Source organism: Cervus elaphus, chromosome 14 (assembly GCF_910594005.1).
Source record: "Cervus elaphus chromosome 14, mCerEla1.1, whole genome shotgun sequence".
Taxonomy (NCBI): domain Eukaryota; kingdom Metazoa; phylum Chordata; class Mammalia; order Artiodactyla; family Cervidae; genus Cervus; species Cervus elaphus.
The window spans coordinates 71,178,000-71,250,088 of NC_057828.1; the positions used below are offsets into that span (position 1 = coordinate 71,178,000).

The following is a 72,089-nucleotide window of genomic DNA, read 5'->3' on the forward strand; positions in this document are numbered from 1 at the left end:
TTGGAGAGAGTTAAGTGGAATGAGTTTATGCCAAATCCAAAATAGCACCTCCTTGAATTTCTAAATGCACTTAGGGGTAACCCCACTCCCCAGTACCCTGCACAGCATCATGACTTGCTAAAAGGGGAAAGGGGGGAAATATTACTATTCACAATTAGCAATCAACCAAATGTTGGTAAACATTAAAAACAAGTAGCAATCATGAAATAATCAAGCAATCCCAGATTTTGACCGAGTCCTGAAGTGTATACCTGGGATGGATGGTGATGGTTCCCAATAGATGGACATACTGAGTAACATTTCCTAAGAGCTGGACCACCGGGTGCTCTTGTCAGCACTGCCCAGTGCAAGGGCGGTGCTGCCGGGGAGAAGGACGGGCATGAGTGCAATGTGCCCCTGGTCTGTTCTGACTCGTCAGTGGCACTTTCAAATTGCGACCTTTTCCATTTTTTTCTTTATGGCAGCCCTTCAGAGGACTTTATGGGTAGACTGTCCCTAAAACAAGTTATAGACCTGCTTTTAGGATGAGATTTCTTCTATGCGCAGATGTGTGTGTGAGGGACTACCAGGGATAACATACCACTTCCTCTCTCTGAAGCTGGATGTGCAGTGCAGCTGGTTATTTCTACACTGTTTTAAAACCCTGTCCCCATATCCCACTTGGGAAGATTATCCTACAAAAGTGAGTGAGGGGATATTTTAAAGTCAGGACTAGAAATTCTAAAAGAGAAAAAATAACTTATGTTTGAATGAAATGCCTCACGGATTATTTGGGTATGAAAAGACAGACTTTAAAGTATGTTCTAGAAGAAAATACAAAACAAAAAAAGACTGAATAAATATCTCTGTGTCAGGAAATAAGAGGAAATAAATTTGTACCTACAATCAGAAACTGGAGAAGATAAGAGGTTCAGAGCCTGGAGAAGATGCAGGGGATATAAATAAGAAGTCAAGAGGAGAGATCTTAGAAGTGGTGGGAAAAAAATGCAACATGCAGGGCAAAGAAAGGGTGGCCACTGAAATATTCCAGATGCTGGGTATGGCTGAGAAACTTTGAAGAATGGCTATAACCAATATCACACTTTAAACTGTTACACAGACCCATGCTCTAACTTCCCTCCTCTTCCCCAAAACTTCAGTATCTCTGTGGTGCTGGGAAGTAGGATGGAGGGAGGGGCAATGAAGATGAAAGGAATTATAAGAAAACAGAGGCCACATCTCATGTTCATATCTACTCAAGACTAGGGGTCAAAAATTCTCTGGCTACAGGAATCATAGCTAGAAGTGACTACAAAAAATATAAGTCCCTCTACTTTCAAGAATCTTCAAAGGCATTGCTGGGAATTTTGGGTTTCATATGGCAATTGAGACTTTGTTTAAAAAATAAAATAAGTCACAGATTAGGAGAAAATATATGCAAAAGACATTCTGCTAAAGAACTGCTATAAAGAATACACAAAGAACTTTTAAAATTCAAAAATAAGAAAAAAACTTGGCTAAAAACTGAATGAGCAAGAGACTAAACAGACACCTCACCAAAGAAGATATATAGGTGGCAAGTAAACAGAAGAGAATCTATACAACATTATGTATCATTAGGGAATTTCAAATTAAAACAACAGAGAAATCAGAACAGCCACAATCTAAAACACCGAGAAGACCAAATGCAATAGGAATGCTCAGTCATTGCTAACGGGAATGCAAATGGTACAGACACTTTAGAAGACAGTTTGTAGTTTCTTACAAAATTAGACATACTCTTACCATATGATCCCACAGTCATCCTTCTTGGTATTTACCCGAAGTAGCTGAAAGTTTAGGTCCACACAAAAACCTACACAGATGTTTATTACAACTTTATTCATAATTGCAAAACTTGGAAGCAACCAAAATGTGCTTCAGTAGGTGAGTGGATAAATAGCTGTGGTACCTTTAGACAATGGAATATTATTCAGCACTAAAAAGAAATAAGCTTATCAAGCCCTCAAAGACATGAAGGAAACTTAAATATTACTAAATGAATGAAGCCAATCTGAAAAGGCTACATACTATATGATTCCAACTAGATGATGTTCTGAAAAAGGTAAAACTATAGAGACAGTAAAAATATCAGCGGTTGCCAAGGGTAAGGGGGAAGGAGTGAATAGGCAGAACACAGAGGATTTTCAAGGCAGTGAGACTGTTCTGGATGATACCATAATGATGGATACACATCATTACGCATTTGTCAAATCCCACAGGATGTACAGCACAAAGAGTGAACCCTAACTACAGACTTTGGGTGACAGTGATGAGTCCCCAGAGCCTCATCAGTTATAACCAGTGTTCCACCCTGGTGGGAGATGCTTACATAGAGGAGGCTGTGGAGAGGCAGGGTGTATAAGGGAAATCTCTGTGCTTTCTGCTAAACTTTGCTGTGAACCTAAAAGTGCTCTTAAAAAAAATAAAGCCTATTTAAAATTATATATGTATATATATAATATACATAGTTTTTATATATATATATATATATTTTATTTTTTATTTTTATTTTTTTTTTTTAATGGGTGACTTCAAAAGTCTGTTGGAACTCCCAGACCGCTGACACCTGGGTTAAGCAAGCAACACTTGGGGCAAGTATAGAAACAACTGTCAATGGTCCAAAAGGTTTCACTCACGTGCAGCAGAGCGAATGGCTCATTTACTTCCGGGTGCACTTCCTGCCCTCTTACGGTTGGGCTGACCGCGGACCAGTTCTGACCAGTGAAATGTGACCGGAAACGGCCTGCGTCACTTCCTTCCCAAAGTCCGAACGGTCAGTGTCCGGCTCTCCAGGCTGCCCGTACCCTGCCGCGGCCAAGGTGGAAGTGCACAGCGGATGTTGGAGCTGAGAGGGCCAAGCAGCCTGCAAAGCCAGGCTGGAGCTCTGGAGGGCAGCTGTTGTGGAAAATCAGTAGTATCTACAGGAGACTTTGCACGAAGAAGGACTAAAAGCTTCTGCTGTGTTAAGTTCCTGAGTTTGAGTTTGCTCCCAGGGCCCAAACTGGTCCATCCTGGCTGCTCCGCCAACTTACAGTTTCCAGGTCAAGTTCAGTGAGGTCTGACTCCTGCAGGTATGCAGAGCAAGAAAATCAGGAAAGAGGGAAGGTTACAACTTGGGTGGGGAAAACCGCAACCATTTTAGGTGAATTCAGTTTTGAGGGTTTTGCCCGATCTGAGTGATGCTTAGGTCAGGGCTACAGTGCCCATATTTTGCCTCTCCCAGTTTCCTGGAGAATGTATTTTTAGGGGAGAACAGAGAGGGCTGCCATCCATCATTTTGGAAAGTCATGAGATTTACAGAGATAGATGCCTAAACAAAGGACAAGCGCATTAACAAATCTCGCTGTCCAAAAGTCAGGGCTAATGTTAACCAAGATGAGCATTACTGCGATTCCATCAAGATGTCCTGTTATTTATTTAACTTTTCCATTTTCATTTTTTATTTGGGTAAGATAATTGCTTGTGATAAGCCTCGGGTGTGGAGGTCTGGTGCATACAAAGTGGCAAGGCGAGCTTCAGTTTGTCTTCTCAGGAGGCACTGGGGAAAGGAAACAATGAATTAACATATTGAAATGATCTCAAATCCTGTCCTTTAGAGTTTTCTTCCAAGAAGAGGGGCTCTCCAAAGTGAACAGACTACTCCCAACAAGAAAAAAAGAGTCTGTCGGGAGGATAATGTGATTACCTGCTTAAGGAAATAACATCTCTTATGAGTAGATTTCCTGAGAAACAAGATATAAATATATATAGCATTTCTTTCCCTGGGTCTGACAACACCATGTTACTCATTCATTTACCTCATAGTGTCTACATCAGTGCCTCCCACTGCTTTCTGACTAAGACCCTAAGCTGGACAATACTAGGCATCATAAGTCCTATAATGGAATTTCAATAATACATGGTTATATACAGATGATGACTTAACACTCATAAATCTTTCAGTTGAAAAAAAAAAAAAAACAAGATCTCAGGCTCGCGTGCCACTGTACTCTCCTCGCCCCTCGATAACCTCTCTGTTCTGGCCTGAACGCACCAGAAACTTACTTAGAAGCAAACCTGGGTGTGGTCCCTGGTTCTGAGATGCGGGTAATGGTTGAAGGCATATGCAAGTGCTGTTGGATAAGAATGAAGATAGCCACTGATGGGACTTCCCTGCTGGTCCAGTGGCTAACAATCCACCTCCCAATGCAGGGGACATGGGTTTGACCCCTGGTTGGGGAACTAAGATCCCACATGCCAAGGGACACCTAAGCCCATGCACCATAACTAGAGGAAGCTCGGGCCTCAACAAACACCTAGTGCAGTCAAAAAAAAAAAAAAAGCCACTGGTGTACACAAGCCCCAGAAGTGGTCTGGCTAAACATTTTTTTCAGATGAGAAAACTGAGGTTTGGAGAGTAAGTGACTGGCCCATGAAGCTTGATCCCCAGAACTCAAGATTGAAAGGTTGTTGCTGAACGATAAAACGCCGGGATTCTTGGCCTCCGGAGGAAACGAATTCAATCCGGGGCCAGAGACGAGGCTGGATCGCTCAGAGCTTTTGTGTAATAAAGTTTTATTAAAGTATAAAGGAGATAGAGAAAGCTTCTGACATAGGCATCAGCAGGGGGCAAAAGAGTACCCCCCTCCTAGTCTTTAGCTGTATGTTATATAGTCACTCACAGTCTGTTAATGAAAAGAAAGGAGTGTCATAAAATTTAGAATGGCACCAGATAATTCATCCCTGGCCATAAAACAATTGACTTGAATCTTGTAGAAGGGCAGAATACCAGCAAATAGTTTCGTTTACTTAGATTAGGGGAACAATACCTGAGTAAGTAAGTTAGGCCTTTTGGCAGAACCAACTTGAAGATAGAGTCTAGGGTACATTAACATAGCTTAAGACAACATTTCCATAAGAAAAAGAAATGTATTGGTTAACTCAAGGTTTGAGAGTAGTTAGCTTCAGGTGAAACCAGGTGTCATGGCAACACAACATTTTAAGAGAAACCTCCTTTTAAATTTGTATAGAGAAGAAAAAACATCGCTGTTTTTTTTTTCCTCCTGCCGCTGAAGAGAGATAAAAATGTCTGGCACTTGCAGCCTCTTTCCTCCGATTGGAGACCCCTGGCCTTCCTGCCTGTTACCCTCTCAAGATCCCTTGCTCTACACGGTAAACTTCCGCTCAGCCTTCGGGACACGTTTAAGCGTAAACTTTCGGTGAAGTCTTCACCAGGTCTTCCCGTTCATGCCGTCTGTCTGCAGAGCACTGGCCTACATCATGACCATCATCCCAACCTGTACAGGGTCACATACCAGTCTTCATTTCTACGCAGCTGAGTCTCCCAAGGGACACAGCACTCTTTGAACAAGAGCCCTGAGTCCCCTTATAACTCTGGATTCTCAATACTTGGCCCAGGGCTTTGAATGGATTTTGTGTTGTATTAGTCACTCAGTAGTGCCGATACTTTGTGATTCCCATGGACCATAGCCCGCCAGGCTCCTCTGTCCATGGAATTCTTCAGGCAAGAATCCTGGAGTGGGTTGCCATTCCCTTCTCCAGGTGATCTTCTTGATCCAGGGATCGAACCTGGGTCTCCAACATTGCAGGCAGATTCTTTACCATCTGAGCCACCAGGGAAGCCCTGAATGGATTTTGGTTGTTATTAAACTGTAAGCTTCCTCAGAAGACAGTGTTGAGGCATGATGGATTAAAAAAAAAAAAAAACTCAATTAGCATTGTGCACATTTTCTTACTGGTAAACTGAGATTCAGATCTCTTCATCATGTTCCTGCAGTCACGAGTCCAATGAGGCTTACGGATCCAATGGACCGGTCCAGTGGCTCCAGTGCCTTATGGTGGTAGCATGGCTCTCTCTCCTGCTGTCTTCACTGGAGGTGGCTGGGATGCTCGAGAGGAGCAATACTCAATCCACGCTTCACCACGTCTGCTGCTTCTTGCTCCAAACAGCACAACTGCAGCCCATCCCAGTTTTCACCTGCTTCTCACCTCATGCTGTGGGGAAACCACAGGCAGAACTGACAGCCCAATCTGGAGCAGAGCCCCACAGAAAGGCAACCCCCAAAACCTCTGTTTACTCTCCAACTGGAATGGCTTGTGAAAAAGAAACTGCTGTGCTTTGGGTCAGGCAAATGAGCTGCGGCAACAGCACCAACCACGGAGATGTAAGGTAATTCCTCTTACTGACGGGAGCTTCTGTCATTTCAGAATATGCTTATTTTTCTGCAAGGAAACCAGGCCAATTTACTCAACCGCTTACAATGTCATCATGCATTTGTGAAATGGAAGCTTTCTCTGGGCTCAGTGTGACAAAATGCTGATGGCTGACTTTCGGTGGCCGCGTCACCAGGAAACTGAATGGATGCCAGGGCGAAGGAGAGGGCTCCAGGGCCAACAAAGCAAATAGGCCTGCCCTCTGGCAGATTACATGCTGGAAGAGGAGGCTTGTTGGGTAGTCTGCCTTCCCTGAGCATCTTCAATTACCCAAGACTGCAGCAGGGAGAACACGCTGGAGGGGAAAGAGCCGAGGGCTTGCGTCCTTTGGTGTGTCGCCTCGAATTTCAGAGTCCCTGATCTATACGACGCGGACGATCATCATCTCCCCTGCCTGCATCAGAGTTGTGCTATGGATGAAACAGTGGATAAGAGAACTCTGTGCAAACACTGTGTTCACAGCATCCCATTTATTGCCTTCATGGCATTCATCATATTCTGTACCTTGTTCCTGCCTTATTTAATCCTCCTCCAGTAGAAAACACTCTCTGTAGACAGGAATCTAGAACGGTTGGGGATGCACAGCATAAACTCATACTTAGGAGTTATGCTCACCCTCCCGCCACAGCGCGTTAAGACATTCTCCTCACTGCTGCAACTCTGCTCCAGTTGTTGCTCAGCTGCTTCACTCTGGAAACACCTTCCCCTCATCTTTCTAGCAACCTACACCCCATTCTTCCTTAAAGGGCCACTTCAAGTCCCAATGAAACAGGAGGAAAATGAGTAGACATAACCTTTAAAAGAATGACCTAGCCCCTGGGCACGACGTAAACTGATTCTAATCAAACAGGCCAAGATAAGTGGAGGAGTAGACTTCCACTAGACCTTGAGCCTCAGTGCACACTCATTGTAACCAACAGCAAGCCAAATGACAGAAACACAGGCACCGTGACAGTTCCAAGGCCGACCATAAAGGTCAACAAGCGGGCAATGACCCAATTCCAGAAAATCCCCGCCTCTTCCCCCAAATAGCGGGAATACTCCTCCCACTCATTAACCTGGGAAATTACCCACCGCTATAAAAACTGAAAAGCCCCATACCCTGGTGCTGCTCTCACCTTTAGAGATGGTCTACACTCTGTCTGTGGAGTGTGTTTCTCTCTAAGTAAACCCACTTCTTACCTGTCACTTTGTCTCTCACTGAATTCTTTCTGTGATGAGACATCAAGAAACTGAGCTTCATTAAGTCCTGAGACTAGATGTGCAGGCGTGTGTGAATGTGTGTGTGCATGTGTATGTGTGTGTGCTAAGTCGCTTCAGTCGTGTCTGACTCTTTGTGACCCTGTGGACTGTAGCCCACCAGGCTCCTCTGTCCATGGGGTTTTCCAGGCAAGGATACCAGAGAGGGTTGCCATTCCTTCTCCAGGGGATCTTCCTGACCTAGGCATTGAACCAGGTCTCTTATGTCTCCTACATTGGCAGACAGACTCTACCACCAGTGCCACTGTGGGTTCAAGTCCCAGTCTGAGTTACATGTTTTCATTGCTGCTTCTATGCAATTACCTCATCGCTTCTTAAAAATCTTCCTTTGCCAGGCAGTTCTTGACTATGAAGCACACTGTCCACAGCCCATGGTCACACACTCATTCACACGGTCACTTGGCATGGGTGGGGTCATATGAAATGTGTTTTCTGTCCTCCTAAACCCAGTGTCATGCTCACACCAGCTCAGAGTCTGCATGTATTCCCTAAGAAGGGACATACTTCTCACACAAAGAATAGGAGCGTATGCCCTCGCCTAGGAACTAGTCTCCCTGATGTGGCCATCCTCCCTGTCTCCTTGGATTCCCTGGACCCAGGTGGATCTGCCCCAAATTCAGGGACTCAGCCACCTCAAAGCCTATCCCTGGCAGACACTAAGTATCCTATAACCCAAGTCAATTCTGACACTAACTACCTGAAGTGAGCCACAGGACCACAGATGAAGAGCTGTTCTACAGAACTGCCCCCCACTTTAGACACACATCACAAGTAGTGGGTCCCCACATTACCCACACTTTTATCCAACTTGGCTACAAAGGAGGATTTCCCACCTCCCTTCTCCAGGTTTGTACCATTTGCTAGAACAGCTCACAGAAGTCAGGAAGGCTCTTTGCTAATGTTTCCCAGTTCATTATGAAGGATATGACTCAGGAACAGCCAAATAAAATAGTTGCTGAGAGCGCAGTATGATGGAGGGTAGAAAATGAAGCTCCCATGGCTCTTTCCAGGAGCATCACCTCCCAACACCTCAATGTGTTCACCAACCCAGAAGCTTATCACATTTCCTTATTCAAGAGTTTTTACAGAGTTTAATCTCCAGTCCCACTCCACCCCAGTTTCGTGGAGGTAAATGGGTGGGGATGAAACTTCCAACCCTCTAATCACTTAGTCATCCCAGTGACTAGCATTATTAGCATAAATTCAGATCTGATCAAAAGAAGCTCAATACAAATAACAAAAAGCACCTCTCCTCCTATCCCTTAGGAAATTTCAAGGGTTTTAAAGCTCAATACCAGAAGCCGGAAATAAAGACCAAATATACTTAACAAAATGCCTTCCAAGTCCATCCGTGTTGCTGCAAATGGCAAAATTTCATTCTTTTTTACAGCTGAGTAGTATTCCAGTGTGTGTGTGTGTGTGTGTGTGTGTGTATCCTTTATCCATTCATCTGCTGATGGACACTTAGGTTGTTTTCATGTCTTGGTAATTGCAAATTACCAAATAATGCTGCCATGGACACTGGGGTGCACATATCTTTTCAAATTAGTGCTTTTGTTTTCTTCAGATACATACCCAGGAGTGGAATCACTGGGTACACCTGTAACTTAACTGCTGTATAATTAACTGCTACTATATTTCAATTAAAAAATAAAACACCAAAGTTATCTTTTATTATACCATAACGGCCAAGTGTAATAAAGGCATCTTGACTCAGATGAACTAGGGACCCTCTGAGAATTTACTATGCTGCCTCCTTTCCAATAAAGACAGCTGTATTATTCTGCTTTTCATTTTGCACTGGGTGTTAGCAAATCTGTAACCCTGTTGCTTCATCACAACAGCTGTATTAACCTATATTAATTGGCGATAATTGTTCCCTTTTCTCTGTCTCAATCAAGATTGTTTATTTTTATTCTATTCTGTTCTATTCTTGTTGTTGTTGCTCAGTTGTGTCCAACTCTTTTTGACCCCATGAACTACAGCACACCAGGCTTTCCTGCCCTTCACTATCTCCCAGAGTTTGCTCCAACTCATGCCCATTGAGTTGGAGATGCCATCCAACGATCTCATCCTCTGTCATCCACTCCTCCTCCTGCCCTCAATCCTTTCCCGAATCAGGGTCTTTTCCAATGAGTCAGATGGTAGCCAAAGTATTGGAGCTTCACCTTTAGCATCAGTCCTTCCAGTGAATATTAAAGGTTGATTTCCTTTAGGATTGGCTGGTTTGATCTCCTTGCTGTCCATGGGACTCTCAAGAGTCTTCTCCAGCACCACAATTTGAAAGCATCAACTCTTCAGTGCTCAGCCTTCTTTATGGTCTAAGTCTGACATCCATACATGACTACTGGAAAAATCATAGTTTTTAACTATATGGACCTTTGTTAGCAAAGTGATGTCTCTGCTTTTTAATATACTGTCTATATGTACATAGATTCTTTCTGAAAAGATATGGAGTATAAATAAATTAACTGATAACCTAGCCATAGGACCAATGTCTAAAGAAGAATTAATAAAATGAACCTCCAGATGGAGCCTGCTGACCTAAGCTGATTGGCTTTCTCAAAGCCAAGTGCACAAATCCCCATGAAGTCAAGCTTTCAGGGTGAGTAGGGTACCACTTAGAACTCTACTCATTGTCAACATGGAATGTCCTCAGTGTGAACTTAATCACAGGATTAACTATGCCAGGGGGTGGCAGTAAGGCTGAGAATGCAGAGGAGGAGACCATCAGCAGCAGGCCCAGGAATGCAGACCGGGCTGAAATCACAGTCAGCGTCACAGATGAAGACTTCATGAATGGATCAGGACTTTAGACAAGTGTTCTGCGGTGTGAGCTTCTTAAAGACAGCAACTGGGCAGGACTTAGAAATTTATGACTCCTCAACTTCCAGCACAGTGCCTGACACACCCTAAATACTCAATAAAATGTTGTTTCTCTCTTGCTGTGCTGTACTAAGCCACTTCAGTCATGTCCGAACCCATGGACCATATAGCCCGCCAGGCTCCTCTAGTCCATGGGATTCTCTGGGCAGGAATATTGGAGTGGGTTGCCGTGCCCTCCTCTAGGAGATCTTCCTGACCCAGGGACTGAACCTGCATCTCTTATGTCTCCTGCATTGGCAGGCAGGTTCTTTACCACTGAGCCAACTGAAGGCAAGAAGAAAAGGGCGCGGCGGAAGATTAGATGGTTAGATAGCATCACTGAATAAACATGAATCTGAGCAAACTCCAAGAGATGGTGGAGGACAGAGGAGCCTGGCAGGCTACAGTCCATGGGGTCGCAAAGAGTTAGACATGACTAAAGTGACTGAACAATAACAATCTAAATTAACAATCTTAATGAGATCTAAATAACTTGCTGCAGCTTCAGCATCAGCACTTGCTTCACCTTGCACTTTGGATGGAGGCAGCTTCTTTCCTGAAACCTCATGAGCCCACCAAGCTTCAAACTTTCTTTCCACAGCTCCCCCACCTCTCTTAGTCTTCACAGAATTGAAGAGAGTTAGGGCCTTGCTCTGGACTAGGTTTTGGCTGAAGGGAACATTGTAGTTGGTATGATCTTCTATCCAGACCACTAAAGCTTTCTTCATATCAGCTATCAGGCTGTTTTCCTTTCTTATCACTCTTCTGTTCACTGAAGTTTCACTGTTAGTCTCCTTTAAGAAGTTTTCCTCCGTATTTACAACTCAGCTATCTGTTTGGCACAAGAGGCTTAGCTTTCAGCCAGTCTTGGCTTTCAAAATGCCTTCCTCCTCAAGCTTAATCTTATTTCTAGATTTTGATTTGAAGTAAGAGACATTTCACTTGAACTCTTAGAAGCCATTGTGGGTTATTAATTGACCTAATTTCAATATTATTTTGTCTCAGGGAAAAGGGAAGCCTGAGAAGAGGAACAGAGATGCGGGATCAGCCAGCCAGTGGAGCAATCAGAACACAGCATTGATGGGTGAAGTCCCTACCTTATATGGGCATGGCTCATGGCACCCCATAACAAGTACAATAGTAACATCAAAGATTACTGATCACAGATCACCATCATAAATACAATAATGAAAAAGACTGAACCACTGCAAGAATTACCAAAACGTGACACAGTGACACAAAGTGAGCAAATGCTTGTGGAAAAATGGTACCAACAGACTTTCTGGATACAACACTGCCACAAATCTTTGTTTCATAAAAACAAACAAACAAACAAACACAGCTATCTTCAAAGGGCAATAAACTGATGCACAATAAAATGAGGTCTGCCTATGTAGTTACGTGTGTGCTAAATTGCTTCAGTCGTGTGTGACTCTTTGTGACTCCATGGACTGCAGCCCGCCAAGTTCTTCTGTCCAGGGAATTCTCCAGGCAAGAAAACTGGAGTGGGTTGCCATGCCCTCCTCCAGGGGATCTTCCCAACCCAGGAATCAAATCCACATCTATTATGCCCATTACAGACATTACTAATGTATTACAACACTCTCCCCTATTGGGTCCAGTTACAGCCCCCCAAATTTTTACCACGGTAATACTTTAGGCAACCACTGCCAGTCTTTCAGAGTTAGCACAAGGAATGAAACCAATTTCTTATCGTGGAAAGAGATTGCCTCACAGATCCTGTGATTTTGTGATTCTTTTTTTTTTTTTTTCCCCCTTTTCTAAAGGATATTTGCTTTAAAGGATAATTGCTTTACGGAATTTTGTTGTTTTCTGTCAAACCTCAACATGAATCAGCCATAGGCATACATATATCCCCTCCCTTTTGAACCTCCCTCCCATCTCCCTCCCCATCCCACCCCTCTAGGTTGATACAGAGCCCCTGTTTGAGTTTCCTGAGCCACACAGCAAATCCCCGTTGGCTATCTACCTTACATATGGTAATGTAAGTTTCCATGGTACTCTCTCCATACGTCTCACCCTCTCCCCCTCTCCCCACGTCCATAAGTCTATTCTCTGTGTCTGCTTCTCCATTGCTGCCCTGTAAATAAGTTCTTCAGTACCATTTTTCTAGATTCCAAATAAATGCGTTAGAATATGATAGTTATCTTTCTCTTTCTGACTTACTTCATTCTGTGTAATAGGCTCTAGGTTCATCCACCTCATTAGAACGTACTCAAATGCATTCCTTTATATGGCTGAGTAATATTCCATTGTGTATGTGTACCACAACTTCTTTATCCAGTCATCTGTCAATGAACATCTAGGTTGCCTCCATGTTCCAGCTATTGTAAACAGTGCTCCAGTGAACAATGGGATACATGTGTCTTTTTCAACTTTGGTTTCCTCAGGGTATATGCCTAGAAGTGGGATTGCTGGGTCATATGGTAGTTTTATTCCTAGTTTTTTGAGGAATCTCCATACTGTCTTCCATAGTGGCTGTATCAATTTACATTCCCACCAACATGCAACAGCATTCCCTTTTCTCCACACCCTCTCCAGAATTTATTGTTTGTAGACTTTTTTTTTTTTTTCACTGTTCACAACGTTTTACTCTGCAGGCAGTGCTTCGCCATTGGTCAGCTTTACCAGCCGAAGTCCAGCAGGCAAGTGCGTGGTGCACCGGATTCACCAGCTCTTAAGTCGCTACTGTTTTCTCTTCTTTACTGAAAGGTTGTACTGAGCCAGGCTTTACCCATGACAGGCCAGCGACATGAACACTTCTACTGTGCTGTTCTTCAGGCTTCTTTTTCTGAGTCAGCATTTTCTCTCTGGCTTCATCATGGACAGAAGGATTCCACGGAGAAAAGCTAATTGCATAGGGGTCTTCTATTTTAGGTTGGTCAAACAAGCGAGCAGTGCACACCTTAACGCTGTCAACCACTTTATTTTTAAAAAGCTAAATATCTTTCTCGTACAGTACTGCAGCCTCTGGGTTTAGGGGGCTTGCTGTATCAATCTTGTAGAAGACTCTCCTTGCGTACATCAGTACTTGCCAAATGTGATTATGGTTCCGCCTCCATTTTGCAAATACTCTCTTCACATCCAGTTCACCCAAGGTGGGATCTACTAGCGGGTGAAAGACGGGAATATCAAACACCAAACGTGGACAGTCACCATCCGGGTAGTTATCAGGGATGTAAACTGTAAACTTAAATACGCCATCTTGATGAAGTCCATGCCGTATGAATATTACTCCGAACCACATTAATGCAGATCGATAAGACGGCTGCACGTAGACACCTGGTAACTTCTGCTTCACAACCAAGGTAAATTCTGCAAGAAGGGAGTATTCCAGGTAGAAAGGTCTGTAGGAAGCATGCGTGTCATTTGTTGACTGTGTTGCTGGGGCAGGAGATGTAGGATAAGTTATGGGCAAAGCATTTTTGGGAATAGAAGGCAGCTGTTTCTTTGGAGCGGTGCGTGGAGGACTGGTTTTCACATCCCCTGTTAATGTCTTCTCTTCACCATCAGACCGTTTGCGTACAGAGCTTGTAGACATGCTCCAGAAAGGGTTCATAACGTGTGCTCCCAACAAAGAAGTTCAGTGGTCTGTGTCATCAAATTCTTCTGTCCTCAGAATTCACTTTACCTCGGTGTTTTCAATGCAGTGCTCCCAGCAGCCGAGCGCTGTCGCAGTCCCACAGCATCTCTGGCCTCAGCACCAGCCCAGCCCCGCCCCTGCCTACTCTCCGCCCCACCCGGCCCTGTTCTCCGTTTGTAGACTTTTTGATGATGGCCATTCTGACTGTGTGAGGTGATTTCTCATTGTAGTTTCGATTTGCATTTCTCTAATAATGAGTGATGTTGAACATCTTTTCATGTGTTTGTTAGCCATCTGTATGTCTTCTTTGGAGAAATGTCCATTTAGGTCTTTTTCCCACTTTTGGATTGGGTTGTTTGTTTTCCTGGTATTAAGTTATATGAGCTGCTTGTATATTTTGGAAATTAATCCTTTGTCCGTTGTTTCATTTGCTAGTATTCTCTCCCATTCTGAGGACTGTCTTTTCACCTTGCTTATAGTTTCGTTTGCTGTGCAAAAGCTTTTAAGTTTAATCAGGTCCCACTTGTTCACTTTTATTTTTATTTCTGTTACTCTAGGAGGTGGGTCATAGAGGATCTTGCTTTGATTTATATCATCGAGTGTTCTACCTATGTTTTCCTCTAAGAGTTTTACAGTTTCTGATCTTACATTTAGGTCTTTAATCCATTTTGAGTTTATCTTTGTATATGGTGTTAGGAAGTGTTCTAATTTCATTCTTTTGCATGTAGCTGTCCAGTTTTCCTAGAACCATTCATTGAAGAGGCTGTCTTTGCCACATTGTATATTCTTGCCTCCTTTGTCAAAAATAAGGTACCCACAGGTTCATGGGTTTATTTCTGGGCTTTCTATCTTGTTCCATTGGTCTGTATTTCTGTTTTTGTGCCAGCAGCACACTATCTTGATGACTGTAGCTTTGTAGTATAATCTGAAGTCAGGAAGGTTGATTCCTCCAGCTCCATTCTTCTTTCTCAAGACTGCTTTGGATACTTGGGGTCTTTTGTGTTTCCATATGAATTGTGAAGTTTTTTGTTCTAGTTCTGTGAAAAATGCCATTGGTAATTTGATAGGGATCTCATTGAATCTGTAGATTGCATTTGGTAGTATAGTCATGTTCACAATATTGATTCTTCCTACCCAGGAACATGGGATATCTCCCCATCTGTTTATGTCATCTTTAATTTCTTTCATTAGTGTCTTATAATTTTCTGTGTACAGTTCTTTTGTCTCTGTAGGTAGGTTTACTCCTAGATATTTAATTCTTTTTTTGCAATGGTGAATGGGATTGAGTCCTTAATTTCTCTTTCTGGTTTTCCACTGTCAGCATATAGAAATGCTAGTGATTTCTGTGTATTGATTTTGTATCCTGCAACTTCGCTAAATTCACTGATTAGCTCTAGAAATTTTCTGATACTATCTTTAGGGTTTTCTATGTACAGTATCATGTCATCTGCAAACAGTGAGAGCTTCACTTCTTTTTCAATCTGGATTCCTTTAATTTCTTTTTCTTCTCTGATTGCTGTAGCTAGGACTTTCAGAACTATGTTGAATTAACAGTGGCAAAAGAGGACACCCTTCTCTTGTTCCTGATCTTAGGGGGAGTGCTTTCAGTTTTTCACCATTGAGAATAATGTCTGCTGTCGGCTTATCATATATGGACTTTAATATGTTGAGGTAGGTTCCTTCTATGGCCACTTTTTGAAGAGTTTTAATCATAAAAGGGTGCTGAATTTTGTCAAAGCTTTTTCTACATCTATTGAGATTATCATATGGTTTTTATCTTTCAATTTGTTAATATGGTGTATCACATTGATTGATTTGTATATATTGAAGAACCCTTGTATCCCTGGAATAAACCCAGCTTGATCATGGTGTATGAGCTTTTTGATGTGTTGCTGAATTCTATTTGCTAAAATTTTGTTGAGGATTCCTGCATCTATGTTCATCAGTGATACTGGTCTGCAGTTTTCTTTTTTTCTGTTGTCTTTGTCTGGTTTTGGTATCAGGGTGATGGTTGCCTCGTAGAATGAGTACGGAAGTGTTTCTTCCTCTACCATTTTTTGAAAGAATTTTAGACGGATAGGCATTAGCTCTTCTCTAAATGTTTGATAGAATTCTCCTGTGAAACCATGTGGTCCTGGGCTTTTGTTTTTTGGGAGATTTTTTATCACGGCTTCAATTTCAGTGCTTGTAACTGAGTTGTTCATAATTTCTATTTCTTCCTGGTTCAGCCTTGGAAGACTGAACTTTTCTAAGAATCTGTCCATTTCTTCCAGGTTAACTATTTTATTGCCATATAGTTGTTCATAATAGTCTCTTATAATCCTTTGTATTCCTGCATTGTCTGTTGTAACCTCTCCATTTTCATTTCTAATTTTGTTGATTTGATTCTTCTCTTTTTTTCTTGATGAGTCTGGCTAAAGGTTTGTCAATTTTGTTTATCTTCTCAAAGAACCAGCTTTTAGTTTTATTAATTCTTCCTATTGTTTCTTTCATTTCTTTTTCATTTATTTCTGCTCGGATCTTTATGATTTATTTCCTTCTACTAATTTTGGGGCTTTTGTTTGTTTGTTTGTTCTTCTTTTTCCCATTGTTTTAGGTATAAGGTTAGGTTTCTATTTGATGTTTTTCTTGTTTCTTGAGGTAGGACTGTATTGCTATAAACTTCCCTCTTAGAACTGCTTTTGCTGCATACCATAGGTTTTGAGTTGTCATGTTTTCATTGTCATTTGTTTCTATAAATTTTTTTATTTCCCTTTTGATTTCTTCAGTAATCTGTTGGTTATTTAGAAACATGTTGTTTAATCTGCATGTTTGTGTTTCTTACAATTCTTTTCTTGTAACTGATATCCAGTCTCATAGCATTGTGGTCAGAGAAGATGCTTGATATGATTTCAATTTTCTCAAATTTACTGAGGTTTGATTTATGACCCAAGATGTGGTCTATCCTGGAGAATGTTCCATGGGCACTTGAGAAGGTGTGTTCTTATGCATTTGGATGGAATGTCCTGAAGATATCAAAGAGATCCATCTCATCTAATGTATCATTTAAGATTTGTGTTTCCTTATTAATTTTCTGTTTTGATGATCTGTCCACTGGTGTGAGTGGGGTGTTAAAGTCTCCTATTATTATCATGTTACTGTCAATTTCTCCTTTTATGTCTGTTAGTTTTTGTCTTATGTACTGAGGTGCTCCTATGTTGGGTGCACAGATACTTACAATTGTTATGTCTTCCTCTTGGATTGACCCCTTGATCATTATGTAGTGTCCTTCCTTATCTCTTGTAACCTTTTTTATTTTAAGGTCTATTTTGTCTGATATGGGGATTGCTACTCCAGCTTTCTTTTGCTTCCCATTCTCATGGAATATATTTTTCCATCCTCTCATTTTCAGTTTATACATGTCTTTAGGTCTGAAGTGGGTTTCTTGTGGACAGCATATATATGGGTCTTGTTGTTGTATTCATTCAGCCAGTCTGTGTCTTTTGGTTGTAGCATTTAATCCATTTACATTTAAAGTAATTATTGATACATCTATTCCTATTGCCAATTTCTTAACTGTTTGGGGTTGATTTTGTAGATCTTTTTTCTTCTCTTGTATTTCTTGACTATATAAGTCCCTTCAACATTTATTGTAAAGCTGGTTTGGTTGTACTGAATTCTCTGAACTTTTGCTTGCCTGAAAAGCTTTTTATTTCTTTGTCAATTTTGAATGAGATCCTTGCTGGATACAATAATCTTGGTTGTAGAGTTTTCTCTTTCAGTACTTTAAATATATCCTGCCATTCCCTTCTTGCCTGCAGAGTTTCTGCTGAAAGATTAGCTGTTAAGTTATGGGGTTTCCCTTGTATGTTACTTGTTGCTTCTCCCTTGCTGCTTTTAATATTCTTTATTTGTGTTTAGCCTTTGTTAGTTTGATTAGTATGCATCTTGGCATGTTTCTCTTTTGGTTTATCCTGTATGGGACTCTTTGTGCCTCTTGGACTTGACCGACTATTTCCTTTTCCATGTTGGGGAAATTTTCAACTATAATCTCTTCAAAAATTTTCTCATACCCTTTCTTTTTCTCTTCTTCTTCTTCTGGGACCCCAATAATTCAAATGTTGGTGTGTTTGATATTGTCCCAGAGGTCTCTGAGACTATCCTCAGTTCTTTTCACTCTTTTTACTTTATTCTGCTCTTCAGAAGTTATTTCTACCATTTTATCTTTCAGCTCTTTGATTCATTCTTCTTCAGATATTCTGCTACTGATTCCTTCTAGAGTATTTTTAATTTCAGTAATTGTGTTGTTTGTCTCTGTATGTTTATTCTTTCGTTCTTCTAGGTCTTTGTTAATTGATTCTTGCATTTTCTCCATTTTGTTTTCAAGGTTTTGATCATCTTTACTATCATTATTCTGAATTCTTTTTCAGGTAGTTTGCATAGTTCCTCTTCATTTATCTGTACTTCTGTGTTTCTAGTTTGTTCCTTCATTTGTGTTGTATTTCTCTGCCTTTTCATTATTTTTTTTTTAAACTTACTGTGTTTGAGGTCTGCAAAAAGGAGACCTCTCCTTTTTGCAGACTTCAAAGAAAGTTGAATTCTTTCCTTGAAGAAGGTTGAATTCTTTCTTCCTTTTGGTTTCTGCCCTCCTGAGGTTGGTCCAGTGGTTTGTGTAAGCTTCATATAGGGTGACATTTGTGCTGAGTTTTCGTTTGTTTGTTTGTTTGCTTGTTTTTCCTCTGGTGGGCAAGGCTGAGTGAGGTGGTAATTCTGTCTGCTGATGATTGGGTTTGTATTTTTGTTTTGTTTGTTGTTTAGATGAGGCATCCTGCACAGCGTGCTACTGGTGGTTGGGTGATGCTGGGTCTTGTATTCAAGTGGCCTCCTTTGTGTGAGTTCTCACTATTTGATACTCCCTAGGGTTAGTTCTCTGGTAGCCTAAGGTCTTGGAGTCAGTGCTCCCACTCCAAAGGCCCAGGGCTTGATCTCTGTTCAGGAATAAAGATTCCGCAGGTGGTTTGTTATGGCATTAAGTGAAATATCCAAAAATGAGAAACCAAAGATGAACCCCAGACAAATGGCAGTAACAAAATCAGGCAAATAATAAATTAAAATAATGGAATATATACATATACACTCGAGCAAAGTCAAAACAGTTCAAAAAAAATAAAGTACAGTAGATTGACCTGGTGAACAAAAGAAATCAAAAATTATATTTACCAGTTAAGAACAAAACTAACTAAAGCACAAACTGGAAAACAAAACTAAAGCAAGGTGCCAAGTGGGGAATAAAGCAATGAAAACAAAACTAACAAACATGCTGAGAGGAAAGAAAAGAAAGAAAAAATGGATATGCAAAATTAAATAGAGGTAGATCAAGAAGATTTATATACGTTAAAGATTAATTGCAAGGGGAAAAGAACAGTAGGAAAAGCAAACAAAGGAATAAATGTAGAACAAATAATAATAGGTTTAAAAAATTAAAATTAAAAAGATAAAAAGAAAAGGGAAAACTCCATAGACCTGCAAAAGCCCAACATAGAGGCAGAGGTTTATAACAACAATAAAAAATGTGACTGAGAAAAAAAAAAAAAGGCTCAAAAGCTTAATTGGATTTCACAGTGCCAATAGAACTGGGGGGGGGGGGGGGGGGGGAGGGGAACAAAAAGAAAAAAATCCGAAAGATTCTACAGAACAAGTCAAAAAAGAAGAATAATAAATGTCTTTCTTGAGTCACTGCTATCAGAGTCCTTTCCCTCGATGGAAGTCACAGTCAACCTTACCTCCCTAGGATGCCCTCCAACACTGCTGATCTCTGGACCTGCTGTGGGGGCAGCTCAGATTCTAATCTGGTCCTACTCCCGTGTGTTCTTGCCTCCAATGTCCACAGCCATCAGAACTAGTGTGGTTTCTTTGTGGGCACTCTCAATGACCTTTTATATATTCCATAGACACAGAGTCTGCCTAGTTGATCATGTGGATTTAATCTGCAGCTTGTACAGTTGGTGGGAAAGCTTTGGGTCTTCTTCCTTAGCCACACTGCCCCTGGGCTTCAATTGTGGTTTTATTTCCACCTCTACATATGGGTCGTCCACTGGGGTTTGCTCCTGAGGCTGCATTGGAGGACTTGGGTTTGCCCCTGTGAGGGCCAGGTGTAGAGATGGTTTAGCTGCTTGGGTCGCAGGGGCTCTGGCCAGCACCAGGTACTCAGGGGAGTTGGCGGCTAGGGCAGCAGGAAATACAGTGCTCTAGAAGGGTATGGCAACCAGTATTGGCCAATACGCTCCAGTATTCTTGCTTGGAGAAACCCCCTCCCTGACAAAGAAGATCGGCAGTCCACAGTCTACAGGGTCGCAGAGAGTCAGACACGACCGAAGCGACCCTGCACATACACACAAGATTTTTCTTGCCTGAGGCAGTTCTGCCCCAGTGAGAGTTGAGCGTGAAGGTGGTGCAGCTGCTTGGCTTACGGGGACTCTGTCGGCGCCAAGGGTGCAGGGACATGGACTGCCTCCACCACAGGAGTTATGGCCCTATCAGAGTCTTTTTTCGAACTTCTTGTAGCTGGCGATCAGGAGGCCTCTTTGGCCAGTCTTTCTCCGTAGCTCTGCCTGTTCAAGCACTTAGAGGGCTCTCTTGCCTAGGGCCCGTCTCTGTTGCTCAGCGCATCAGGCACATGGAGGGGCCCACTGGCCGGGGACCTACTCTGCAGATCGGCACATCAGGCACATAGAGCAGCCCCCTGGGTGGAGACCTCCTCTGCAGATTGGCACATCAGGCACTTAAAGGGGCGCCCTGGGTGGGGTCCTACTCTGTAGTTCAGTGCCTCAGGCATATGGTGGGCCAGCCTTTCTATTGTTCAGCTGCTGATGCTGGCATGTGGGGAGAGAGAGGCACCCCCTAAACGTGACTCAGCAGTATCGCCTTGCTTCCACGGCTGCCTGACTTTCCTCCACAGGCATTTTCCACCACGATCTCTTCCCTCACATCCCCTCGATCCGTCTCTCTGCAGTCAACAGCAGCCCTCGCCCTGGGATTGCTCCACACTCCCTAAATTCCAGCTCCCAGCCACTGCCCCTTCCAGGGGACCCATGTTCCTGCCCAGCATATGTATGGCTGCGGCAAGGACTGCCTGATTCTCATTCCATTTAGACTGCCACAGATCAGCAGTTTCACTCAGCCTTAAATGGTTCTCCTCTGATTCAGACAGTTGCCCCAATGTGGGGATCGGACCCCTGCTTCAGTTCCCCCACCCGCCGAAGGCAGGTCCAGTCCCAATAACACTCCTGTTTTTCCCCCTAGTTCCTTCATCCTACAGAGTTCTGCATTTTCTATATATTCTTTTCTACTGGTCAGATACTCCTGTCCACTCTCAGCTGGTGTTCTGCGTGCACTTCTGTGTCTGAAGGTATATTCCTGATATATCCATGGAGAGAGATGTGCTCCACATCCACCTCTCCTCCACAATCTTTTCTCCTACCCAATTCTGTGATTCTTAGTGAACAGATGTGAGGAATCGGTGAGGAGGTCAACGGGAAGGAAGAGCATCTACCTGGACGAGACCCTCAGTGCAGTCCCCGGCGCTGTCTTTGACTGACCGACCCCTCCAGATGCACTGACTCTGCTCTCTGAGACACTGCTCTTCCTCAGCCTCCCCTGGGACAAGGACTGGACTGTTTTCTCCCTTTGCAGTGTAATTGCAGAGATAAAATGGCGTGTGGCTAATTGCTGGGTAGGCCACAAACAGAGCCACCTCACATGTAATTTCAGATTGGCAGAGACTGCAAATTATTCAACGTGATAACCAAAAAGATTATAGCAACGTGTGGAAGTGGAGAGAACATTTGTGGGAAACAAAAGGCTGGCTTTGAAGGCAGGGTAGTCACAAACAACCTTCTATAAAAGTGAAGAACGTACTCTGGGCCAAAATTCAAGGGGGCAGCTGATGCTCAGATCTGGGAGACAGGCCTGAGGGTTCTCACTCCCCAGGAGCCTTCGTTCCTGTAAGAATAATAAACTGTTATGGAAAGTTAATTCTTAGTTACCCGTGAAAGTTCACAAATAGTACCAAATAATATGTACCCTGTTGCTGAAAATAACCCAGCTGGAAGCTCTGCCCATCAAGCCCAAGCCTCCTCTGACTGCCCTGTTTCCATCAACAGTCCTCTATTCTCTGCATTACTCTGAAGTCTTCCTTCTCTCTTCTCTCTTCCCCTAAGTTCTCATCCCATCATCGCCATATCCTGGTGAAGGCCTTCCCATTCCCATTCCCATTGCTTTCATTCAGCCGTGAACCATCATGGCAACTGCTGGGCTCTAACTTTCCAGTTCTGGGCCTTTCTGCACATCACTGCCTTTTCTGGGTTTCTCAGAGAAAGCTCTGATCAGAACACTTCTCTACTCATAAACCTCTCATGGCTCCACCTATCTGTCAAATGAAGCCACCACCACGACCACCACTGAGCTCCCAGCCAGGGACCCTTGGCTCCGCCCACCTTTCAGGCTTAATTGCCGCCACTTCCTTCCCCCTGCCCCCCACCCTGCCCTGCTCTCCCCAGACAACCTAGAAGCTATTCCTGAGACATAATCTCTCCTCTAGGAACCTTTGCTTGGCTGTTCTCCCACTTCGATGGCCTTCCTCATGGACTCTGCAGGCCAGGCCTGGGTGACTCCTTCAAAATATCTGAATACGCTGACAATCACCTGCTTGAGCTCCAAAATCATGACGCAGGCCCTGGGGCAGTGGGAAGGCTGTGTTGTAAGGAGCCTGCTCCTGCCTCCTGGGACTCCCTCGCCTGTGCTACCAACTACCCACGGCACAGCCTCCGCCTGACCACAGCCCTGCTTGGCCTTGGCCTGCTGGCAGAGGCAGTCAGCCCGTTAGGATAGTTGGCATGTGGTGGAGAAGGGGTTGGCAAAGCGGTCAAAGTAGGTAAGAATCTCTTTAGAAGCCTCTCTGGTCCTTCTCTATCTGCCACATTCTTCAGTGTTGTTCCCTGAGTTCCCGTGTTCCCTTTAAGGCCATTAGAGTCAAAGCCACAGTATTTTGATGGGATTCAAGTCACGTTTCTCCCCCTCAAAACAAGCCGCAGCCAACAAGGTGCAGGAAACCACAGACTCCATCCCCATTGAACTCCTGCCCTATCATCTAAGATGGAGAGATCATCCCGACACATCCTCAGTGGCAAATCAAACCCTCACCACCTCCACTTCCCGCACCTCCAGGATGGGCTGCCTTGGCCGCTCCCCACCCCTTCTGCCCATCTGCTGGGATGGCACGGTGCCCGCTCACAAGTTGGTTGGAGCCTATGGAGGTGCCAGGCAACAATGTGTTTTGATGGGCAGCCTGCAGAAGGTGGCAATTGCCATCTCTGGTGAGTGAAGGCCATAAGCGGTGCCAGCCCTGGCATGCCAGGTCTGTACACTTGTTCACACCTGTTGACTCTCCAGTGCCAAGAAAAGCATACTTGAGCGAGGGACAGGGTAGCGGGGAGAGGACATTCTCAGAGCACCAGCATCTTGGGGTATCCTTGCAGGTACAGACAGAACCCAAAGAGACGTGGACAGTCAGACCCAGGGCCACCTCTGTGTCAGCACTGGAATGGTTCTGTCTGGCCCTGGACTGTGTCCTCACACACAATCTGTGGTAAAGAAAAGGGACCCAGCAGGGAGACCGCAGCACAGACGCAATTCAACACGGAGACAGGCCTGATCTCCAAGCCAGAGAGGAGAGCCAGAGAGAAGGGCAGGCTGAGTTTAGGAAAGTTTTCTCCACCGACAGCCGAAAATACTCAGAACTCTGGTAAGATATGTCCAGTGCAGCTGGGGGCTTCCAAGTCCTCATCACCACCTGCCCCTGAGAACTGCAGTCTTCTACCTGGGACGTGAGTCCAGCTCCCGAGTCAGATAGAGCTAGCTTTACAACTCCACTCCAGTAACTGACTGAGTGATCTTCAGAAGTTATTGACTTTACCTGGGACTCAGGCTTCTCATCTCAAAAATGTGGGTAATCACACCTACCTCTTTGGATTAACACAAGAATAAGACAGGACAACATAAGGGGCCAAGTATGCTGTCTAACGCATAGTAGTTGCTCATCAAATTGAGTCTCCTTTTGGGTCCTGCTGTTTCTTTTCTTCTCTCATTCTCTATCCCAAACAGGAAAGGCGTTCCAGGAACCAAATGATAATACAGATGTCAGTCTGGGAATAAGTCATTGAGACTAGGTAGCAGAAGAGATTGCAAGATAAACACAGTGGGAGAGAAAGATGGGAATGGGAAGGAAGGAAACTGGGGTTCCCTTTCTGAAAGGCCCCTTCCGTCTCCGCACTCCCATGTTAGTGCTTCAGCCCAGAGACAGCCCTTGTTCTGTACTCCATCCCCACCTCAACTCACCAAGACTGTCTAGCCATCTGCTTTGCTGTTGCTGCTTAGTCACTAAATTTTGTCTTTGAAACCCCATGGACTGCATCATTCCAGGCTTCCCTGTCCTCCACTATCTCCCAGAGTTTGCTCTGACTCGTGTCCATTGAGTTGGCGATGCCATCCAACCTTCTCATCCTCTGTTGTCCCCTTCTCCTCTTGCCCCCACTCTTTCCCAGCATGAGGGTCTTTTCCAATGAGTCAGCTCTTCACATCAGTGGCCAAAGTACTGGAGCTTCAGCTTCAGCATCAGTCCTTCCAATGAATATGCAGGGTTGATTTCCTTTAGGATTGCCTGGTTTGATTTCCTTGCTGTCCAAGGGACTCTCAAGAGTCTTCTTCAGCACCACAATTCACTCAAATCATGAAAGAAAATACATAGTGAATTCACAACACCTAGAAAGCTTATCTATGTACAAAAGATGTTCTTATCCAAGGGACTCTCAAGAGTCTTCTTCAGCGCCACAATTCAAAAGCATCAGTCAAATCAGGAAAGAAAGTACAGAGTGAATTGACATCACCTAGAAACCTTATCTAGGTACAGAAGATGTTCTCATACCAAGCCCTTGACCTCTTTGCTTGCCTGCCATGCGCCGACGGCCATGCTGAGAGTGGGGAGGGTAACAGGGGTGTGAGTGCTGCCCTTCAGGCTCTCAGTTCAAGAGGCAGAAACGAGCTCCAATAACCCTTAAACAAGCCAGAATGGACAGAACCACCAACTAAGATGTAAGCAAACAGCTCCAGGGAAATATGGCTTTAGTTTGTCTCTACACTCCATGTTTGGCCGGTGCTCATGTGCCAGCCTTGCCCGTCAGGCCTGCCTTCTGTCACCAGGTCCCTCAGAGTAGGACCCAAGTGCACTGCAGCCTGGAGCATCACAGAAGGCCTTACTGACCCAGAGAGCCTTACTTGCATTAGAAACCCTGAGAGGCCATGAGAAGTACATTTGGGCGGCTGGTATGAGCCTGCTGGTTTCATGGCAATCCTGTAACGGTGGTCCATTGGACTTTAAGGCTGGGTGGCACACTTGGGCTGAGATCTGGATGCTAGAACATCGTGAGTAGGAATAAGATCTCGAGTCTATAGCTGAAAGCCTGAAAGACAACTCAGGCCTGCCAGAGATCCCGGCGGGATTTCCCCAAGGAACTGTCCTCAGTGCTGACAACGGAAGTGAAGAAGGAAAGAAAGATAGAAAACTATTAGAAGAAAATGCACTGGTAAAGCTCCACCTGCTTCCCAAGGCCGGGGCGTTAGGTGAAGAGGAGAGATAGGACATGCCAGGGATGAAAACAGAAGCGTGAATCCTGGAAGTGGAAGAACACTTTTGGAGGGGCAGTTCCTGGATGCCTAAGGACTGTCAAAGGATAGGAACCCCTAAAGCTTCAAGGAAGACAACAGGTCCAAGACAGATATAGGGTGCTTGAACAGAGTGGATGGGATGGATCACCCAATCCCTAGAAGAATCTAGCTTTAAGATCCACAGGACAGTCAGAGCATGACTGACCCACCAGAAGGAAATCAAGTTCACTTACAAAATGTATAATACATTCCTCCTGTGAGTCTCTTTCCAGGTATCAATGGTGAGCTAACACACAGTCCCCACCCTCACAGAGCTTCAAGGAACCCTGGAGTCAAGAAGCCTGCATTCAGAGCCTAGTGACTCCACCCAGGAGCTAGGTGAATGTGAGCAAGTTATGGAAGTTCAGTTTCCCCATCTGTAAAATGGGGATAAAAAGTAATACATAATTCAAAAGGTTGTTGTGAGAACTAGATCAGCTGGTACGGGGAAAAACATGGGGGAACACCCAGAACCCACGCTCAGAGCATGTTAGATGCTGTTACTGTTGCCATTGTTATCCTTACCATGGTCTTCATCATTACTATTAGTTTCAAAGTTCAGCTGGGGAGAGAGGTTAATGAAGTATAAGCACAGAATATGTCATTTCAGACTGAAAAGTGGTAAGTGATAAGCTCCCTAAGCAAAGGTTGCCTATGGTGATTTGAGAGTGAAAATTTGGTCAGGGGGATCTGAGGAAACAGCCTTGAAGCTGAGGACAGAGAGCTATTTGGGTGATAACAGTGGCAAAGGGGGTCAGCAGATGTGAGAGGGTGGGTGAGACAAGGCAGGGAAGAGGGCTGGGTCAAGTCCCCGAGACAAGTCCAAAGTCGTGGCAAGGAGCTGCTCCCCACAGGACAAAGAGGACAAAACAGAAACAAGAGGCCCCAGGAGGCAAGAAAAGGCTGACCTATGCTCCCCTCTGTGTGGGTGTGAGGCTGAGAAATGACCAGGAAAGTCCATTTATCTGCCCACAGCGGGCTGACGGCTACGGGAGACGCCCAGCGCTTCGCCGCCATGATCTGGAGTCCATACGCCACCCCAGTGCCAGCAGAGCCCAGGCACACTGCCAGTCCTGGGGAACTGGAACTGTCCACATCCCTCCCCGTTCCTCATCATCACCCAGGAGGCACAGGCAATGTCCTGCCCTGGCTGGTCAGCTCCACGGTGTTCTCACCTCTGTCTGACGGGATCACTTGGCTCTCATCAGCCAGGCCACCACTTCCCTGATGCCACAGCCAACTCCAGCACCAGCCCGATGGTACCAGTCTCTGACCCACACTAACCTCCCTTCTGAAAAAATAAAAAAAGTGCTGAAGTAATAACACGAGAGGTTCTCCTCCAGGGCTCCACCTGCATTCATACCTCTGTCCAGTGGGAAAAATCTGGGCTTAGGAGTTTCAGAGACCAATGCATAAATCTCATCTCTGCCATTTACTGTGAAGCAGCCTCAATATCCTCATCTGTAAAATAGGGCTAGTATCATCCATGCACAACTATCCTTGGAGGATAAAGGAATTCATTGGTATAAATTATTTTTTGCAGTGCCCACCCCTACACACTCCATGAATGGTGAACAGCATGGCTATTACTATAAAACTGATCTACACGGGGAAGAAGAATCAATCATTTAGGGAAGATTGTGCTAACAACCCCCATTTTGAATCTCTCATAGTCACCACTCAGCAAATTTGTTCCTAAATGGCCAGATGAGTGGCCTTGGGCAAGTTATTTAGCCATTTTCTGCCTTATTTTTTGCACTTGCAAAACATATACAATAATAAATCCTACCTTGTGGGATTGTCATGAGGATTAAATAGATTAATATACATAAAATGCCTGGTGTCCAGTAAATATTTGCTATGATAATGATGATTATTATTTCAGATTGGTATAAGTAGGTCATTCAAGCTACTATGGGGCATAGTGAAAACAGAAAGACCAATTAGGACTATATTGTGATCAACCAGGCAAGAGGCAGTGTCTTTGATCAGCAGAGCAACAGGGTTGGAGAGAAGTGTTTGGATTCTAGGTATGTTTTGAAGGTAGACTGACAATTACTTGCAGAAATATCAGTTGTAGGTGTGGGAGAGAATGAGAGGAGTTAAGGAGCCCCAAAGTGCAAGGCTCAGCAGCGTCAAAGATGGAGTTGCCATTTACTGACCAAGAGTAGAGCAGGTGTGGGAGGAAATCAGGAGTCCCTGATTCCAAGGTAGTCAGTCAGCCGACTACAGATCTCAACGAGGCAGTCTGGATATCAGAGTGAAATACCAGTTGGGGATATAAAAAGTCAGTATACTTAGATGAAATTATTAGGAACTGGGGAAGGGTAAAGAGAAAAGGTCCAAAGATTGAGCCCTGGCGTTCTCCCACCCTTAGAGGTCAGAAAGTGAAAAAAATAAAAAATAAAACATCCATCAAGACAACCAAAAGTCGGGGCTTGGGAATTTCAAAGACCAGAGTATCGATTTCATCTCTGCCACTTACTATGGAGCAGCCAGGATGGCAGGAGAATAGAGAGAAAATATCTTAGCAGATGAATGGATAAAGAAGATGTGATACACACACATATATATACCACAATGGTATACTACTCAGCCATAAAAAAGAATGAAATAATGCCATCTGCAGCAACATCATGCACCTTGAGATTATTGTATTAAGGAAGGAACTAGAGAAAGGTAGAGAAGGGACAGTCAAAGAAGGAGGAAAGGAAGAAAAGAAAGAAAAAGAAAGAGAAGGAGTGCTTCTATTTCCCTCTCCTTTCCATGTGAAAGTGTTAGTTGCTCAGTTGTGTCCAACTCTTTGCAACCCCACAGATAACAGCCTGCCAGGCTCCTCTGCCATGGGATTCTCTAGGCAAGAATACTGGAGTGGGGGGAAGATCCCCAGTTCTCCAGGGGATCTTCCCAACCCAGGGATTGAAGCCAGGTCTCCTGCATTGCAGGCAGATTCTTTACCATCTGAGCTACAGGGAAGACACTCTCCTCTTCATATATCCCTCCAAGAGTCTCTGAGCATAAGCCTTCCGGAGTGAGAAAGAAGGGCACCCAGTGAGGGGGCACATGCCAAGAAGACTAGCAGAATAGCCCCAGTTTGGACACAGGGCAGCAAGAAACACAAGAGTAACAACTCCCACCATGAGGTGCAGGCTCTTGGGTTGGAGCCTTTTACATACATTAACTCAAGATTAAGGATCTCAGTCCCTAATTCTGTGTTTAAAAAGCAGAAGCCCTGTGACCTCCCAGAACTGTAACTTCTCTCATCATCTCAGTGTTCTCAGCTGGCTCATGGGGGAAGCTTCCTAGCTCGGAAGGCTTTCAGAGGATCAAATGAGAGCCCACATAAATATAAGTATTATTCATGCTATAATTGATATGATTATTGTCACTCTAGCTACTGAGCCTGAACAGAAAACGCTGACGAGCATGAAGTGTAGTAATCCTGGTTTCCAGTGGTTACTATGTGGTCGCTCCTTAGATCTGTTGAAAAAACGGTGACTGTGGAAATCATTTTAGTCCCATTCACAGATTTTTAAATAACTGACTGTATGCAGGGGAGAGGATTTGGCTGTGGGGAGGGGTGGTCGCTGGTACCACGCAGCTGCTATGGCTGTGAAAATTTAACCTCAAGCAGCCTAAACATTCATTTTACAATGTACACTGCTGATTACTTAATTATGTCTAAAATATAAGTCAGACACACTCCGAACCCCAGGGAGTAAATTACACAGATCTATGAAGCAACATCTATGCACTCATTCTGGTCTCACATTTCTGAATTATCTTTTCCCCCCGAGTGAATCTGAAAAATCTCTTCCTTTTCTGCAAAACATATGGCTATTGCAAACAAATGATCATTTTCTCAGTATTATGAGCTCAGAGGAGGAGAGCCCATCTTCAACCTAACATTTCGGACTCTTACCAACAGGTTCTTATCTTTATGTATATTTGAACTAGGAGATCTACATATGCTTGATCTCAGCATGAACCTCCCTATGACCTGATTTTGTTACCATGGTCACCAATTAGATGAGTCCTGTTGACTGCAGAACAACAGTCAAAGGATTTCTATTAAGTTCCAGGGTGGAATAACAGTCATATTCTGTGAACACACTTTATAGATTATTTTTCCCATTTGCTTGCCCCAAGGTCTGCCTCCCCCTATCTGCTGAGAATGCAGTTGTTATATAAAATACAAAGAATATGCTTCCTGGGGCCAGTAATTAAATTTTCCTATAAAATAAATGGATCAGCTGGACTCCTATTTCCCTCTTTTCCCTCTAGGATATAGCAACGTACATCTTACTCAGGACTCACCTACAATCATCTTTTCCTAAAAAACTTTATTCCCACACCATGGCCTCACCTGGGTACATGTGCGTAAAAATATACTATATCCTTTACTGATATTAGCTATCTTATATATGAAAACACTTAAGGGTAATTTTGAAAGATTTAGCTGGGTGAGGCTTTTCATGTAAATATTCCAGCCAATGGGTGTGGTCAGTGATTCAGTGATCTCATGAAAACCATGCCTGATGATTTATAAATGTTGACATTAACAGGTAACATCTATTACTGAACATTTTATGACTACATGAGTTCCCATTTTGTTGTGGTCCACACAGTCAAAGGCTTTGGCATAGTCAATAAAGCAGAAGTAGATGTTTTTCTGGAACTCTCTTGCTTTTTTGATGATCTAACGGATGCTGGCAATTTGATCTCTGGTTCCTCTGCCTTTTCTAAATCCAGCTTGAACATCTGGAAGTTTGTGGTTCATGTACTGTTGAAGCCTGGCTTAGAGAATTTTGAGCGCTACTTTACTAGTGTGTGAGATGAGTGCAATTGTGCAGTAGTTTGAGCATTCTTTGGGATTGCCTTTCTTTGGGATTGAAATGAAAACTGACCTTTTCCAGTCCTGTGGCCACTGCTGAGTTTCTCAAATTTGTTGGCATATTGAGTGCAGCACTTTCACAGCATCATCTTTTTGGATTTGAAATAGCTCAACTGGGATTCCATCACTTCCTTTAGCTTTGTTCGTAATGATGCTTTCCAATGGGCCACTTGACTTCACATTCCAGGGTGTCAGGCTCTAGGTGAGTGATCACACCATTGTGGTTGTCTGGGTCATGAAGATCTTTTTTGTACAGTTCTTCTGTGTATTCTTGCCACCTCTTCTTAATATCTTCTGCTTCTGTTAGCTCCATACCATTTCTGTCCTTTATTGAGTCCATCTTTGCATGAAATGTTCCCTTGATACCTCTAATTTTCTTAAAGAGATCTCTAGCCTTTCCCATTCTATTCTTTTCCTCTATTTCTTTGCACTGATTGCTGAGGTAGGCTTTCTTATCTCTTCTTGCTATTCTTTGGAACTCTGCATTCAAATGGGTATTTCTTTCCTTTTCTCCTTTGCCTTTCACTTCTCTTCTATTCACAGCTATTTGTAAGGCCTCCTCAGTCAACCATTTTGCCTTTTTGCATTTCTTTTCCTTGGGGATGCTCTTGATCCCTGCCTCCTGTACAATGTCACAAACCTCTGTCCATAGTTCTTCAGGCACTATGTCTGTCAGATCCAATCTCTTGAATCTATTTGTCACTTCCACTGTATAATTGTAAGAGATTTGATTTAGGTCATACCTGAATGGTCTAGTGGTTTTCCCTACTTTCTTCAATTTCAGTCTGAATTTGGCAATAAGGAGTTCATGGTCTGTGCCACAGTCAGCTCCTGATCTTGTTTTTGCTGCCTGTATAGAACTTAGCCATCTTTGGCTGCAAAACTGACCATCTGGTGATGTCCATGTGTAGAGTCTTCTCTTGTGTTGTTGGAAGAGGGTGTCTGCCATGACCAGGGCATTCTCTTGGAAAAACTCTATTATCCTTTGCCCTGCTTCATTCGGTACTCCAAGGCTAAATCTGCCTGTTACTCCAGGTATTTCTTGACTTCCTACTTTTGCATTCCAGTCCCCTATAATGAAAAGGACATCTTTTTTGGGTGTTAGTTCTAGAAGGTCTTCACAGAACCATCCCACTTCAGCTTCTTTAGCATTACTGGTTGGGGCATAGACTTGGATTCCCATGATATTGAATGGTTTGCCTTGAAAATGAACAGAGATAATTCTGTTGTTTTTGAGATTACATCCAAGTACTGCATTTTGGACTCTATTGACTATGAAAAAGCAAGAGAGTTCCAGAAAAACATCTACTTCTGCTTTATCGACTATGCCAAAGCCTTTGACTCTGTGGATCACAACAAACTCTGGAAAATTCTGAAAGAGATGGGAATACCAGATCACCTGATCTGCCCCTTGAGAGATCTGTATGCAGGTCAGGAAGCAACAGTTAGAACTGGACATGGAACAACAGACTGGTTCCAAATAGGAAAAGGAATACATCAAGGCTGTATATTGTCACCCTACTTATTTAACTTATATGCAGAGTACATCATGAGAAATGCCGGACTGGATGAAGCCCAAGCTGGAATCAAGATTGCCGGGAGAAATATCAATAACCTCAGATACGCAGATGACACCACTCTCATGGCAGAAAGCAAAGAAGAACTAAACAGCCTCTTGATGAAAGTGAAAGAGGAGCATGAACAAGTTGGCTTAAAGCTCAACATTCAGAAAACTAAGATCATGGCATCCGGTTCCATCACTTCATGCAAATACATGGGGAAACAATGGAAACAGGGGCAGACTTTATTTTGAGGGGCTCCAAAATCACTGAAGATAGTGACTGCAGCCATGAAATTAAAAGACGCTTGCTCCTTGGAAGAAAAGCTATGACCAACCTAGAAGCATATTAAAAAGCAGAGACATTACTTTGCCCACAAAAGTCCATCTAGTCAAAGCTATGGTTTTTCCAGTAGTCATGCATGGATGTGAGAGTTGGACTATAAAGAAAGCTGAGCACCAAAGAATTGATGCTTTTGAACTGTGGTGTTGGAGAAGACTCTTGAGAGTCCCTTGGATTGCAAGGAAATCAAACCAGTCCATCCTAAAGGAGATCAATGCTGAATATTCATTGGAAGGACTGATGTTGAAGCTGAAATTCCAATACTTTGGCCACCTGATGCGAAGAACTGACTCATTGGAAAAGACCCTGATGCTGGGAAAGATTGAAGGCAGGAGGAGAAGGGGATGACAGAGGATGAGATGGTTGGATGGCATCACTGACTCAATGGACATGAGTTTGAGTAAACTCTGGGAGTTGGCGATGGAAGCCTGGCATGCTGCAGTCCATGGGGTTGCAAAGAGTCAGACACGACTGAGCGACTGCACTGAACTGAACTGAGTTCCCAGTTGCTACTGTAGCAAATTAGCACAAACTCAGTGACTTAAAACAACAGAAATTAATTCCCTCTCAGGCTGGAGGCCAAAACTCTGATATCAAGATGTCCATGGGGCAGTTCTCCCTCCAAAGGTTCTAGAGGAGAGTACTTTCTTGTCTCTTCCAGCTCCCAGTGGCTTCAGGCCTTCCTTGGCTTATAGTTGCATGGCTCCAATCTCTGCCTCCATCTTCACATGGTCTTTTGCTGTGTCTCTGTCCTTTCTTCTTCCTTCTCTGAGGAAGATACTTGTCACTAAATTTAGAGCCCACTATCAATCTGAAGAACTGATGCTTTCAAACTGTGGTGGTGGAGAAGACTCTTGAGAGTCCCTTGGATTGCAAGGAGATCAAACCAGTCAATCCTAAAGGAAATCAGTCCCAAATATTCATTGGAAGGACTGACATTGAAGCTGAAGCTCCAATACTTTGACTACCTCACTCGAAGAGCCAACTCACTGGAAAAGACCCTGATGATGAGAAAGATCTAAGGCAGGAGAAAAAGGAGATGACATAGGATGAGATGGTTGAATGGCATCACCAACTCAACAGACAGGAGTTTGGGCAAACTCCAGGAAACAGTGAAGGACAGGGAAGCCTAGCGTGCTGCAATTCATGGGGCTGTAAAGAGTGGGATACTACTTAACAACTGAACAGCAAGATAATCCAGGATGGCCTCATCTTGAGAGCCTTCATTATATCTGAAAAGACTCTTTCTCTAAATAAGGTCATATTCCCAGGTCCAGGAAGTTAAGATGTGGCTCTTTCAGATGGGCTGCCATTTAGCCCATTAAAATAACAACACGCTTTTCCAAAGGTTTTATAAAATTAAGATTAGGATTTTTATATGTGCAATGTCAGGTACTTATACCAATTTTGAACTTCATACAATGCCAAAGACTATTTACAAGAAAACACACCTCCCTCAGCTTTTTTAAATTAATCAAAAGTGAAAAGCTTGATTTTAAATTGGCAAATCAGGTGTAAGAATCTGATAAGTTGTAAAAAATACTAATCAAATACCTTAAGGTGTCTCAAAATGTCTCTAAGACGAAAATAAACTCCAAACATGACAGGCATTCTGAAGATAGTGAAGAAACAGAAGAATGAATGAAATTGAGAAGACCACAGAAACAGGTCAGAACTAATCAGAGAGATGAGAATTAATAAAATGGGTGAAAACAATCAAGCCATAAGCAACATGGAAGACATGGCAATATATCTGAGCCCCTGAGCGCCTGATAAGAGGAGCAAGAGCCACTATGGGATGTATTTTGCTGATGGCTGTTGGCATGGCTGGACCAGTTATGTTATACTGACAAGGCTACTCATCAGTACTACTTGGTGTCATTGCACCACTTCACCATGCACCTTGTACAGTACTATTGGGTTCTTGGGCTTCCCTTGTGGCTCAGCTGGTAAAGAATCTGCCTGCAATGCGGGAGACCTGGGTTCGATCCCTGGGTTGGGAAGATTGCCTGGAGAAGAGAAAGGTTACCCACTCCAGTCTCCTGGCCTGAAGAATTCCATGGACTGTGTAGTCTATGGGGTTGCAAAGAGTCAGACATGACTGAGCGGCTTGCACTATTGTGTTCTTACGATGGTGGCTTTTGATCAGGGAGCTTCGTGTTTCAAACTGTTTCAGGTATCAGTGTATTTCTCCTTCCTTGCTAAAATGCTGTGCATGCTTCAGAGCTTGGGTTGGAAAGTTTGGAGGTTTTTTTGTTTTGGTTTTTAGCTCCTGCTAAAGCAACATAGGAAGAAATGAGTTCCCAGTGGGCAGAGGAATGGAGGAGAGGCAAGATAAGGGTAAGGGATTAAGAGGCACAAACTTTTACTATGTATAAAATAAATAAAATGCAAGGATATATTGTATAGCACAGGGAATTATAGCCAGTATTTTAGAATAATTTTAAATGGAACATAATCATTAAAATGCCACCCTAGATGGGAAACGAAGTACAGGTGTGCTTCATTACAAGTAAACACCATATAAGAAAGCCTGACTTTACACAGATATTTGTCTCACCCTGCTGGAAATTCCAGCAGTTTGTACCACTTAAATGTCTGCTAATGGGCTAAAGCAGTTACTAATAGTCTAATAAACTAGCCATTAACAGTTTCTTAAGTAGCAGGCTGCCGGAGTTGTGTGACTTAGTTACAGCCACTGAGAATGAGCTGTCTTCTCAGTTTATTAAAAAAAAAAAAAAAAAAAAAAAAACCCTAAATTGGGACAAGAATTATTTCCCTAAAGGTTGACTTACTTGGCTCCAAATATGGAGGCAGCAATTGTTCAAGTGACGTAGGTATTTCTCCCTTTATATAAAGTCATTCACTCTCAAGTTCCTTGCCAGGTTCTTCCCCTGGGCATTGAAATGTTGGTTTATAGACCATGAATTACTTCCAGAGACATTAAGGAATAGAGATATTTTTTAATGGAGCCTTAAGACATAACTTTAAAAATCAATCAGAAATGAAGATAGAGCCTGATTCCAATTGTAGTATGAATGTCCCAAGCATAATCAGCTAAGAGTGCAAATGAATCAGGGTCACATAAAAAGCTGATTATCTGTACAGGCCCTCCTATTCATTCACTCATTCAATAAAGACTTATTGAGCACATAATGGGCAGCGATCTAGGTACAGGAGAATACTCGAAAATAAATGGGTGAGATTCTGTTCTCTTATAGAGTTTACATTCTGTAAGTAGAAAGACTGAAAGTCAACAAAAAAATCAACCAAGTTATAAAATATATTAGAAGGAGCCAAGTGCATGGGAAAAGATAGAGCAAGAGAAGGGGGATAAGGAGTGCTGGGCAAGAGGAAAAGTAGTAAAGGGACACCTCCTTGAACAGATGACCTTTTCTTTTTTTCATTTATTTTTATTAGTTGGAGGCTAATTACTTTACAGTATTGTAGTGGGTTTTGTCATACATTGACATGAATCAGCCATGGAGTTACATGTATTCCCCATCCCGATCCCCCCTCCCACCTCCCTCTCCACCCGATTCCTCTGGGTCTTCCCAGTGCACCAGGCCCGAGCACTTGTCTCATGCATCCCACCTGGGCTGGTGATCTGTTTCACTATAGATAATATACATGCTGTTCTCTCGAAACATCCCACCCTCGCCTTCTCCCACAGAGTCCAAAAGTCTGTTCTGTACATCTGTGTCTCTTTTTCTGTTTTGCATATTGGGTTATCGTTACCATCTTTCTAAATTCCATATATATGTGTTAGTATGCTGTAATGTTATTTATCTTTCTGGCTTACTTCACTCTGTACAATGGGCTCCAGTTTCATCCATCTCATTAGAACTGATTCAAATGAATTCTTTTTAATGGCTGAGTAATATTCCATGGTGTATATGTACCACAGCTTCCTTATCCATTCGTCTGCTGATGGGCATCTAGGTTGCTTTCATGTCCTGGCTATTATAAACAGTGCTGCAATGAACACTGGGGTGCACGTGTCTCTTTCAGATCTGGTTTCCTTGGTGTGTATGCCTAGGAGTGGGATTGCTGGGTCATATGGCAGTTCTATTTCCAGTTTTTTAAGAAATCTCCACACTGTTCTCCATAGTGGCTGTACTAGTTTGCATTCCCACCAACAGTGTAAGAGGGTTCCCTTTTCTCCACACCCTCTCCAGCATTTATTGCTTGTAGACTGTTGGATAGCAGCCATCCTGACTGGCGTGTAATGGTACCTCATTGTGGTTTTGATCTGCATTTCTCTGATAATGAGTGATGTTGAGCATCTAATTTTTGTAACAGTGCTTGGCACCCTTAAAAAGTTATAGAAACTTTAAGGCAAAAGGGAATTTGCAGAAGTGATTAAGGCCCTTGAGATGGGGGAGATCAGCCTGTCTCATCCAGATGGACCTAATATAATCACAGAGGTCCTTAAGTGTGGAAGAGGGAGGCGGAAGAGGATGATGCTGTGTGAGAAGACTTTTTGTACTGGCTTGAAGATGGAGGAAGAGAGCCATGGACTGTGGGCAGCCTACAGAGGCTGAAGACAAGGGAAAGGATTCTTTTTATAGAACCTGCCGAAAGGAACACAGTCCCACTGACCCTTTACCTCGGCCCAGTGAGACACATTTCCAACTTCTGACACTGAAGTTGTAAGATAGTACATTTGTCTTGTGTTCACCCATCACGTTTATGGAAATGTGTTTCGACAGTAGTAGGAAACTGAGCCGTACCCCAGGTGGTCACAATATTGTAAAGCAATTATTCTCCAATTAAAAATAAATAAATTTAAATTTTAAAAAAAGAATAGACCTGAGCAGAAACCCTATCAGCGTTCCATCAACAACAAAAGCAAACTACACTACACTTATCTCCATTAAATGAGCTTAAATAACAAAGATAAAAGTGTGCCTAACTTTGGGGTAAAAAAAGTCAGGCAGTTGAGGACACTGAAGGGTTTATTGTAGGTATTCAGGATCTGGTGACTGGCACTAGGAAGTACCATGGAAACTTGTTTATGGACAGATGCAGACAGATCAGGTAACAGACAGGGCTTAGGATCTGACAGAGCACATAATTGAAGGGTGCTGAGCATTATACCAGAGGCTTAATAATGCTGTTCCTGTCACCTCGGCAATTAGCCCTCCAGTAAATGAATTAGCACCCTACTGTAAGCAGGGACTCAAGAAGTCCTTGGGTAACAGGCAGTTCAAGATACTAGAAGCAGAGTTGTGAGAATCAGTCTGCCCTGATGGGAAAGAGATCAGATATTCAGCTATTGGATGAAAGTATAAAACAACAAACTTACTGATATTCTTCCTCCACCAATGAAAAAAATTTTCAGAACACATGCTTCAATAAAATACATCCATGAACATAATAAAAGAACTTAAAATGGCTGTAGGAAGCATGGGATATTAGCATAAAAACTGGTTATCCAAGAGATAAAAATGGTTTTAGTATGCCAGCAGTAAAGTCTGTAGTCTCCGGGTGCTGTTGCAGGGGAGAAAATTATAAAATTCATTAACCAACATCCTACCTACCATCTAATACCTAAGGATTGATATTTATTGGTTTGATAACCATAAATACTGATCCCAGGCATTGTCATTTGACTTTGTTGACTGAGCCCAAGTCCCTGCTAAGAAATTAAAGTTGTGTTTAATGTAAAGGGGCTTCCCTGGTGGCTCAGCTGGTAAACAATCTGCCTGCAATGCAGGAGAGCTGGGTTCGATCCCTGGCCTAGGAAGATCTCCTGGAAAAGGAAATGGCTACTCACTCCAGTATTCTTGCCTGGAGAATTCCATGGATAGAGGAGCTTGGCTGGCTACAGTTCATGGGTTCAAAAAGAGTTGGACATGACTGAGTAACTAATACTTCACTTGGTATAAAGACTTCACATTTGTACAACAGATATTCCCTAGGCAAGACATGAGTATCAGATGACATACAAGAATAGGCTGCTAGCTAAGAATCTGGTATGTCTTTTCATTATGGAAAGGTTATTTTGAAAAGTGAGTAACTGATGTCTAATTTATCTAATGTGTAAGAGTGGTCTTGTGCTTATTGTGTTTTCTGAAAGCTGAGTTTGCTTGCCTTTATGTGTTCTAATTCCTAAAAAAAAAAAAATTGCTTTTCCTAAAAGATAAAATAACCAACCTCCAAAGAAAAGTACAGTCAGACCCTTGACTCACTATCTTTTCACTCTCCTTCCTTGCTCTAAGTCTTAGGCAGATTTTTAGCCATGTGATTTTAGGGCAATGATATATACAGGTTTGCTCAGGACAGTGTTACTTTACACCTGATGCGCTGGCATAACTAACTGCAACTCACTCTCAAAATATCCCGAGTTGCATGATAAATTATATGGTTACCCTATGTATTACAGATTCTAAGGAACTAGGACTTTATTGCATTTTGAAATCAATTAAGAAGGCAACACACACACAGCAAAGGAAACCATAAACAAAACAAGAAGACAACCCACAGAATAGGAGAAAATGTTTGCAAACAATGCAACTGACAAGGGATTAATTCCCAAAATATACGAACAGCTCATGCAGCTCAATATCACAAATTAAACAACCTAATCAAAAATGGGCAGAAGATCTAAGTAGACATTTCTCCAAGGAAGACATACAGATGGCCATACAGATAGGAAGACATACAGACAGACCCGTGAAAAAGATGCTCAACATCACACATTACTGTTGTTGCTCAGCCTCTAAGTCATACTCTTCATGACCCCATTGGCTGCAGCACGCCAGACTTCCCTGACCATCACCATCTCCCAGAATTTGTTCAAACTCATGTCCATTGAGTCAGTGATGCCATCCAACCATCTCATCTTCTGTCGCCCCCTTCTCCTCCTGCCCTCAGTCGTTCCCAGCATCAGGGTCTTTTCCAATGAGTCAGCTCTTCACAGCTGATCAGGTGGCCAAACTACTGGAGTTTCAGAGAAACACAAATCAAAACTACCATTAGTTATCATCTCACTTCAGTGAGAACGGCCATCAACAAAAGTCTACAAACAGTAAATGCTGAAGAGAGTCAAGAAAAGGGAACCCTCCTATACTGTTGGTGGGAATGTAAACTTCTACAGCCACTATAGAGAACAGTATGCTGCTGCTGCTAAGTCACTTCAGTCATGTCTGACTCTGTGTGACCCCATAGATGGCAGCCCACCACGCTCCCCTGTCCCTGGGATTCTCCAGGCAAGAACACTGGAGTGGGTTGCCATTTCCTTCTCCAACTCGTGAAAGTGAAAAGTGAAAGTGAAGTCACTCTCGTGTCCGACTCTTAGCGACCCCATGGACCGCAGGCTATCAGGCTCCTCCATCCATGGGATTTTCCAGACAAGAGTACTGAAGCGGGGTGCCATTACCTTCTCCGATAGAGAATAGTATGGAGGCTCATTAAAAATCTAAAAACAGAACGACCATATGATCCAGCAATCCCAATCCTAGCCAATAGGTGGATAAACACATAATTTGAAAAGACACATGCACCCCAATATTCACTGCAGCACTATTTGCAATAGCCAAGACATGTAAGTAACCTAAAGTTCATCAATACATGACTGAATAAAGAAGATGTGGTATATATATACAAAGGAATAGTACTCATCCATAAAAAAGAATGAAATAATGCCATTTGCCGCAACATGGGTGTCCCTAGAGATTATCACACTAAGTGAAGTAAGCCAGACAGAGGAGGACAAAGATCACATGACATCACTTACATGTGGCATTTTAAAAAATGATGCCAATGAACTTCTACAAAACAGAAACAGACTCACAGACTTAGAAAACAAACTTATGGTTACTAAAGAGAAAGTGTGGGGAGAGGGATAAATTAGGAGGTCTGTACTAACATATAAACACTACTATCTCAGATAATTAACAAGGACCAACTGTACAGCACAGGGAACTCTATACAATACTCTGTAATAACCTATATGGGAAAAGAATCTGAAAAGGAATGGATGTATCTATATGCATAACTGAATCAATCTGCTATATGCCTGAAACTAACACAACATTATAAATCAACTATACTCCAATATAAAATAAAATGAAAAATTTTAAACAAAACAAAGAAGGCAGCATTTTGGACATTACCTCCAAGGATGAAGTCTTTTATAATCCACTTGAGAGATTTTGCTAAGAATTTGGTGAGTATACAATTCTAATTCCAAATCTTATCATTACCCCCTTATCTCTTGCATGCACCCTCTTTTGTCTTTGGTTCTCTAAACATCTGGATAATATTTTCAGGTTAGCTGAACTCAATGGTAAAGAATTCGCCTGCCAAAGTAGGAGACACAGGATACACGGGTTCAATCCCTAGGTTGGAAAGATCCCCTGGAGGAGGTAATGGCAACTCATTCCAGTATTCTTGCCTGCAAATCCTATGGACAGAGAACCTGGCAGGCTACAGTCCACGCGGTCACAAAAAGTCAGACACACACACACACACAACTGAACTCAATCAGTAAGAATTTACTAAGCCCCCAAAACACACCTCAGGTAACACAAAATCCCTAGTGTATAAATCATTTGATTAGATTTTGATTCCTCCCCATTTTCAATGCCCTTGTGCTCAAAACCTTGTCTTCCTGGTTTACATGTGGAAACCGAGGCATAAGGAAAAAAGATAAACTCATTGGGAACACAGCCTAGTAGCAACTGTAAGCTTTTTCCAACCACCACCACCCATAAACCCAACCCCGACACACATACAAACACACACCTTCCCAGTGATAGCAGAAAACCTTCAAAAGAGACACATTAATTCTATAAACGTCCCATTTTCCGGCTCTCTACTTTTTTATATGCTGAATTGGTAATGGAGCTAATAAAGGTTCAAGATTGCTCTTTCTGGGGGCCAAATTTTTCTTTTCTCCATGTCATGCTTTTTATTCAGAAAATAATTTTCTTTGCATTGTTTTCACAAAAGCTTTCCAACACCCCCAAATAATGCAGAGAAATTGCTTTTATTTGGCACGGGCATTTTCAATGCACACTGTATCTCTCAGCATATCTATTATATTAATCTAAGCCTTAATGATACAATGGGTAAAAACAGTGTACGGATGTGTATAAATGAAAAATTTAATAGATTTCCCTCTTAATGTAATAGAATTGGCATGAGGCATTGGGAACATGAGTGAGAGTAGTCACTCAAGCATTGTGTTTACATGATATTTAAATACAAGTGGCTGGGGTGTAAGTACTCCTAAGTACACCTGAAAGGGATGGTGCCTTCTAATCATTGTTTCAGCAAGTGACAGTTGTTTACACAACAGCAGCACATTCGCTGCTGATTTGAATAATAAACATGCTTAAATACCAGCTGGATAATAGAAGGATAATTGAAACATAGTTTAAAGCTCTGATTTACAGGCATTGTAGCAACACTTTTATTTGCTGTACAATGCCGCACTTCTGTGCAGTCGCTGGAAAAAAAAAAATTTAAGGCATTGTTTCAAACATTGGGATCTATTAAACTTGATTAATACACCCGGCGTATGTACCCATAGCTCAAGCCATGCCTGGGCGTACTTGAGACAGCTATTGTACAACGTGTTTTAGCAAAACACTTGAGGCTATAATAGAACCATTCAGGAGGCCACCAATGCAGTGCGTCCACCAGGGCCCCGGACGGTGGATGGGACCACAGGCACCAGAGACAGAACGGGAGCTCATCACCTACGTCTCAGGACTGACCTGGATAATTGCTAAAGGTAAAATGTTCGCAAAATTAGGACCATGAACTCTAGCAAATCTTTTTCAATTTCTTCACATGTCCATTTCCTTCTTTCCACGCCCACTGCTACCACCTAAGTTCAGGACAATTTTACTCTTATGTGAGTAATACAAGAGGCCTGATCTGGGCATCTGTTCCTAGCGTGGCTCTCTTTCAACCAGCTCACACAACATCACTAAGTGAATGGGCCCTTTTCAGGTAGCAGTTCCAGGATCAGACCACTGCCTGCCCAGGTTGGCCTTAAGAGCAGGCAGCACCTGGCAAGTGTTACTTACCACTCAAGTCCTCAGATTTTGGAATCTCAAAACATGATTGCACCTATTCACTTAGAATAGGTCATACTTGGGGAAGTTACTCTTGTAACCAAATTAACAGAAACCTAATTTGCCAACCAGAACACTAATGTGTTCACTGATTTATCAATTTACTAGGAGAAATATGTCTTAAAGGGTAATTCACATTGTTCATTCAAAACACTCTCTCCTGGAATGATTGCTTCAGAAGAGCAAATTACGTGTCAGAAAGTCTCTTAATGAACACAAAGTAACAGCAAAAGGAATAGGATGGATTGGCACTTTTTACTCCAGGGAAAATGTAGCCTAAAAGTAATAGCACCCAGGCACCAAGCCAGGTATCAATTATCTCTAATCCTTACAAAAATTATTATTCCCTTTTAAATATAAGGGACTGATCTAAGGCCACATGGTTGTTGAGTTACAGCTTTGAAGCCACACTATTTGCTAGCTAATTACTAGTCATCATATTGATGACCAATAATAATCACCAGGTATTAAGATTCGGATTTCTCACTCTCAGATGGGGCTGAATAAAAAGAAATAGGTGTATATTTTCTGGCTCCTTTTTTGGTGAACCACTTGCACCAGTCACCGGGGCTGTCTTAGACCACTTGGGTTGGTGGGTGCCCCATAGATGCGGAATGAGTGACTGAATGAAAGGTTACATGAACCTTGAATAATGTTGCTTAATGCTAGGCATGTCTTTCCTGAGAATACAACTTGGTGCATGGTAAGAGAGTTTGGACAATCACTGCATCTCTGATCCATTAAGAAATGGTGTTGCTTCTGCAAATATCTAATCTCATCTGGCATAAGTGGCTCACTAAAACTTAAATTTCCATTACAACCATGCTTTAAAATTCGGAAGACACATCACCAGCCTCCTTCCATGCACAAAAACTATTTCCTAAGGCCATTGTTACTCACCCATTCAAAACCAGGTCCAAAACCAAAACCAGGAGGTCCATTTTCAGAAGAAAGAACAACAGGGTCAAGAGCCTTTACTGCAGAGTACTCAGCAGGCCAATCATGGCTCCATCTTGCACTCAGATCCCCTTCTAAGAGAATTCGCTCCAGTTCCTATCACAGTTGAAGCAGTAACTTTCTACTCTTCTCCAAACCCCAGCTGAGTGGAAGGGCAAGGGCAATAATCCAAGGATAACAGATGCAGGGGGCAGCCAACAACTTAACACAAGGCCAGACACAAAAGAAGAGCTGGATCAGTAATCTCAAGTTCTCTCTCTCTCCCTCCCTCCCTCTTTCTCTCAGATTAGAGAGAACCTGGGCAGTTGGTAGTGAAGCCAAACACAGAAACTATGCCTAAAGAGAGAAGCCATGAGGTACCAGCAGGGCCATGAGATCTAAGCCAATTACAGTTACACAGAAGCAGGAACTATTAATATGAAGCAGAGAAACTAAAAGAACCATGAAGGAAAGTGGTCAAGTGCGTGGACTCTGGAACCACTGCTCAGGTTTGAATCCTGGTTCATCTTTATTCTAGCAGCATTACCTGGGGTTACTCACCCGCTTCTCCATCAGTGTCTGGCACGTGGTCAGCACCACGCATGTGTTAGCATGGTAGGGACTGTCATTGAGCACTTACAATGTGCCAGCCAAGGCTCTCGGTCTGTTACATGTATTAACTCAATTGATCCTCAACACAAGCCTATGAAGCACTACTATCATCCCCATTCTGAAGATCAAGAAATTGAAGCACAGAAAAGTTAACTGTCTGGTCCAAGGTCATGTCACTGGTAACTGGCAGGGCTGGGATTTGAATCCTGGCAATCCAGTTCTAAAGCAGTCATACCGAAAAAGCACAGACATCCTCAGAAAGAAAACAGGTGACCTGCAACGGAGAAACAGCACACTCAGGAAGTGCTCTGGCCGGCGACTTAGTCCCAGCTCACAAGCATTTCCGAGTCTCCCTCTCTGCCCTTCGGCTCATGTGGCCTGCACGGTCTCCTTCTTGAAACAGAGAGCCCTGAAACTCAGTTGGTCCTTTCCTAGGTTGGGGAGAGGTGACCGAGAGGAACAGAACGGGCTCTCAGAAGACACTGGGATGGATGTAAGCGGACAATGCACAGTGACGGGGTGCAGAGGACAGGAAGTCCCTACAGCCCCACACACCGAGGGAGCGACAGAGTGAACACCGGGCTTTCCTTAGAGAACCTCAGGACCGTGAGCCGCTAGAGGGGGACTTGTGGGAGACTTGGAAGCCTTGGCCTTAACTCAGTTTCCTGGGGTCAGAAATGAGGTAAATGGACCTCCCTCAAGTGTTGTAACATTATTTATGATGCTAAATGTAGATATAAAATAAGTACTCTTCAGCATGAAAACACATTTATATTCTTGGGTAGAGTTATTCCATTTTATCAAAAGGCTTTCTTGCCATTCATTAAAATGATGTGAGAGGTTTTTTTTCAATTTCTGAACTATTGTGCATAATTATATTGAGGCTTCTTAATGTGGAAAATTCCTATAAAACTAGAATGAAAATTCTTGGCCATAATCTTTTTTTTTTTTTTTTTTTGCTTGCTGGCATTTCATTTTGTTTTTAGCAAATTTTATTTTTTAATATATTATGTATTATTTTATGTATTCATCATATATGTTCATGATTGGGTATATTCTCAAAGAAACTGATTACTAATTTTGATTGCTATTTTTGTCAGGATATGATATGAGATTATTCTCACTCTGGAAGTAAAATAGCAAACTTTTACAGTGTTCTTATGATTAGAAGTAATTTTAAAGGACTTGGAATCAATCATCTGTTCTTTAATAGCTTGAAAACAATCAACAGAAAAGACCTTGACCTCTTTCTTAACATAAACTTTTTCAACTTTTCTGGTCATGAGTTTATTCAGATTTATCTTGACAGAACTTTTATAATTAGTAATACAGAAATTTAACTAGTAGTCTCTCAAAATTTTAAAAACTTTTTCTACATATTTAGCTATATCCCATTTTGATTCCTACATTATGAGTTGTTTCTTTATTATATTTTCTAAGTTTTAATATGGGCTTCCCTTGTGGCTCAGCTGGTAAAGAATCCACCTGCAATGCAGGAGACCTGGGTTTGATCCCTGGGTTGAGAAGATCCCCTGAAGAAGGGAAAGGCTACCCATTCCAGTTTTAATAACTTTTTAGTCTTGTCAAAACCTTAGAATTTTAAGTTATTTACTAACTACACCACTTTATAACTGTTAAAGAATTTATAAATCTCTGCTTCTACATTTAATTCTCTCAACCTGCTTTCCGTGGGACAGTTTTTTGAACTCTATTTCTAATTTCTTAAGCTAAAATACAATCAACTTATGTACATTAAATTTTTTAATACTGAAGCACTTAAGACAATGAAGTTTAATTCTGTCACTGCTTTGGTTGCATCTAATAAGTTCTGATATGTAATGTTCTTGACATTATTTTCAAAATTATATGCAAATGAAATTTTAATATTCTATTATTATTTTAGACACTGTTAGGGAGAATTGTATTGTTTTCTTATTTTTTGGTTTGATTGGAGGCTTAATTGTTGCTTTTCATTGTCTGTTTAGGGCAAACTACCAAGTGGTTAAGTATATTAAACTTTTTCTTAAGTTAAACTTTTGTTAGTAATTTCTAGGTTTTTTACAGTGCAACCAAGAAAAAAGCCTATAACATTTATCTTTTGGAGCTTTTTGGAGTTTGTCAAGACTTTTGGTTGAGGTTTAGAGATTGAATGGATGCTAAAAAAGAACTAATATATAACACTGGTCAGTAAATATGTATTTATTAAATCAACTTAATTCTCTATATAATTCAAATTCTCTACATATTTATTGTTTGCAGACTCATTCTGTCAAAAGAATGAGAGATAAACATGGAAGCTGCTTGTTGCACTGTTTTTCTGTTGATTTCCTTATACATTTCCAGCAATTTTACTCTATCTATTTCAATACATGATGCATATCTCCCTTGTGAATTTTATTCTTTACCAATTCAAAGTAACAAGTGGAGTGGTGGTAAAGTGGTTCTCTGAAGAGAAAAATTTTAAACTATGATTTGTAACTTTTGCCGACTGTGGGGTAAATGCTCCCACCATGGCTCATTTCACGTTACTGGTATAAGAATAAACTCCAACTAAACTCAGAATTGGGATAAGATGGACACAAGTAGGCTCACATAGGCCAGCACATGCCAGCTCCAACATGTCACTGAAAATAAGCATCTTTGTTTTATGATCTTTCATTCTATTTTAGTATTAAGCATACATACATATTTTTTTTTTGCTTTTTTGTTTGCACCTTTCTGATATATCTATGCCCATTCATTCATTTTTAGCCATCTTATATCATTTTTTTTACAGATATGTCTCATGTGAATTACACTTTAAGACCCATTCTGAGATTCTTTATCACAGACAGGCTTAACACATTTATAAATAGAAAGATGCTTTACTGATATACTTGCTCCGATATCTTTTATTTTATGTGGGGTTTTTTTCGCTTCCTTATATAGACCCTTGCTTTATATTTACTTTTCTAGTTCCTATCTCTAGTATTTGTTATCTTACATTTTTTCAAGAGCATTCTGAAGTATTCATGTCTAATTGTCAGCTTTAAGAACAAAAAAGTATCTTTGGAGCTCCTCATATTTAAGATGATAAATTTAAGACCCAAGAAGGGAGTTTTGATTTCTTAAAATGCTAAAAGAGAGAGCAATCATAACAAATGTCTTGATATTCAATTATATTCTCTAAGGTTTTAATCCTAGATTATTATAATTATTTCATATCATGTTTATATTTTATATCCTTTAAGAACAAGACATTTTCATTCATTTTATAATCACATATAAAAAAGTAATTTATGCCTATCTACCCACTCCAGTGTTCTTGCCTGGAGAATCCCAGGGACGGTGGAGCCTGGTGGGCTGACATCTGTGGGGTCGCACAGAGCCAGACACGACTGAAGTGACTTAGCAGCAACAGCAGCAGCATAACTTAAATAATTTCAGAGCTGACTCAAGCCTTTTGTAATAGGATGATAACAGAATATGAAGATGAAGGACTCTGGCACCAGAATTCCTGGGTCCAAATATTGGTCATGTAACTCCGGGTAAAGTTATTTAACTCCTCTGTCCCTCAGCTTTTCATCTGTAAAAATGGGCATATTAATAGTGCATGCTTCATAATGTGATATAAAATGTGTATCAGTTAATGTGAATAAAGGTCTTACAGCAGTGCACCATGTGTATTTGCTTTATTATTACATCATCATCATCATATTTTAATGTTGCTCTAAGAACTCTCTTAAAACACTTTGAGTAATTTTTCAAGATGGATATACATGCTATATTTCCTAAACCTAGTAAAGCCAAGGCTGTCTTTCTGTTACCTTCACATATTAAAGACAATATGTCTAGGCTTTAAATTCTTCAGTATCAGTATCAGTTCAGTCGCTCGGTCTTGTCCTACTCTTTGCAGCCCCATGAACCGCAGCATGCCAGGCCTCCCTGTCCATCACCAACTCCCGGAGTTTACCCAAACTCATGTCCATTGAGTCAGTGATGCCGTCTAACCATCTCATCCTCTGTCGTCCCCTTCTCCTGCCCTCAATCTTTCCCAACATCAGGGTCTTTACAAATTAGTCAACTCTTCGCATCAGGTGGGCAAAATATTGGAGTTTCAGCTTCAACATCAGTCCTTTCAATGAACACCCAGGACTGATCTCCCTTAGGATGGACTGGTTGGATCGCCTTGCAGTCCAGGGGACTCTCAGGAGTCTTCTCCAACACCACAGTTCGAAAGCATCAATTCTTCTGCACTCAGCTTTCTTTATAGTCCAACTCTCATATTCATACATGACTACTAGAAAAACCATAGCCTTGACTAGATGGACCTTTGTTGACAAAGTAATGTCCCTGCTTTTTAATATGCTGTCTAGGTTGGTCATTAACTTTCCTTCCAAGGAGTAAGCGTCTTTTAATTTCACAGCTGCAATCACCATTGGCAGTGATCTTGGAGCCCAGAAAAACTAACTCAGCCACTGTTTCCACTGTTTCCCCATCTATTTGCCATGAAGTGATGGGACCATATGCCATGATCTTAGTTTAAATTCTTAGATCACACCTATTCCCCCTCAAAATCCCACAGATGACTCTTCATTGCTTTCTGAAATTTAATGTAGCTAAAAAGTCTAAAGCCAAACTTATTTTTGTTTTTATGTAGATAAACTAATTTTCCATGTGAACTTTTGTATGATTTTTTCCATCATCATTATAACAAAATTTTTGTCAGAATGTCTAGGTATAGTTATCTTTTCATTAGTTTTATCTGGAACAGTCTTTAAAATCTACTCACAAGTCTTTTCCTCAGTTCAAAAAAATTTGACTTTCATGACATATTTATATATTTTGGATTTGCACCTTTCCATTTACTCCATCCCTAACCTGATGATGGGAAAGATTGAGGGCAGGAGGAGAAGGGGACGACAGAGGATGAGATGGTTAGATGGCATCACTGACTCAATGGACATGAGTTTGGGTAGACTCCGGGAGTTGGTGATGGACAGGGAGGCCTGGTGTGCTGCAGTTCATGGGGTCACAAAGAGTCGGTCACGACTGAGTGACTAAAGTGAACTGAACTACATCAGAGGCACCAATTATTCATGTGCTGGCCCTACAATCTGTCCTCCACGTCTATCATTTTCTCTCACAATTTTTCTCCACTTTCTCCTGCATTCTTCTACAGCCTTTGCCCTTCAAAACAAGATGATTTTCAAATATATCATGTAGTTCTCTTCACTGCTGCCATTTTGTCTCTGAATGCTGCTATCAGAACTTTGGATATTTTAATAGCTTTCAATCTCTATCTTTCTTTTTACCTCATCCTACAGCACTTTCTCTTTTACCCATGTTGACCTGGCTTCTATTGAAGGCGTCAGAGGATTTCCTGAGTTGTAAATCTGAATCCTGACATTGATCATTCTTAGTAGTATGCATTTCCTTGAGTTTTCCTTTATTCATAGTGTCTTAATAGGCCTTCCTTGAACTAGGTGAACCATATCTACCTTTAGAATTTGTCAGAAAACATGGTGAAGTGATTGCATTAGTCTTCTTTCCAGATATGTTTGGCAATCTCATCCCAATCATTTCTACAGTGAAAGAGCAGGCTAATGTGTGTATCTCCAGGTTTAATTCCCATACACAGTGATTTCACCTCTGCTAGATCACCTCTCTTCTTCAAAACAGAGAACCATTAACCCACAGAGGCTCTGATCCTCTGCAGTGATGTCGTACGTGAAATGCAACAATTTCTAACCACAAGCTTCTCTTAGGTTTTCCTCTCTCTGCACTGCCCTCCAGCATTTCACTTCTGGGTTCTTCACACACAAGGCGCCACCACAATCCCTCATTTCACTTCCTACTCAGTTGTTTTTGGTTAATCTCTGATTTTAAGGAGTTATAAAAAGATGTTTTGCACCAAAACTCCTATTGCACAACTTGACCAAAATAAAAAGTTCAGGGACCATGACTTCCTACGTTCACATCCATCCCAGTTCCTGACTCCGTAACACCAATGGAGAACCCAAAGACATAAGCCTCATGCAACCAAAGAGTCCTGTGACTAAGAGCCAACTACCACTAACTTCAGCAATGAAGTTAGTGGGGAGTGGGGAAAAATGAGAGGGAAGACAATTCCTCTAATGTCTAAATTTTCAATTGAAATTTACATTCACGTCTCTGAAGCATGAGAAACAGGGAGGGCATAAAGCCATTTTCTATCATTATTCAGATCATTTCTGTTCCTTGTGGCCAAGAATCTGTCCATCTGCCTGTATTTCAGCATTGCTTTGTTATGTTCAGTGTAGCTTCATCTGAAAGTATGGCTTCGTCTTAAATTTTGGCACCTGGCTGTCTGCACTCTACGTTTAATGTCCATAAATGTTTCAGTAGATCTTTGCTATAAACTATATCAGAGTTTAAAGGAAATCAACCCTGAATATTCATTGGAAGGACGGATATTGAAGCTGAAGCTCCAATACTTTGGCCACCTGATGCAAAGAGCCAACTCACTGGAAAAGACTCTGATGCTGGGGAAAATTGAGGGCAGGAGGAGAAGGGAGTGAGAGAGGATGAGAAGGTTGGATGGCATCATCGACTCAATGGACATGAGTTTGAGCAAACTCTGGGAGACAGTGAAGGACAGGGAAGCCTGATATGCTGCAGTCCACAGGATCACAAAGAATTGGACATGGCTGAGCGACTGAACAACAACAACATATATCAGAATCTACTGGCCAGGTACTATTTTGAACTAAGACACCATTTTGCACCAAAACTCCTTTTGCACAACTTGATCAAAATAAAAAGTTCAGAGACCATAACTTCCTACTTTCAAATCCATCCCAGTTCCTGACTCCATAACATTAATGGAGAACCCAAAGACATAAGCCTTCATGGAACCAAAGACTGCTGTGACTAAGAGCCAACTGCCACTAATTTCATAGCTAAAGCTACTTAAATATAATCCTTTATGAAAAACAGAGTGAAACGTTCTTAAAAACCAGTCATAAGGGCCCTGTGACCATGACTACAAACGGCATCTCCTCTGATATTTTTAGACCCCAGCATCACCACAAACAGAATCACCACTCTCTCTACTACCACTATTTATGACTCCTCCAGAATGGGACTCCTCTTAAAATGCGCCAGCCAGCTCAGGGCAGGGCTGCATGCACCTCCTATCACACACCCAGCTGAGTTCTGCCTGGGGCTCTGCTGAAGGGACCACCACAAATGGTTTCCCAGAGGAACAGCAGTTCCCACACAGCATTCCAAGGACATCCATACTTTAAAAAATGGGAGAGAAACATTTTCAGAAATTGCTCACAGCCACTTTATAAGAGGGGGAGAGAACACACACGCAAGAAAGATAGTAAGCATCGGAGTGCTCAGAAACACGGAAAAGGACATTTCTCTATCAGTGATAATGCCTATTATATGACATTCAAACACCACAAGTGCCATTCAGCTGCTTGTAAGTCACAAAAGGTGAGTGAAAACACTTATGTCCTTCGTCAAAAGGGAAAAGGAGGTGGAGAATCCTTCACACAAAGATCCACTTTGACTTAAAATACAGGGTAAGCAGTACTAGAAATCTCTGTGCACAAAGCCCACCTATTAAGATTCTGAACAAACAGGGAGCCTCAATACCACAAGGCTCTGTTGTTAATATGTGGTTAGTTATGTCAAGGACACTAAACAAAGCTGCTTTTCAAGTGTCAGTTTGAGCTCTCCCGGTTGATAACCATGGGGACTCCTGGGTCACAACCCCAAACAGGCAGCCATTGTGCTGGGGAAAACACAGATGGGCCCCAGAGCAGGCAGAACCACCAGGAGACCAGGACTTCAGCCACCCAGGCTGGGTCTCAGCAAAATTCAAAAGTGGATGAAGTTTTACCGGGAGGTCTGTCTGTTCTCCTTCCCGCACCTCCTCCACACCTGCTCCCCAAGCTCAGATGGTCACCTGGAGATGCCCTCTTCCCACGCAAGCCCGTCCCCTGACTCGGATACCCCATGAAAGCCTCCCCTCAGGTCCCTGGCTTCTGCCAATAAAATCACCTACTTGATGCTGAGGCTCTGGGAGCTGCTGACAGATAAACCCATCTCTTTGCCAGACAAGAGATGCATTTTGTCCCAGACAGAGGTAGCGTTTGAACAGCTGTCCTCCACCATGTCTCATCACCACGAGGCTGGGAGGTGAATCGTGGGTGGATGAGGAAGGGCATATTAGTTTCTCCTCAATGACATATTAGTTTCTCCTCAATGATGACAATTAAAAAAAAAAATAAGAGGCAGCTTTCAACTCCACCCTAGAACAAGCCCAACCCTGTTTCTGCCCCTGTCTCATCACACTGAGTTTGGAACAGGGTTTCCTGGCTCCTTGACTTCACTTCTGATTAGGAAGCTCTTCTGAAGATTCTGTGAAGGTGAGGACCAGAGGGTGTGGTCCCAGCGCAGGCGGCCACAGGCTGAGCCACTCCACAGCCCCACCCTCTCCAGAGGACACGCCCCTCGCCCCCTGCTAAGATAAAGACAACCTGCCGCCACCTTTTAAGATCCTGTTTAAAACAAGCTGCTTTTCAGATGCCCTCAAGAGCAATTAATTCTCTCTGCCACGGCACTTCTACAGCACTCGTCGTCCTGCCATCTTGAACCTCTCATCCCAGCTAGAGAGGAAAAGCATCGGCCTTGTCCAGGCAGCCAAAGCCCAATGCATCTCCCCCTCATCTGAGGACCACGGAGAAGTTCAAGCCATCCTAAAAGGGGCCGCCGACTGCACTGGAAACACAACCACTGTCCACGCCCGAACACAATGAGCCTGCGGGTGAATGGATGTCCGGGCAGAGGCAGACAGATGCCCGCTTCACCTCGCGCCGGAGTCAAGAGAAAAATGAGGGAAGATGGGCCTCCGAGAGCTCCTCCTAGCAGATCACAAGTAACCGCTAATGTTAGCCTCTCCCGCCAGCCAGCGCGCCAAGAGCCCACCTCTATGCCTCTTCCCTCCTGAGTGCCAGTCATTGTATTTCTTGCCATGTTACGCGGCTTTCAACTCCTGCAGGGGAGGAAAGGGTGAAGGCTGCAGAAGAGGGACCTGAATTTGCGTTCACTAGAAAATTAATGGAAACACAAGTGAAAGAGCTTTTTTCTGGAAAAAGTAGAAACCACATGGAGCCAGGCTTAAGAAATGACCTCCTCTCCATTCCCTCCGCCCCTCACCCATTTCAAGCCCATTGTCACTCAGTCGCTGAGACTCAACAAAACCCTTCTCACTAAACTGCAGTCCTGCCGCAGGTTTCATCTGGCTCCACTGTGTCCTTCACAGCGTTTCCAGCGCTCTGGGCTTGGAAATAAGTGCCACCAGGCTGCTTCCCTGTTGAGAGGCCCAACCGGCCCCTCTGCCTGCAGAGTCCAGACGGAGTGTCTCTGGCCATAAACTCCTCACCCGCCTCATGTCACTTTTTTCCTGTCCCATTCCCACTTTTCCCTGAGAACTCCAGCTACCCTGAACTTCCTGCTTTGCCCCTTGAATGAATGAGGCTCATTCACAATTCAAAGTCCCTGGGATACCAGTTGTTGGCCTGAAATGCCTTTTAATGGCTAGGATGCAGCCCCCACACAATACCTCTCCCATGAAGCCATTTCAGAGTCCCTCATTCCTGGCTGGACCCAGCACACCTCTGTTCTCATCTGCCTCAGACTGCATTGTAATTTTCCATTCCTGTGTCCCCTCCACTCAACTCGGGACTCCTCCAAAGTAAGGATGGTGCCTTATGATCATGGTATCTGTCTTGGAATCTAGAATCAAGTAGATGCTCAGTGTTTAGTGAACAAAAGAGCCTGGAAGAAAATCGGCCTTCTCCACTCTTAGATCTGTGACGTCATCCACACACCCCGGCTGCCAGTGAGGGTGACTGCCAAACACCATGATCTTGACCCCATGACCATGATCACCCTCTCCTATCTGATTCTCCCTCCTATTAGCTTACCAATCTTTCACTTCCCACACAGCCCACTTGTGCCTTTCCCGGGACCCTTCTCCACACCTAGAATATCTCCACACCTCTCCATTCCTACTAATGTGCTCAAAATTCACCTTCTTCTGTCAAACTTCCTTAAGCAATGGCAGTCAGGGCTGGTCATTTCCCTCTTCATATCCCGCCAGAGTAAAAGGCTTATTTCACACTGTATTATTCTACTCTTGGATTCCTGAGATCTTTTTTTTCTCTTAGAAGTGCACGTCCTGGCTCCCCAGTGAGAGCTCAGACTCCCTAAAAGCATAAACTTCCACATCCACACAAAGCTTCCAGCCTACTGCATCACAACAGGTGAAGTCACGTTCAGGGGGAAGGAAAGTGAACACAAAACCACCTGCTCTTTACTTCAGATTTAATTTGGAGACAATTATATTGTCTCCCCAAAGAGACATTATATTGAATCACCAAAGGATACACTGCAGTATAGCACTTTTATATAGAGTCGGGTTTCTTTGACAATTCACAAGGCAGAAAGTTTGAAGGTCACTGAAGTGTTAAGGGTCAAGCTTAGAGTCTTCGCATTCAAATCTTTGAGAACACACATATATATTTGACTTTCCTGGTGGCTCAGATGGTAAGGAATGTACCTGCAATGTGGGAGACCTAGGTTTGATCCTGGGTCAGAAGATCCCCTGGAGAAGGAAATGGCAACCCATTCCAGTATTCCTGCCTGGAAAATCCCATGGACAGAGGAGCCCAACAGACTACAGTCCATAGGGTGGCAAAGAGTTTGACATGAATGAGTGACTAACACTAACTATATAAATTTGGGACCAAAAGAATTCCTTGTTCCTGAACTGTTTTTCATATACAATTTTGCAGGAAATGAAACATTCTTAGAGCCTGGACTCCAATCATGATGTCCAAGTGCCTAAAGTAATTTGCATATTCCTTGCTCCAGTCCTGGGGGGGTAGAGCCCATCTACTCTGGAGGGGATCTGAACGCCTTCATTTTCTTAGGAAAGTTCACACTTTATTCTAAGAGGTTGCCAAAATCTGCTGGGCATGAGGAAACAAACACCGCAACAGACAGCCCACACAACATCATCAAATAAATCCCCTACTGCCACCTCCCTGCCTCCAGGCAGTCTGCTGGAGGACTGAAGATCTCAGCAGGGCATTTTTGTTATTTTCCATACACACCTAAACCTTCAGGAGGCTCCCATAATAGTTTACAAACCATCTTGTTGTAGCATGTGAAACTGTTATAGATAGTTCAGCCATTGTTGTCGTTCAGCCACTCAGTCGTGTCTGTCTCTCTGCAACGCCATGGACTGCAGCACACCGGGCTTCCCTGTCCTTCACTACCTCCCAGAATTTGCTCAAATTCATGTCCATCGAGTCAATGATGCCAGTTATGTTTTATTGTTAATATGGTCATGCAGTGCCAGCTAACCCCCGGCCCCCTGCATGAGCTCAGTTTACTATGGTGAGTAAGATGCATGGCATCTCTGACTCAAGGACCTTGGATCTTTCCAAGAAAAGAAATTATTTAGGTGTCCACAAGTGTGGTGTGCATTATGGAAGATCTAGGGGTAATGGAAGTGCTATGGACACACACAGTAGAGAGAGAGAAACTGGTCTGGGGAGGAAATCAGGAAAGGCCTCCAGGAATCTATGACTTTTAAACTGAGACCTAAGGCTCAATAGAACATAATCAGGGAAGAGGGAAGGGCCTAGAGGGGGGTTACACCTCTCACACCCACAACCCCACAGCACAAAGTGGGCAGAGCCAGAATGGAAATCCAGGCAGTCTAAATGCACATGCATTCTCCACTATGCCCACCTGTAGCAGGGAGGCAAGGGAGAGGGGGCATGTCAGGTAGACCCTATCAGATTTTAGTCCTAAGAGAAATGAGAAGGAATTGCACAGTTGTAAGTGAGGAACTGGCATAATCACTCCTAAATTATTTAAAAAAAAAAATTCACAAAGGCTGTTATCTTAAGAATGAATTAGAAGAAGACAAAAATTAGTTCAGAGAGATCACTAAGAAGGAGAGGTGATGATGGCCAGGACCAGGTGGAAGCACTGGGGGTGGAGCGCAAAGTGGATATTCTCCGAAGATGCTCCAGACTGTCAGGACTGACATACTGACTGGATATAATCAGAAGGCAGAAATGACCCCTCAGCCCTATGTTCTCATATGCCTTAACTTAATATTGCCAGTAATTCTGTATATTTATCTTACTTTTCTGCAGAAAGAAATGAAGATCTAAAGAAATGGTAATTTCAAAGTCAGAGAAGCTGTAAATGGTGAAGACGAGATTTGGAACATACGTGTATATAGATCTATCTTTCCTGCTGTGGAGGGCTAGGCCCACGTCTTGGTCATTTTGTATTCCAAGCCAGATGGGGCCCATGCCTGGCACATGGCAGGGGCTCAATAAGTTATTGACTAATGAGCAGAAGCAAAGGCACTCACGTGCTCCACTTCTGTCCCTGATACTGCCACAGCATCACGGGGTGGCAGGTCCCACTGTCTCCAAGCAGCACCGTCAGAACTTTTTAGACCTACTAAACAAAGAGGTTTACCCCAAGGTACCCAGATGTCACCTTTCTTAGCCTGCCTATCAGGCCCCAGCTGTTGATACCTCCACGGGCCCTCTATCACCTGTGTACCTAGAGTCCTGAGTCTGTACCTCAAAGTTTCATCAATCCCTTAGGTTAAAAGAAAAAAGAAATATTAAGCCAAATTAGGCTGGACAGATCAGGTATTATTAAAGTTCCTCCAAAGTCTTAATAAATTTCACAAATATTTAACAAGGGAATTAATTTATGTAAAGATCTGTACATATTTGATAAACTAGAACCAATTTAATAAATCCTGTCCTGTTTTAGTAAATGATGGATTAGGGTTATATTTCCTACAAACAATAAATACATAAAGAAAATATTTGTTATGTATCTATATATACTGTACCTGCCTTTTCAAAGATCAAAAAAAGATTATCTCTGCCAAGAGGACTTTAAAGCACTGTGTTGTGTGTCTGTTTGTTGGGACAAGAGAGTGAAATAACACATACTCAGACCATCAAACTGAAGATGACTTCCTGGTTAAGATGGCATGCCAGAGAGAATGGCAAAGGTTCAGACTAAGTGAAACTTCTAGAATAGAGTAAGGACAAGAGGGAGAAAGGATCTAGAGTAACTATACACTAATTTTTTTTAATAGCAAATGCTTCTGCCACTCATTCTTTCTCCCAACGCTGCCTCCTACTTTCTCCAATCAACAAAATCCTATCCATTCTCCTTGAAGACTCAGCTCAGACTTGCAATCTTATGTGAAAACTTCCTTAGCCTCATCTCCAAAGAGCTGGTATTTGCCTAGACTCTGACAGCGCCCTGGGAATATCTACAGAATAGCACATATCCTACTGCAGTTATCTGTGTGTAGGTCGCTCTCCCTCACTGTTCTGTGAGTTCCTTCATGGCATCATTATCAACGACGCCAGTTCTCTCAACAAATATTTGCTGAGCAATCATATTGCTAGATGATACGCCCGATAATAACCATGCAAGGAAAGAAAAGGACAGACAGATGATTCTTGCCTTCATGAAGCTTATAGTCTAGCTGGGCATCATGGACGTTGTTGATGTCCCTCCCATATTCTTTTAGCACTGACCTCCATACAAAGTAGGACTGGTGGGGTGGGGAGAGGGTGGCACTCTTAACATATATAAGACAAGAGAATCATTTCCCCTACAAGCAGTCTTCAACCAGTGATGGAAGGCAAGTTTGCAGATAAACACCCCAGCCTCCTCCATCCTTGGTTGGGGTAACACTGTGACATGTTCCGTATTGTTCCCCAGATCTCCCAGCAGGATGGCCCTCCAGCTGCCCGGAGTAGTAACTAGACTGACAATATTCCCTTTGTGGGCTTCCTTTCCTTTCCTATCTCATATCCCCATTTGTTCACAGATTTTCCTGGGATCACCCCCCCAATAAACTCTTCACAACTGAATTCTTTCTTTGGGGTCTCCTTCTGGGAAAACTCAAATCAAGACACTGGAGAAAAGATAAGTAAGAAGTTGTACCACACCTCTTGATATCTGCACTCATCATCTTAATGTGGGCTCATGCAGTCCTCATCCTTAAGTGTGGGCTTGTGGGTTAGACTTACTGACTGGTTTTAGTGAACAGAATATGCTTCATGTGATGGGATGTCACCTCCAAGACTAGACTATAAAAAGTGCTTTCATTTCGGGTTCTCTCTCTCTCCCGCTTTCTCTAAGGAAAGACAGCTGCCATATCGTGAAGCAGCCTTGGGAAGAGGTCCATGAGGTGAAGAACGGAGGCCTGCAAGAAACCCCATCAATGAGCTTGGAAGCAGATCTTCTGAGACCTGCCAACTACCAAGTGAGTGAGCTTGCAAGCAGATCCTTCCCCATTTGGGCCTTGAGACGTCTGCAGCCCCAGCCAACACCTTGACTACCACATTCCAAAAGATGCTGAGCTCGCCTGGCTAAGCAGCACCTAGGTACCTTACCTGCTGGAGGAATAAATGTTTGCTGTTTTCATTTGCTAAGGTTTGGGTAATCTGTTATGCAGCAATAGATAACTAATACAAGTGATATGACAGAATTCTAGGAAGATGATGATGTAATTGTATCATGGGCTGTCTTCCTCCTTTTATTAATTCTCTCCCTAAATCAATTCAGTTAGTGGAAAAGAAAATCTTATTGTATCACTGAAAACAAGAACGGGGTCTCAGCTACGTACCTGAGAATTTGGATTCTGGTGAAGACAGGATCCTAAAAATAGGGAGGAAAGATTGCCTCTGGTCTATCCTATCTACACCTGGAAGAGACCCTTTTTTCTGTGTCAGCTTTTCAGAGGCCCTGCCCACATTCTCACCACATGTTAGACTCTGCCAGGCAAGCAGCTACAGAAAAAGGAGTTAAAAGGAGATCCCAAAGCCACCCAGCTCCCCTGCCAGCTCCCCTGTGGTGCTTGTTTGCTTCTAACAACTCCAAAGACTCCTTCTCACTCACCAGGAGTCGTTCTTCATACAGGAGACACATCTATTGTGAACACAGTTGTGCACAGATGCTGGTAGGGGCCAGAAGAAGTAGCCACCACTGCCCTTAACTGGGCCTGATGTCCTTCCAATAGCTTTCAACCTAGATTTTAAAAAATTTTGGAAAGACACAAATTACCAAAGCTCACCCAAGAAGAAATGGAGCTCCCATTCATTGCTAATAGGAATATAAAATGTATAACCTCTTTGAAAAATATTTTGGCAGTTTGTTACAATATTAAATGCACATTTACTGTATGATCAATCAAATACAAAACATAATACACACAATGACTTATACATGAATTTCCATAGCATTTTTATTTATTATGTTCAAAATCTGGGTTGGGGAAAGGAGTGCCCATCAACTGATGAATATATAAACAAATTGTGCTATGTATCTCAAAACAGAATACTGCTCAGCTACAAAAGGAATGAACTATTGATACATGCAATAACACGGATGAAATCTCAAAAGCATTATGCTAAGTGAAAGCTGTCAGACACTGGAGAGTACAGAATAAGTAATTCCATTTATATGAAATTCTAGAAAAAACAAAATTAAAATGATGGAAAATAGGTCAGTGATTGCCAAGAGTTAAGATTTTTAAAAAAGGAATCAACTACAAATTGGCAAAAGGGAATTTTTCTGGAATGATAGAGACATTCAATATGATAATTACAGTGATGATTACACAACTGTACCTATTTGTCAACTTGAATTATATAATTAAAAGTGGCAAATTTTACTGTATGCAAATTTTGCCTCAAGGAACTCTACTTTTTAAAATAGATTAGGGACAATCTGAGAACAGAAGTTATTGGAATTTTTTTAAATCACAAAAATAATAACTCAATGAAGGAAGTGACTAGCAGAATGAATGTTTAAAAAAGTTGACTTGTGATTTAAAAGACTGCCTTGAGGGGATTCCCTGGCGGTACAGTGGTTAGGACTACGCGCTTCACTGCTGAGGGCCCAGGTTTGATCCCTGGTCGGGGAACTAAGATCTTACAAGCTGTGCAGCCAAAATATCAAAAATAAGGAAATAAATAAAAGATTGCCTTGAGAAACTCATCTAAAACATTAAGCAAGAGACAAAGTGTTGGGATTTAAAACAGAAATTACAGGACTCATGGACAATAGAGTCAAAAGAGCCAATATCAATACAAAAAAAGATATCCAAAAGAAAAAATATATAGTGGATGAGAAAGAATAATAAAGAATTGTTCCATAGATGAGGTTGGGTCAATGGACTTCTCTTACATAAAAAAGAATTGATCCTACTTCCCATCATATTCATAAGAAATTCTAGTTAACTGAATACCAAGTTAACAATAAATCTTTATGATTTTAGAACAAAAATAAAATAATGTTTTTAAGAATTCAGTTTGCTCTGATTGGATATGGCATCTATTTTGATTGGTAAATACTCATGCTGTACTGGTGTTTCATATACCATTGTTTAATATTTTTAACATCATCTCTGCCAATAAAACTTCAGATCCTAAATATATGAGTAACTTCTATAAATTAATAGGAAATAAACAGTCCAATCAAAAATGGGTGAAGGGCATGAAGAGGCATGTAACAAACAAGAAAATGGCCAATAACTATGAAAAGTATTCAGCCTCAATAGTAATTAGGAAGACGTTTAAGAAAGTGAACGAAACAAACAAAAAGAAGTGAGATGCTAGTTCCCATCCTTAAAACTAACAAAAAATTAAAAGTGTGACCATACCAATTGTTGGCAAGAACATGGAAATATTAAAACCTCATACATTTCTTGTATATACTGACACAATTAATTAAAAACAATTTAGCAATATCTAGTAAAACTAAAAAAATCCTACACATCTTATAACTCAGAAATTCCACTTCCAGTTTTATGCACTAGAGAAACTCATGCAAACACAATCAGACACTAAAGTTTTGTTCATAAGAATAAAAAATTGGAAATAATTTAAATTCTCAACATAAAGAAATATAAAACATGTAATATGTGATAGGATAGTCTACATTACTTAAAATAAGTAAGTATAGTTACAGGTATTTACATGGGTATATCTTTGAAAATACATAGCTTGAGTGGGTGGAAAGGTCTTCAAATGTAATGCACAGTATGAGATATTTTAAGTAATTTTTATAAATGAATAAACATTGTTATCAATGAAAACATAAAGTAAACATATACGTCTAGACTGATTACACACTAAATTCATGATAATTGTTCCCTTTGAGAAAGGACAGATGGGAACTGGACTACAGAGTGAAATACAGGAGACTGAAACTTCATCTCTGATGTTTATTTCTTTAAAAACAAATCTGTCACAGACTAAGAGAAAATATTTGCAAAAGACATATCTAATAAAGAACCGGTACCCAAAATATAGAAAGAGCACTTAACTCAACAGTAAGAAAACAAACAACCAGATTAAGAAATGGTCAAGAGACTGAAACAGACACCTCACCAAAGAAGACATACAGATGGCAAGCAAACAAAAGAAAATATGCCCAACATCATACCTCATTAGGGACTTTCAAATTAACATGAGATGCCGCTACACACCTATTAGAATGGCCAAAATCCAAATCACTGACAACACCAAATGCTGATCATAGGCTGTGGAGCAGCAGGAATTCTCATTCACTGATGGTGGGAATGAAAAATGGTACAGTCACTTTGAAAGAACAGTCTGACACTTTCTGACAAAACACCCTTTTACCATATGATCCAGTAATCAAGATTCTTGGTATTTACCCAGAGTTAAAAACTTACGTCCACACCAAAAAACTGCATATGGATGTTTATAGCAGCATACTCATACTTGCCAAAACTTGGAACCAAGATGTCCTAGAGTAGATAAATGGATAGATAAACTGTGGTGTATCCAAATGGAATATTATTCACAAAAAAAGTCCATAAAAAGACATGAAGGAATCTTATGTTACTTTCACCTATTACACAGTGAAAGGAGCAAATCTGAAAAGGCTACATGCCATCTGATTTCAACTATAACACATTCTGTAAAAGGCAGAACTATGGAGACGGTAAAAAGGTCAGTGGTCCCAGGGATGAGGGAGCAGGGGAGGAATGACCAGACAGAACACAGAGGATTTTCAGGGCAGTGAAACTCTGTGTGAACCTCTGTGTAAGGATGGGGGATACGTGTCATACATTCATCCAAACCCACAGAATACATACCACCAAAAGTGAACCCTAACATAAACTGTGCCCTTTGGGTAATAATGATGCGTCAGTTTAAGTTCATGGATTCTAACTGTACCACTCTGATGGGATCTTGATGGTGATGGAGGGTGTGTATTATATGACGGCCAGGTTAGGGCTGGGGTGGGGGAGTGATCATTTAGGAACTCTCTTTATTTCCTTTTCAATTTGGCTATGAACCTAAAATTTCTCTAAAAAGCAAAGTTTATTAATATTTTTTTAAAAATTTCAAGTGCACACAGAAAATTTAACATTTGTTCATTTGGTGTGGTAGATTTCTATGTTTTATTACATTCTCTTTTGTAATTTTATTTTTTGCTTATTTTTAATTTCCAAAAAGATTCCAAAGAAAAAATTATCAGAAATATATATTAGCTAAGTAACACTCCATTGTATAATGACACTATGTATAAAATAGACAACTGAGAGGAACATGCTATACGGGACAGGAACTCTACTAAATGCACTGCAGTGACCTAAATGAGAAGGAAATCTGAAAGGGATGGGATATATGTACATGTATGGCTGATTCATTCACTAGAAACTAACATAACATGTAAAGGAACTCCAATAAAAATTAATTTAAAAAGAAATGTGTATCCAAAATTATGGACTAGAGAAACTAAAGATGAACATTTAAAAGTTGATAAAAGGTACAATTCACAAATAAGATAAAATCATCATAAACATTTATATTTCAAGACTATAACAGAAATGTATAAAGTAAAATCTGTTTTAAACACAAAGAAGCACACTCCTCCATTATAGTAGAGATTTCCCCTTGCCTTTCAAAAAAGTCAGTAGGTAAAATAGATTTAAAAATAGATAACGATAAGGAAGATATGAGGAAATCATTGTAAGCCCAATTTAATAAACGTGCTTTGAACTTTTAAAAATATAAAACATTCTGTGCTGTGCTGAGTCACTCGGTCGCAATTGACTCTTTGTGACCCCATGGACTATAGCCCGCCAGGCTCCTCTGTCCATGGGATTCTCCAGGCAAGAACACTGGAGTGGTTTGCCATGCCCTCCTCCAGGGTATCTTCTCAACCCAGGGATTGAATTCACGTCTCCCACACTGCAGGCAGATTCTTTATTGTCTGAGCCACCATGGAAGCTCAGGAATGCTGGAGTGGGTAGCCTATCCCTTCTCTCAGGGACCTGCCTGACCCAGGAATCAAACCAGGGTCTCCTGCACTGCAGGCGGAGTCTTTACCAGCTGAGCTACCAGGGAAGCCCTAAAACATATTACATGTTTTAAATTACATATTTGAAATTCTTTTCAAATATCCTTGAATGATTTTTTTAACTGGATTTATATAAGACCACAAATAAAACTTGAAATATTGAGAAGATAAAAATATGACAAGCCTGGTGTCCTGGCCCTATACTACTTCACTTTGGAAGGAGCCAGGCTGTCGGGGAAGGGCCCCCTTGCCAATCTAGCACTGAGAAGTCACTCAGCACAAGCCTCAGATCTTAAGGAGCGAGGTTTCAACCACTCCCACAGGGTTGCCAAAGACACCTAGAGCAACTCTGTCCCTTTCTGGAAATTCCCCTTCCGAGAAGCAGGAGGAGGAAGAGGTTGAACTGGAGGGAAAAAAAAAAAAAAGGAGAAAAGACAAGCTGGATTCTTCTTGACCTAACTTACATCAGCCGCAAACCACAGCCTCTAAACACTCTTTTAGAGCAATTTGCATTGATTCTTTATCATATCAAGATGTGAAAATGAAGGTGTTAGTTGCTCAGTCATATCCGACTCTTACCCTATGGACTGTAGCCTGCCAGGCTCCTCTGTCCACGGGATTCTCCAGGCACGAATACTGGAATGGGTTGACATTCCCTTTCTCTAGGGGATCTTCCCAACCCAGGGATCGAACCCAGGTCTCCTGCATTGCAGGTGGATTCTTTACCATCTGAGCCACCAGGGAAGCTCATAAAGATATAAATTTCCCATCAAATTAGTGGACTTCAGTAAAAGAGGTAAATGGAATAAAAAAAAAAAGAATACAAGGGGCACAGTTAGACAAGAGAAGAAGTTAAGGAACTAGCGAATCTCAAAAGAGAAAGTGATGCTCTATCAGCAATGCGCCTGCCTCAGGGCTCCTAGACCAAGCTTTTCTCTGGTTAATTTCACCTATGTGAGCTGGTTTGCTACCGTTATGAGCACCACATGGCAGGTTTTCAGGGCCATATCTAAAACCCCAGAACAGACTAGGTCTGCACTCTTCCATAAACCTGAGTCAGAATAAATGGGAAGATTTATAAAGAGGAGGTGCAATTCTTCAGCTACATTGGTTTAAAGATGGTAAAAATAAATGAGTTAAACCGTTTGCTCAGAGTGTTTCATGAAGCAAATCTAATGTGCAGTTTTGTCACCAGATGTGACTTTAACTCCTCAGTGAATCAAAAAGTTTAACAAATATTAAGATGGCAAAGATTCCCTGTGTGTTTGCTCTTTCATCCATTACCATTTAGAGAACCGAGGGCACCAGAAGAAAGCAGCCAGTGGGTTATGTGACCAATGGGGAAACTCTGAGAAGCCGTGGAAGCAGAGGTTACTCCAAGAACCTCAAGGGGAGCACTGATCTCTCCAATCCTCCCAGAAGGAGCCTGAGATTTACAACTGCACAAGTTTCCAGAAAGTGGCATCTGCTCCTTACTCCTGTTGCTTGTTCTTTTGCTGTTGTTGTTTAGTCGCTAAGTCGTGTCTAACTCTTTTGCTACACAGACTGTAGCCCACCAAGTCCCTTTGTCCGTGGAATTCTCTAGGCAAGAATACTGGAGTGGGTTGCCATTCCCTTCTCCAGGGGATCTCCCTGACCCAGGGGTCAAACCCGCATCTCCTGCACTGCAGGCAGATTCATTACCACTGAGCCACAGGGGAAGCCCCTCTTAGCTCCTGAAGCCCCCTCAAAACAGACAGTGACAATCCTTTACCAGCCATAGGGAAATGACGCAAGTGTCGCCCTGGGACCCTACCCCAAAATCCTAGGGAATAAGACATGTGAGAGAAGATACCCTCAAGCATGCAGATCTGAGAGACTGACTGATAAGATCCCCAAGTTCCATCCAAAAAGAGCCAATATATAGGAAGGCAAAAGCCAATGGCCTCACCCTCTTTTTTCAGTCACATACACCAGAGCCCAATCCTGGAGGCCAGAGACGGCCATTCACCCACGAAATGCCTTGACCCTCCAACCCTGGAGCTGAAAACATGTAGCAATCACCCTGTCCTGGGGACTCAGACAGTGACCATGGACCCCTGGACCATGTCCTCGTGGGCTCAGGGACAATCAAGGGACCGAGGGAGAGGCAGGTGGAACCTCCTTACCTGATTCCAGCAAAGCAGCCCAACCAGGACACACTCCAGCCACTAACATTTTGCATGAGGGAGCTTGGGAAAAGAAAGGCTGCCTTTACCTATTTTACAGGTGACAAAACTGAGGTGCAGACAGGAGGACAGCAGGGCAGAGCACTTGGCCAAGCTATAGGAGTTTTACTGCCCTAGGACTTCAAAGAAAGACAAAAAGATTGTATGCCCAGGGGATCCCCAAGCCCCTCCCAGTTCATATGCCTTTGGGAGCAGAGATGAGCAAAGAAAAGACAAAATTCTAGATCCTCAAGGGAAATCGGTGTCTTATGTTTGAAAAATTGCACCAAAGTTTGGGAATTGTAAAAGGCGACCCACGGCAGAAATCCCTCCAGCTCAAAGGCCCCACAGGCCCCTACGGTGCAGAGGTTAAGAAGTTCACCCAAGACCACGTGGCCCTGGGCTCCCCCGAAGGACCCACCCAGGAACATGGCCAGGCAGACACCTCCCGTCTGAATCGCTCCCTCCACCAGGACAGCTCCATCCAGAATCAATGCTCAGAAGAGAAGTGCTCCTCCTCACAGAGTCTGGAGGGCCCCAGCTACAGAAGGAATTTTTGATGATCAGACTTAGAAGCCTCACCTGTTTCTCCGAGCACAGGAAGAAACCTCCTCATGTAACCAGAGGGCTGCTCGGACTGTGTTCAAAGAGAAAGAAGGAAAGAAAGAAAGAAATGAGTTGTAGAGGTTTACACTGAATTTTTGTCCTGATACCTAACCAAAATGACCTCCTTTTTTTGAATTTTTAAGGTATCAGCCTCTGCTATTATTTGCCTGGGAGTCCATAATAGTCCCATTTTATTGGATCCAAATTTCCTATGTAGACAACACAGCCTAAGAGTCTCTTCAGAACAAGTAAATAATATGCATTTTCCAAAGCAATTTGCAGACACAAATACAATATGTGCTCCGCTCAGATTACCAAAAGTATAAAATCACCAAGATGATGATGATGATGTTTAATAATTTCAAAACTAAATATTTCCGCACCCAAACAGAAATACCTACCATGTCCAGCAAAGGTCCCCTTCAGCCTGCTTGATAAATTATACCTCATTTTACTACCTACCTTCCAGAAGCCATTTCGCGTGGCTTTGAAAAAGCAGCTGAGAGAAAATCATCTTCAAACCTGCACACATTGTTTTTTAGGAACAGAGTTTTTTTCTGGTCCCTCTCCCTCAACCATCATCAACCACAAGAAATATCCTTGCACCCATGCTCAGAAACAGGCTTCAGAAAGGGATTAGAGGAACCTGTCCACTGTGAGCGCCAGGCCCCTTCTGCAGGCCCTCTCAGCTCTGTTTGGGACGGATCCTGGCTGAAGAGGACTTCCCTGGTGGCTCAAAGGTAAAGAATCTGCCCACAACTCGGGAGCCCTGGGTTCGATCCCTGGGTCGGGAAGACCCCCTGGAGAAAAAAACAGCAACCCACTCCAGTACTCTTGCCTGGGGAACCCCATAGACAGAGGAGCCTGGCGGGCAGTTCATGGGGTCGCAAGGAGTCAGACATGGCCGAGCGCGGAAGACTGGCTGAAGAGGGGCTTCCCTGATGGCTCAGCAGTAAAGAATCCTCCTGCAATGCGGGAGACCTGCAGGAGATGCAGGTTCGATCCCTGGGTCGGGAAGATCCCCTGGAAAAGGAAATAGCAACCCACTCCAGTATTCTTGCCTAGGAAATGCCATGGACAGAGAAGCCTGGCAAGCTGCAGTCCATGGGCTCACAAGAGTCAGACACGACTGAGCAACTAAACAACTGGCCAGAGAAAGCCCTTCAAGCGGCTAAATTCCCCCAGCACCCACAGGCAGGCCGGGAGGAGCAGCTGCTGTATTCATCCTGAGCCCAGCAACAGTTGGGCTAAAGTTAGTCTGAGGCCTGGGATGGACTGCCCAGAAAGAGACTAAGGGATGGGGAGAAAGGGGGAAGAACAGCCAGGAGGACCTCCAAGACCAACCTTGGAGAAGCAGCCTGGGTCTCTCCTCACTCTGTCTAATGGAGGGGGAGGCGCTGGATTCTTAGAGGGGACTACAGCTGCCTGGGACCCTCAGAGTACACCTGGGGTTAGTTACCCCCTCGCTCCCCACTGAGATCCAGTTCTATGTCTCCCTTCTGAGATGCCCTTCCCATGAATCACCATTAAACCCTGTCTAATTCTTCAGAACTCTCCCACATTATCTATGAAAATTCCCCAAATGATTCCTAGTCACTTTTAGATTTCATTTTTTTTTTTAGGCCATAGACTAAAACAGCCCAAGAGGACAGATGATTAAAAGTCCTCTGTTTTTTCTATAGTCACCAAGTGGGTATCAGGGGGATGAGATGAACTGGGAGATTGGGATTGATGTATATATTCTATTATGTATAGGGAATGGCTACCCACTCCAGTATTCTTGCCTGGAGAATCCCATGGACAGAGGAGCCTGGCAGGCTACAGTCCACGGGGCCGCAAAGAGTCAGACACGACTGAGCAATTGACACTTTCATGTCCATAAAACGGATAACTAACGAGAGCCTCCTGTATAGCACAGGGACCCACCCAATGCTCTGTGAAAGAGGGGATGTATGTACACACGCGGCCGACTCACTTTGTTGCAGCAGAAGCTCACTCAACACTGTAAAGCAGCCATACTCCAATAAAAATGATTTTTTAAAAGCCTTCGGTTTTTTATGTCTCAGTCACATCTGGATGTGCGCGCATATCCCCGGACTATTGGATTTGGAGGCGGGAAGATGCATCTGTTAGGGCTGGGAATTTATCCTACTTCTTCTGCTATGGATTGTTGGGGTTGAGTTTTCCTCCTAGGAATTTGCTTAAAGCAACTAACCACGCTAACCGCATGCCCCTTTACAAGAGGTTCACTGCTTTTAACGAAACAGGCAATAGAGAAGCAGAATTGTCTGCAGGCGTGTGGTGACTTCAATAGACCATGACTGCCCCACAGTGAAGGTCTGAAGGGCACCCTTCCACTCCATCCCACCCCTCTCCTAGGCAAGAAAGGGAAAGTGCAAAGTCAAAGTGAAAGTTGTTCAGTCGTGTCCGACTCTTTGCAACCCCATGGACTATACAGTCCATGGAAGTCTCCAGGCCAGGATACTGGAGTGGGTAGTCTTTCCCTTCTCCAGGGGATCTTCCCAACCCAAGGATTGAACCCAGGTCTACCACATTGCAGGCAGATTCTTTACCAGCTGAGCCACAAGGGAAGCCCAAGAATACTGGAGTGGGTAGCCTATCCCTTCTCCAGAAGATCTTCCCAACCCAGGAATCGAACCAGGGTCTCCTGAATTACAGGTGGATTCTTTACCAACTGAGCTATGAGGGAAGCCCAGGCAAGAAACGGAAGTCAGGGACTAAGGTGAGGGGAAGTGTCTGAGCCTTCTACAGTTTCTTGGGATCTGTTTTATGGTAAATGCAAAACTGAAAGGCCCCTGGCCAGTATTCAGTGACACAAGACTCTGCACAAAGTGCCCATCAGTATGTTTGTAATCAGTGAGAGACTGGTGGCCACTGGTTGTTGCTACTGCCAGGCTGATTAGTGTCACAGGTAAGCAAGGGAGGCTGGCCTTCACTTTTCATTGTAACATTGCCCACAATTTCTTGGTTCTGTGCCCTAGGGTCACAGAACCTTCCTGGTTACAAATGCAGAAATGATATTCCATCCCAGGCATTTAAAACTCTGAAGGTATCTCCCAAAGCTGAGTTCATTAGGAAAGGTGTCCAGATTGCCATGCTGATAATTTGAAAAAGTTAGCCATCAAGAGGACATATAAATTCTGATATATTCTCTGAGAAAGAGATCACAGAACTTTAGAGTCAGATCTTGACTTGATCTATAAAACTACTTCTAGTTAAAAAAATACTTAGGATTTCTTTGAAATGGGTGTCATTTATACATTCTTATAAAGCTCTTTCATTTTTTCCATTAGACTCTGCGCTCCTCTAGGAAAGGAATCATGTGTATTTCTTCCATAGCCAAGCCACTACATAACTGTGCTAGGGATCAAAATCCAGAGTACCTTATAGATGGGTATTCCAAACAGGTTGTTGACATTTGATGGGGCATTCCAGTCCTTGAACTTGATACAGTTTCCATCTCATAAAGACATGTACACACAAAACCAAAGCCCCCCAAAACTGACTGTGGATAAGGACACCCACTGGCAAACATCAAATGTCACTAATTTCCCGAAGCCTCTCAGGCTCCATCAGGAGGCCAACAGAGTCACAATGGCCACTTAATGATAAAACCCTTCCAGGTGCTTTCATATTAACATGGTCCAATGTAGTATCAAGCTGAGAAGAATAAAGGTTAATATATTCTATTAGTCCCAATTGTCATAAAAATTTTACCTAACAATATGGTTCATTAAATGCTGAATCTAACAATTATGTTCACCATAATAGGAATTATTCAGACAGATATGATCTGAATAGTTGTGATTTATTAATTTAGACACAAATTTAATTAGCAATTGATTTCAATTGTGTCTCCCCCTGAACAATAAGTTTGGTGGAAAAGCAGGCTAAAAAAAAAAAAAAAATGTATCAACTTAAGAAATATCAGGTAACAACAAAGGAACCAACCACTCCATTTTCAGAAATGCTATTATGGTTTTTCCCCTGAAACAATAACAACAAAAATGACGCCAGGAAGCTTGAAGAGGTGACTATTTTCCATCCTATTTCAAACACCACTCCTGACCCGAGGGGTACTGACGTGCCAGTGGGTTGTACAGCTGCTCCGATGCAGACGCACTCACAGAGCGGAGGGATGTTAGAGCCCCAGGTTATTCTGGATCCACTGGAAACCCCAGCTCCAGCTCCAGGTCTAAATGGAGAACTGCTGCCATGGCTTCCATCTCCTGTTCCCTGGGGCCCTGGAGAACACCCAGGGCTATCGCTCATCAGCTCCACAAGTTTCTGCTATCCCATATGTGAAACCAGACTTTTGCATTCCTTCTTTGGTATCAATCACAAAAGAATACTATCCATAATCTCCCAAAAAATGGAGAGAGAGAAATATAGCAAAGAATGTTTTGTTTCTAAAATGGAAAACTGTAATTTTTCTTTTGGTGGTCCTTTAATCAATCCTTCACATCCAACTCCATTCCAACCCCCAGCTAGATCTGACAGACCAGTGGTGATTTTCCATTTAGAAAAACGAAATGTTTGGCTTCTCATGATGCTTGGAGAGCTGTGGTAAGAGAACAACAGAGCAGGGAGGATGGGAGGAAAAGGAGGAAGGAAACAGAAGAGATGTCTTCTCTTCACTCCTCCTTCCACTGAACAGTGTAGGAGCTAATGGCTTCAAATTTAGCTGGCTTCCCTCCTCCTAGTTCCATGCCGTGAGCTATCAAAGATAGTTAATTATATTCCATTAACAAATACATATATTAATAAAAGAAGTAGACATTTGGGATTCTGGGTTTAAGTCTTTTTACATCCAGATTGTGGCCCCTTAATATAATTTTCCACTAAAAGAAATACAGGCTTCTTCGTGGACTGGCCGATTCTGGCATATGAAATAAACAAGATAAGCCTGGAACACTGAGTCATATCAGGCAACCAGCAACACTGCCAGGCCTTGTCAAAAGGACTCAGGCGCCAACTTAAAGGGGCTCCAGCTGAAAAAAGTTGGAACAAATACATTATAAACCCATAATGTTCTAATGACACAAAACAATAGCAACAAGTATCACTGGTCGTCTTTGGGGAATTAAAAAAAAAATTAGCTCATCTTTTGGACACTGGTACATAAAGACATCTATCTGGCTTATCTGTATCTCAAAGTAAACACATGATTGATGAGAAGTTTCTCTATATAGAAAGCATTCCAGCTGACAAAAAAAGGAGGAATAGTAAATTTCCCATATTACTATTTTGTAACTTCAGTAAGTAATAAAACTAGGCTATGATCATCAATGGTGACTCTAATAAAGCTAAGCAATGATCTTCAATGGTTGCTGCCATTGAAGAGGACCAGACATTATGTGCCTTTGGGTGGATGTACAGAACATCTTTGAACATCTTTGCAAATCCATCAAATCTGGTGGCAACAGGCTGAATGTTTGTATTCCCCTCAAAATTCATGTGTCGAAACCCCAGTCCCCAATGTGATGATGTTTGGAGGTGGAGTTTTGGAGAGATAATCAAGTCTTGAAAGTGGAGTTCTCATGGATGGGATTAGTGACCTTATAAGAAGCAGTCAGAGAGCCAGCAGCTCTTTCTGCCAAGTGAGGATTAAAGCAAGAAGTCAACACTTTGTAACTCAGAAGGCCTTCACCAGAACCCAACCATGCTGGCACCCTGATCTCAGCCTTCCAACCTCCA

General features: G+C 42.5%; 1 protein-coding gene across 1 annotated transcript; it reads right to left on the reverse strand.

Moving 5' to 3' along the window:
• Positions 1-13,057: 13,057 nt before the first annotated feature.
• Positions 13,058-14,125, reverse strand: LOC122708200 (AKT-interacting protein-like). Its single transcript, XM_043924389.1, is given in 1 exon segment — positions 13,058-14,125. A coding segment is annotated over 1 exon segment (882 nt). The 5' UTR covers positions 13,940-14,125.
• Positions 14,126-72,089: the final 57,964 nt, after the last annotated feature.